Source organism: Ovis aries, chromosome 7 (assembly GCF_016772045.2).
Source record: "Ovis aries strain OAR_USU_Benz2616 breed Rambouillet chromosome 7, ARS-UI_Ramb_v3.0, whole genome shotgun sequence".
In the NCBI taxonomy this organism is placed as follows: Eukaryota; Metazoa; Chordata; class Mammalia; order Artiodactyla; family Bovidae; genus Ovis; species Ovis aries.
The window spans coordinates 23,102,502-23,174,590 of NC_056060.1; the positions used below are offsets into that span (position 1 = coordinate 23,102,502).

A 72,089-nucleotide genomic window follows, 5' to 3' on the forward strand; every position below is an offset into this window, starting at 1 on the left:
GACTCGATGGATTTGAGTTTGAGTGAACTCCAGGAGTTAGTGATGGACAGAGAGGCCTGGTGTGCTGTGATTCATCGGGTCACAAAGAGTCGGACACGACTGAGCAACTGAAATGAACTGAACTGAACTGAGGCAGACATTTCTCAGTGCATCTGTTCTTGATATAGTAACTGATGACAAGGATGGTATTCTCCTCATCCTCCTTGAACAATTGTGCTTAATCTTTATGCCCTCTGTGCCTAGTAGGTGCTCTGCACCAAGGATGCAGACGCTGAGAGAAAAGACAGAAGGGAAAGCAAACTATGTGGGGTGGAGAAGGGTAGAGGTGGACGATCCTGGCAGAAAAAGAGGAGTGAAGAGAAAAGAGCATAAGGAATAGGGAAGGGAAGAGCTAACCAGGGGTGGGAAATGGGAAAACCGTGTTTAGGGAGGTACATGGAAGAGGTTTAGGCTATAAGGCTATGATTCCCTGAATCCTTGACCACATGCACTCAACAAAGGATTATAAAATCAGTTTATCTAAAGACAATGAAAATCTGTCATTTTTCTTCACTTTTCTGTGGAACATCAATGGAAAACATGTTTCCTTTCCTTTATAGCCAGAAAGGACCACTGTTTCCAAATAAAGCAGTTCCCTCTTGTGACTAAATAAACAATCAGCAGAGCTAAACTCCCACCAGAAATCAACCTTTTGAAAATTTCCTCAGATTGAAAGGTAAATGTCCTTGGTGGCTCAGCCGGTAAAGAACCCACCTGCAATGTAGGCAATGAGAGTCGATCCCTGGATCAGGAATATCCTGTGGTAAAGGAAATGGCTACCCACTCCAGTATTCTTGCCTGGATATATCCATGGGCAGAGGAGCCTGGTGGGCTACAGTCCATGGTGTCCCAAGAGCTGGACACGACTGAGAACACACACACATCGTAGTTGTACTACCTCTGTACTCAGCTGTGCTTTCTTAGTCTATACGCTCCACAGAAGATTTTAATTATTTTTGGCTCCTTTGTTTTGTCATATCCCCATTATGATCCTCAGTTGTCGGCTTCTTTGTAGTTATCTTTTTGTCTTTAACCTTCTCACGTTTTAAGGTTATTCAGTGTTTATAAACAGAGGTTGCTATATATAAAGCACTCAAGAGTTATCTGTTTTCTGAATGCATAGATGAGTTGTTATTCATTAACTTAGTGAACGAAGTTATGCTGAGAAGCAATCTTTCAATCCTATGGAAGTCAAGGTAAACAAAAGACTCCAACAGGATAAATAGAGGTTTATATTTGTGGACAAAACTCAAGAACAGATAACAAACATCCCAACTCTAGGATGGAGGAAAATTAAACAAATGACATGGAAATAAATATCATGGTAATCACGCTTCATTCATTTAACAAATAATCACTATTCTTTAGGAGTCTCTCTTTGGCAGATCACATACACACACAAGTCAACACCCACTACTACTGAAAACATAGGGACAAATGAAAATGAATTCATTTAAACTATGTAAGAATATATTATTTTATTATATTAGCAAAAGGCAGAAGAAAACTAGCATGAACGTTGGTTTCTTTATTTTTTAAAAGATTGCACAAAACACTTCAAAGTGTCATTTTAAATAATAATGAAAACCAAAAATATATGGAGAATCTAAAAATAAGTTTTCTAGCTTATTGCATCTTTTCAGAAATTTTAATTTTAGAAGATTATATCTTGACCGTATGAGGTGAGGTTATATTCCTTTGCTTGATTGAAAACCAAAATTATGTACTTAATTTACTTTCAAATAATCAAGAGAATTTGCTGAAAGGCTAACATCTCTTTTGTATGTATGTATGATGGGAATTATGGGAGTAAGTATGATGAATATTCCCAACAATCCAAAAATAAAAGAGAAATTCCCAAATCTAATAAAGGGTATCATTGAAAATATCAAAGTCAATATTATTCCCTATAGGATCACAAACAAGACAGGTAGACTATCACTACTTCTATTCACTGTCCTAATGGAGGGCATGAGATCAAACCAGGAAAGGAAATAAGATGTATTAAGTTTGAAAAGGAGAAGCAAAACTATTTTAATTTATAGATCATAAGTTTATACATGTAGAAAATACAAGGTACCTCTAAACAAATTGTAAGAACTAGAACATATTAGTGCACTGATAGTCACCAAACACAAAAATCAATTTTATTTCTACATTCTAGCAAAAGCAGTAGAAAATGCAATTAAAATGTCATTTATCAAATGCTTGGAAACTAATTTAATATAAGGTAGGCAAGCCCTCTTCTTGATCCCTCTTCAGTAACTCTAGAATAGTTTTGATTTGGAGAAAAAAAATCACAGATCATGTTAGGGCGGTGAGAAATGTCCTCACTTCTGAGGTCTGGGGCAACTAACATAAATTATGGCTTGGTACTCAGTGGTGACCAGTCCTTGCCACCTACAGACACTGATGTCAGGAAAGACCATTTCCTAAGGCTGCTCAATGAAATAGTGTTTTCAAAACCCCAAACAAGAGGTTGGTACCATCTATTTGGCTGTTGAATTGAAATCTGTTCTTATACACATCTGTGTCTCTTTCCCTGTCTTGCATGCAGGGTCGTCATTGCCACCTTCCTAAATTCCATATATATGTGTTAGTATACTGTATTGGTGTTTTTCTTTCTGGCTTACTTCACTCTGTATAATCAGCTCCAGTTTCATCCATCTCATCAGAACTGATTCAAATGAATTCTTTTTAACAGCTGAGTAATACTCCATTGTGTATATGTACCACAGCTTTCTTATCCATTCATCTGCTGATGGACATCTAGGTTGTTTCCATGTCCTGGCTATTATAAACAGTGCTGCAATGAACATTGGGGTACATGTGTCTCTTTCAATTCTGGTTTCCTCGGTGTGTATGCCCAGCAGTGGGATTGCTGGGTCATGTGTATAACGGACTTTTGGACTCAGAGGGAGAGGGAGAGGGTGGGATGATTTGGGAGAATGACATTCTAACATGTATACTATCATGTGAATTGAATTGCCAGTCTATGTCTGACGCAGGATGCAGCATGCTTGGGGCTGGTGCATGGGGATGACCCAGAAGATATTATGGGGAGGGAGGTGGGAGGGGGGTTCATGTTTGGGAATGCATGTAAGAATTAAAGATTTTAAAATTTAAAAAATAAAAAACTAAAATTAAAAAAAAAAAGTTAATATCCAAGAAAATGTAAATTAAATCAGATGTGCACAAGTGAATTAATAAAGCCTCTTTGTGACTTAAAAAAAAAAAAAGAAATCTGTTCTTATATTGACAGATATCTAGCTCTGTTCTGGCCATTTTAGAGCATAATTAATTCCCTGTATTCACATTTTTTTAAACCCAGTTAATACTAGCCCTGGATTTGATGCTGGGTATTTAGGTCAAATAAAGGTTAAAAAGTTATATGAAATAAAAGATAAAATTGTTATATCTATAGCAAGTAGCCTTGCTTCCCAGGTGGCTCAGTGGTAGAGTCTGCCTGCCAACCAGGTGGATTATTTTTATTTACACATCACACATTTGTACATGTAGAAAATACCCCTCAGTTTGGAAGATCCCCTAGAGATGGGAATGGCAACCCACTCCAGTATTCTTGCCTGTAAAGTCCCATCTTTAGAGGAGCCTGGCGGGCTACAGTCCATGGGGTCGCGAAGAGCTGGACACGACAGAGACTAAACAACAGCAGCAATGCATGTCCTCTGAAACAATCTCAACATTAACGAAGGAAATTAGAGAGGACACAAATAAAGAGGCTATGGATCCAAAAACTCCGTATGTTAAGATGTCAATTGTCCCAAATCAGTTCATAAATTCAACACAATCCCAAGCAAATTATCTCAATCTCTTCTGGTAGAAGCTATTGTATAACTCGTGTGGAAGTGCAAAAACCTAGAATAAGTTTGAATAAGACAAAGAAAACATCTCTTGGATTTCCAGATTTCAAAACGTGTATGAAGCCCCAGTAATTAAGATAGAATGTTCTGTTGGTATGAGGATAAAATGAAGTCAATAAACAGAATCAAGTCCAAGAAGAGGTCATAATGCATGTGTCGTCAATTTTTTTTTCCTCTAAAAGTGCCTATGCAGCTCCATGGGGCTTCCCCTGTGGCTTAGCTGGTAAAGAATCCACCTGCAATGTGGGAGACCTGGGTTCAATCCCTGGGTTGGGAAGATCTCCTGGAGAAGGGAAAGGCTACCCACTCCAGTATTCTGGCCTGGAAAATTCAATGGACTGAATAGTCCATGGGGTTGCAATGAGCTGGACACGACTGAGTGACATTCACTTTCACTTTTAAAGATGCCTATGCAGCTCCATGGTGGGAAAGTTGGTCTTTCTAGGATAATAGCTAGAATAATTGGCTATTTGTATTTTTTGGAAGTACCAGTATCCTGTAGCTTTCTTTTTTTTAATTTTTTTATTTTTTTAAAATTTTTACTTTATTTTACTTTACAATACTGTATTGGTTTTGCCATACATTGACATGAATCCAACACGGGTGTACGTGCGATCCCAAACATGAACCCCCCTCCCACTTTCCTCCCCACAACATCCCTCTGGGTCATCCCCGTGCACCAGCCCCAAGCATGCTGTATCCTGCATCGGACATAGCCTGGTGACTAGATTCTTACATGATAGTATACATGTTTCAATGACATTCTCCCAAATCATCCCACCCTCTCCCTCTCCATCTGAGTCCAAAAGTCCACTATACACATCTGTGTCTTTTTTGCTGTCTTGCATACAGGGTCATCATTGCCATCTTTCTAAATTCCATATATATGTGTTAGTATACTGTATTGGTGTTTTTCTTTCTGGCTTACTTCACTCTGTATAATTGGCTCCAGTTTCATCCATCTCAACAGAACTGATTCAAATGTATTTTTAACAGCTGAGTAATACTCCATTGTGTATATGTACCATAGCTTTCTTATCCATTCATCTGCTGATGGACATCTAGGTTGTTTCCATGTCCTGGCTATTATAAACAGTGCTGCGATGAACATTGGAGTACATGTGTGTCTTTCAATTCTGGTTTCCTTGGTGTGTATGCCCAGCAGTGGGATTGCTGGGTCATATGGCAGTTCTATTTGCAATTTTTTAAGGAATCTCCACACGGTTTTCCATAGTGGTTGTACTAGTGTGCATTCCCATCAACAGTGTAGGAGGGTGCCCTTTTCTCCACACCCTCTCCAGCATTTATTGCTTGTAGATTTTTGGATCGCAGCCATTCTGACTGGTGTGAAGTGGTACCTCATTATGGTTTTGATTTGCATTTCGCTGATAATGAGTGATGTTGAGCATCTTTTCATGTGTTTTTTAGCCATCTGTATGTCTTCTTTGGAGAAATGTCTATTTAGTTCTTTGGCCCATTTTTTGATTGGGTCGTTTATTTTTCTGGAATTGAGCTGCATAAGTTGCTTGTATACTTTTGAGATTAGTTGTTTGTCAGTTGTTTCATTTGCTATTATTTTCTCCCATTCAGAAGGCTGTCTTTTCACCTTGCTTATAGTTTCCTTGGTTGTGCAGAAGCTTTTAATTTTAATTAGATCCCATTTGTTTATTTTTGCTTTTATTTCCAGAATTCTGGGAGGTGTATCATAGAGGATCCTGCTGTGATTTATGTCAGAGAGTGTTTTGCCTATGTTCTCCTCTAGGAGTTTTATAGTTTCTGATCTTACATTTAGATCTTTAATCCATTTTGAGTTTATTTTTGTGTGCGGTGTTAGAAAGTGTTCTAGTTTCATTCTTTTACAAGTGGTTGACCAGTTTTCCCAGCACCATTTGTTAAAGAGATTGTCTTTACTCCATTGTATATTCTTGCCTCCTTTGTCAAAGATAAGGTGTCCATATGTGTGTGGATTTATTTCTGGGCTTTCTATTTTGTTCCATTGGTCTACATTTCTGTCTTTGTGCCAGTACCATGCTGTCTTGATGACTGTGGCTTTGTAGTAGAGCCTGAAGTTAGGCAAGTTGTTTCCTCCAGTTCCATTCTTCTTTCTCAAGATTGCTTTGGCTATTCGAGGTTTTTTGTATTTCCATACAAATCTTGAAATTATTTGTTCTAGTTCTGTGAAAAATATCGTGGTAGTTTGATAGGGATTGCATTGAATTTGTAAATTGCTTTGGGTAGTATACTCATTTTCACTATATTGATTTTTCTGATCCATGAACATTGTATATTTCTCCATCTATTAGTGTCCTCTTTGATTTCTTTCATCAGTGTTTTATAGTTTTCTATATATAGGTCTTTAGTTTCTTTAGGTAGATATATTCCTGAGTATTTTATTCTTTTTGTTGCAATGGTGAATGGAATTGTTTCCTTAATTTCTTGTTTCTTAGATTTATGTCTAAGGATTTAGGGTCTTTCTTGAGGCATTGTAAACAGTATTATATTATTAATTTAGACATCCACATGTTTATTTCTAGTATATAGAAATGCATTTGATTTTGTGTTTACCTTGTATATCCTAAGACCTTCTGAACCCACTTACTAGTTTTAGGAGTTTTGGAAGGTATATTCTTTGGGATTTTCTACATAGATAGAAAATAGTGGTAATTTGACTGCCTTTCTGGCTTAAAAGTTTGTTTATATATTTACTTGCTTTACTGCACTGTCTACAACGTCCAGCACTGTGCTGAAGGAGAGTGATTAAAGTGGATATTCTCCCTTTGTTCCCTTCCTTAGGGAAAAATATAGTCTTTTACCAGTAAACATACTAAGACCTGTTGAGGAAATTTTCCATTATTCCTGTGTTTCTTAGAGTTTTCACCATGGTAGACTACTGGATTTTGGCAAGTGCTTTTTCTACACATTGCTGCTGATGAACTAGCTCATCTTATTGTTGACTCACAACTCCTCCATTTCCCATTAGAAGTCCTCATCTTCTTTGTCTTGGGCCAAGTATGCATGGAGCATAATGGCAAATGACAGCCACTTCTCTTCAAGGTCATTCAGTATTGTGAGACTGAAGGAGGTGAGACAGACAAGTCTTTGTGGGTTCCAAGTATCCTCATAGTTCAAGTATGACTTTATATGTGACAGTTTGTCCGTGTTTTCTTCCTCACCAAACTTTCCTTTACAAATGTTACTCTAAGCTCACTTAAAGTGAATTCAGGCTCAACATCAGATATAAAAACAACAGCTTTGTACAGACTTGTCCACCAGCTCTAGCCATTGCCTGAGATTTAGCCCTTATAGCTTATCTCTTATTCCACATCACCCGTGGTTCTGCTTTTCTGATTGTGCCCTGACACAAAGTCTAAGAGGAAATGACTAAGGACATGGTTTTGATGGTGACTCCACACAACTAAACCCAGGTTTGTGATTAAGTAAATCTGCCAGTTTAAAGTATTATGGGACAAGTTTTCAAATCTAGACAACTTTACACATGTTCTGTATGGTTTACTTATAAATAAACTAAAAAAAAAAAAAAGAAAAGCAATTCAGTATATTATATGGAGAAAAAAGAATTCAAGAGGTGAACGTATTAGTAGAAAGTTACTCTGGACACCTGTTTCCAATGACATAGAAGGAGCCTTTATCTAGAATTAAATCTTCTGATCCAGACCACAACTTAAACAACCACAGAACTATCACTTCTTGTCTGGGGTCTGTGTGCATTTCAGCTGGGGTCCTACAGCAGGGAGGCTCTCTCTTATCAAGCTCTGGGTTTTTGTACAGCTTTTCCCATTACTTCAAGCACTGTGAGTCACAGAGAGCACAGAAATACTTTGCAGAATCTTCCAGCTGTAAAGGTGAAATGATGAGGCTGATGGATTTATCTGCTTTCTGGAAGTTTACAGAGTAGCGGCCATTCCTTGTGTTGCTGTTTTCTGAATACTGTTGAATAAGGTAAGTCATCTGTCCACTGGGAAGTTGCTTGTACCAATAAAGGTTGTAATAGCTCCAGCTTGTTTCATACCGACAATTCAAGGTGACTGACTGCCCCACTTGGCTGGATACATCTGGCTGGTCTTGAGTAACTTTCTGGGCCACACCAGATCCTGTGGGAAAAAAATCAGAAAACAAAGATGAAGCAGTGAATAAAATAGTGTAGGAGTTATTTAGAACTCAAAGACCAAAAAATTAAATCCTAAGATGCTTGCTTTTCTCCAGTCCTCCTTTCCTCCCCAAGTCCCTGTGAAGCTCCATGTGCCTGTGTGCAGGCCTTTCACCCTGAACACTCACACCCACATTCGAAAGCATCCCTACCAGAGAAGGTGAAGGCCAGGAACACCCAGAGCAGACTGGAGAGCGGCATGAGGCGTCGATTCCCCTGCACAAACGTGCTCATTTCTGCCTCAAGCTGACAGTTCAGTGTCTTTGAGTGCCTGGCAGCACATACACACACTACCTGGTACCCGTGTGACTCCCCGAAACAGGAAGTGGGGGTTGTCATGTTCATAGACCACGTGGTCTGTGCACACATGGGAAAAAGTCTGGCTCACCACAAACCTTTACTTTGTCTGCTTGTCTTTCCCTGGTCATTAAATTAGGCAGATTCTGAAAGAAGGCATCAAAAAAAAATCGGTATTAAAATTTGACTGAGGGGAACTGAATATTAAGCAAGTTGACATACACCAATCATTATTCAGCAAAATGGTTTTTCCAGCTGATTTAAAATATAATTTACTATAGCCTATGAAATGTTCTGTTATCTATTAACTGGTTATTTATTTAGCCTACACTTACTTTTCCCATCCAGAATCTAATGACTCTGTAAGAAAACTTGCAGATCTTAGGCTTCTTGGTGAATGGAAATTTTACTCAAAATAATTATTGTATCTCTTTGTCATTGAGTTCTATGACTCTATTTAGGTTTTTCAATAAATGAAGTTACTTCACCATAAATGACAAAAAGTCATTCCATCTGACTTTCAGAGTCTATTTAGTTTTAAATTTTGAATGAAATTGTAACAAGGATAAAATATTCTTTTGAAATTTGAAATTAAGTCTCATTTATTAGACTTTGAGGAAGATCAGAATATTCAGTCCTGTCCCCTCCACAAGTAGAATTGTATTTATTAGATCATGTATCCTAGAATTGTCCTGATGTCACATTTTCTGTCATTGGTCTAAAGTGTCAGTCTCACTTGTCAGTGGCTCATTATTTTGTGTTTGTAAAATAAATTCAAGAGAAGTATGCCAGATCTTTCTGTGACATAATGCTGTAATGCTCTCGTACAGAAGTTGGTATCTACATGTTTCAAACACTTTGTTGTTGTTGTTCAGTTGCTAAGTTGTGTCCAACTCTTTGTGACCCCATGGACTGCAGTACACCAGGCTACACTGTGCTTCAATATCTCCCAAAGTTGCTCTAATTAATGTCCATTGAGTCAATGATGCTATCCAATCATCCCATCCTCTGCTTCTCCAATCTTCTTTTGCCTTCAATCTTTCCCATCATCAAGGTCTTTTCCAATGAATTGGCTCTTCGTATTAGGTGGTCAAAGTATTGGAGTTTTAGCTTCAGCATCACTCCTTCCAGTGAATATTCACAGTTGATTCCTATTAGGATTGACTAGTTTGTCTTCCTTGCAGTCCAAGGGATTCTCAAGAGTCTTCTCCAGCACCACACTTCAAAAGCATCACTTCTTCATATTTCAGCCTTATTTATAGTCCAACTCTTACACCACACATGACTATTGGAAAACCTAGAGCTTTGACTATACAGACCTTTGTCAGCGAAGTGATCTGTCTGCTTTTTAATATGCCATCTTAAGCTTCCTAGGTGGCTCTAGTGGTTAAGAACTTGCCTGCAAATTCAGGAGACATAAGAGATGTGGGTTCAATCCCTGGGTCAGGAAGATCTCCTGGAGGAGGGCATGGCAACCCACTCCAGTATTATTGCCTGGGAAATCTCATGGACAGAGGAGCCTGGAGGGCTACGGTTCACAGGGGTGCAGAGCCGACAACAACTGAAGTGACCTAGACCACCTGCTTGTCATATCTTTTCTTTCACGGGGCAAACATCTTTCAATTTCACGGCCGCAGCCACTGTCCATACGGATTTTGGAGCCCAAGAAAATAAAATCTGTCACTGCTTCTACTTTTTCCCCTTCTATTTGCCATGAAGTGATGGGACCAGATGCCATGATCTTAGATTTTTGAATGTTGAGTTTCAAGGCAGCTTTTTCACTCTCCTCTTTAACACTCATCAAAAAGCCCTTTCAGTTCCTCTTCTCTTTCTCCCATTAGAGTGGTATCTTCTGCGTATGGAACTGAGGTTTTTGATATTTCTCCCAGCAGTCTTGATTCCAGCTTGTGATTCATCCAGCCCAGCATTTCACATGTTGTACTCAGCATATGAGTTAAATAAGTAGGCTGACAATATACAGCCTTGAAAGACTGCTTTTCCAATTTGGAACCCGTCCATTATTCCATGTCCAGTTCTAATGCTTCTTGACCTGCATCCAGGTTTCTCAAGAGACAAGCAAGGTGGGCTGGTATTTCCATCACTTTAAGAATGTTCCCCAGTTTGTTGTTATCCACACAAAGTTTTCAGCATAGTCAATGAAGTAGAACTAGATGCTTTTCTGGAATTCCTTTGCTTTCTCCATGATCCAGTGAATGTTAGCAACTTGATCTCTGGTTCCTCTGCCTCTTTGAAATCCACCCTGTACATCTGGAAGTTCTTGGTTCACACACTGCTGAAAGCTAGCTTAAGATTTTAAGCATAATCTTACTTACATATGAAATGAGCACAATTGCATAATAGTTTGAACAATCTTTGGCATTGCCCTTCTTGGGACTGAATGAAACTGACCTTTTCCAGTCCTTCAAACACTTAGTCGATGTCAAGACCACAGAGGCTGATGATTGAAGTTTTGTGTACTGTGCACGATCATGAAGTCTGTGTCTCTCAATCTTCCACTTAGTTTCATCATCTTAATAAATGAATTAATTTAAAAGTACCAAAAGCGAATAAGCAAGTAGAAAAGGAAGTATAGACACAGTCTCCAAAACAGTGCCAGTTCTTCAAATTTAAGGTCAAAGAACTCATTAATGAGTGATGCAGGGAGGAGAGTTTATATGCAGTTGAACCATCTACTCTTCTGTCCTGTTTCAACTCTGAATGACAAGAAGCTGATGTCTTTGTTTCTAATTATTTACAAGGAACCAAGGGAGACCGCAAATACCCAGAGCAGTCTGGGGAACAGCAAGATAATACCTATATTATATGTATCATTTTATTATATATATCACATGTTTTTATATCCACCTTTTTATGTGTAGCTGTGAAATTTATCCCATTTGTAGGTGCTTGTTACTACCACTAAAATTAAGATGCAGAATCATTCCATCACCCTAAAGAACTTACTTTGCAGACCACCCTCACCACTGCAATCCTTGAAAATCCCTGAAATCTGCTGATGTCCTGGTTTCCAATTGTTTGTAACTAAGCAGGAGAGACCACAAAGGCTTGCCACAGCCTGAAGAGCAGCTTGACATTCTAAAATATACATGCTAATGTAATAACTACATATGCACACCAGGAAACTTATATTGCCAAAATTTTATTAAAATATAGATCGCGATCTGATACCTCAGTTTAATATGTACCCTGGTTTTGATGCATGGCTCTGTGAAGCTTTATCACATGTATAGGCTCTTGTTACCACCATTAAAATCATGACATAGAGTTGTTTCGTCTCTCTAAAGAAACCCTCTTTGTACACCCTCCCAAGGCCTGCAATTCTTTATAATCCAGGTCACTACTGACCTCCTTTCATCTTTATATTTTGTCCTGTTGAGAATGCTGTAAAAGTAGAATCACACTACATATACAGTCATAATAATCCAATAAGTGTAATCATATACCATGGAGCCTCTGAGATTGATGTTTTTACTCAGCATAACATCATGAGACCCATCTAGACTACTGCATATATCAATAGTCTATTCCTTTTAATCACTACAGACTGTCCCCAACTTATGATAATTCAATTTAGAATTTTTGACTTTACAGTAGTGAGAGAATGATATGCTTTCAGTAGAAACCATACTTGGAATATTGAAATTTTATCTTTTCCTGGGCTAGCAACATGCAGTATTATGTTTCCTGGTGATTCTGGGCAGCAAGAATGAGCTGAGATCCTGGCCAGCCTCAAAATCATGAATGTAAACAACTAACACATTTACAGCCATTTTATACCCATATAACCATCCTGATTTTCACTTTCAGGACGGTATTCAATACATAGAATAAGATTTTCATTATTTTAGTATAAAATAGACTGTGTGAGATGATTTTTTCCCCATTGTAGGCTAATGCAAGTATTGGTCACATTTAAGGGAAGCTAGGTTAAATATATTAGGTGGATTTTCTTTTTTTAATTTTAATTGATTTTTATTGGAGTAAAATGTTAGTTCCTGCAGTGCAGCAAAGTGAATCCGTTTTACATGTATATATTTATCTCTACTGTTTTTTAGATTTCCTTTCCATATTAAATGAACTTTTGACTTCCTATTGTTTCAACTTAAAATGATTTGTTGCAAAATAACTCACTTGAAGTTGAAAAAGATGTATAAATAATATTTCATTGTGTGAATGTACTACAGGATATTTATCTGTTCATTCAGTGAAGATCACTGGTTGATTTCCAGTATTAAGAATTCAGCAAGTGATTATTTAAGTGTATTTGAAATTCTTGGACTGTTTTCTAGAATGACTGGGCCATTCACCCACCAGCAATGCATGAGTGATCCAACTTCTCTGCATCCTTGCCAGAACTTGGTATTGTCAGTATTTTTAATTTTATCCCTTATGATGTATGTGAAATGGTATCTCTTTGTGGTTTTAATTTTGATTTCCCTAATATAAATTTAGGGGCATATTCTTCATATTTCCTACATAGATAATCATGTTACCAGCAAATAGTGACAGTTTTACTTCTTCTTTCAACTCCATAAGATCGTTACATCTACTTTTTTATTGCACTTGCTCCAACATCTAGCACTGTACGGAGTGACAAGAATGGACACTGTTTTTTTCTCTTTCTTAGAGAAAATTATAGTCTTTTACTAGTGAGAATACCATTAGCTATTGAGGAAATTCCCCACTATTCTTGTGATTCTCAGAGTTTTCACCATAATTGACTACTGAATTTTTGCAAATCATTTTTTCTGACTAGATTAATATGATGATATGATTCTTCTTTTCTACCCTGCTAATGTGAATTCTATCCATTGATTTTCAGTATTAATGTGTCTTGCACCCTTGAAAGAAATTACATTTGTGCTTGGTATATTACTCATTTTACATATCAATGAATTTTACTTGGTAAAATATTTTCAGAAATTTGTGTCTATCTTCTAGATAAAAGATATTTCCCTGTAGTTTTCAGTTCTTTATGGTCTTTGTCTGATTTTGGCATCAGGGTAATATTAGCCTCATAAAATGAGTGAAGAATTTTTTCTTTCTATTGTCTGCAAGAAACTGTGTATAATTCATGCTAATTCCTCTTCAATGTTTGACAGAATTTTTCAGTGACACTGAATCTGGGGATTATTTTTTAATTAAAATTCAATTTCTTCATAGACATCATGACTTCAGCTTTCTCTAGCCCCTGCTCTGAGGAGAGATGAGGAGAGACCGCTGGAGCCCACAGTGAGGTTTGGGGACAGACAGCAGGTGCTTCCAGAGCACTGTGCCTCTGCACAGAAGTAGGTTCCTGCATCTGAGAGCTGGGCAGCAGCGAGGTGCAGGGAGCTGTGCTGTCTGGACTCTCCAAACCGACCTGTTAGTCTCTGCTCCGTCTTCGCTTCTCCAGGCTTAGTTAATATCATCAAGAAGACAGGACTTCCCCCAGGCCTCTGCTTATACCACTGTAAGCTGTAAAATGTACTTGAGGAATTGCAGTATGTGGTGAAGTTCTCCCCTTCTTGCAGAAGCAAGAATTCAGGAAAATGCTTTATCTGTTTTCCATTCATTTCTGTTCAGAAAAGCAATGAGAAGTAACAGAGAAAGTCTCATTAGATGTTTATTCTCTCAGCTGTAATGGTCTTTCATTCTTCTTGTGTATTTTCTCCTTCTTTCCACGTCTCCCTCCCCAACTCCCTCTGTCTCCCTCCCACATTGTAGTTGTTATGTTTTTCTCAACATCCTGCTTTCAGTCAGAAAATCCCACTCCTACAGTTGCCTGCAGATAAGATTCCTCTGTGCTGAATTTTCTGGGAGGAATCAGACTCACCTGATATTTGCATCCATAAGATCAACACTGGTGCTAACAGTAGCATCTCCCTTTTCTTCCTCTTCAGAAAGAGTTGCTGAATCTGCCTGCTCCTAAAAGGGTTTCCCTTGTATCAGCTTCTTCCAGACCCATAGAAATGTAGTCTATACTGCCTTTAGGAAAGAAAATAGACAGGAGACAGCAAGGAGACAATCTGAGACAGCAAGTCAGACTTACTACCTTATTACCCACCCATCTTCCCCAAGGAGTGTCAATGTTTGCAGATGCTGCCCCTCTGTGACTGGATCAAAAATTGCCGATCCAGTAATACTTGGTAAATAGTGGTTACTCAAACATTTGTTGAATGATAAATAAATGTGTATGTTTACTTGTGTGAGAATTTGAATGCAAATGTCCCAAAGAGTAATTTAATTAATTACTCTTTAATTTAATCTAAAAATGCCCTTCCATGAATGTAAACAATCAGGAGTTGCTTGTAGCTGTTTAGAAATGTCACCTTTGGAAAACTGTGTGAGCCCCAGTAGCCCTTGTTCTGCCATTACAAATTATCACAAATTTGATGGCTCCAAAAAGCAAGAATTGGTTCCCTACAATCTAGAGGTCAGAAGTCTGACAACAAGGTGTCAGCAGGAACAGACTCCTTCCACATGAGGAGAGAATCTTTCCTTGCCTCTTCTGGCTTCTGGTGGCTCCACGTCCTCCTTTGCTAGTGACTGTATACCTCCAGCCTCCTCCTCCATCGAGAAGACCTCACAAGGCCTTCTCACCTGTGTGTCTCATAAAAGGACATTTGTCACTGGATTGAGGCCCCACCAAGACAATTCAGTATGATTGGATTTTGATACCCTTTTCTCAATTACATTTGTAAAGTTTCTGTGTTAAATAAGTTCACATTCACAGTTTCCATGGATTAGGATGTGAATGTATATTTTGGGGCCCACCTTCTAACTCACTATAGGATCTTTAATGTCTTTGAACTGTTGCCATGCAGTTATATAAATGGTAGACATCTCAAAACTTCTTTAAAGTCAAAAGTAAATCTGAATCTGAATTACTTTATATATAGAAACAAAAAGAGAAGCAGGTTTAGGATGTAATGGAAAAGGAAAATCTCATGAGTTAACAAAGTTCTTTGAAATGCACATCATTGGGATAACTTTTCCTTTTCAGGCATGTTGGGTTTGAACTCCAAATGAAGACAAATCTAGGAACGCTGTGTTGGTGAAGGCTCCACTCCCACCCTAAAAGAGCAAGGGGTCTGGAGCAGTACTTGGGGATGCTTTAAAAGTTCCCTGGTCTTCATGCAGATCAGGAGCCCTGCCGCAGTTTACACAGACGGATGTAAAACCAAGACAGAATAGTCACCCACTGGAGAAGGTTGCTCTTTCCCAACTCACACCATTGTATTTGCCATAGCCCATCTCCGGGTCTTGTGCTGTGAAGGAGATATTTGCTAAATGAAAAGAAGGGAACCTGACCATGCTTTGGTTTGTGGACTAAAAGGAATCTCTTCATGCCTCATAGGAAACAGTTTGAATGAATATAAATATAAGATGACCCTCAGTAGCAAATATTCTTGTCAAACCATCTTAAGAGGGGACCAGATTCAAGAATATTTATAATTAAAAGTTAGCAATATTATCCTCTAAGATTTCGCAAAACCAATACAATATTGTAAAGTAATTAACCTCCAATTAAAATAAATAAATTTAATTTTTTTAAAAAAAGAAATAATGTTGCTTGAACTGGGCTGTAAAGGTTGAGTACATATAAATGTTTTAAACAAGTATTTGGGAAAAACCATTCTGACCAAAGAGGACAGTATCTGCAAAGGTTCATATTAAGGAAAGAGCTTAATACTAGCATAAATGGTTTTATTTTAAAGTGGCTGATGTACATCTAGAGTATGTGGCAGAAAAGGGTGAATGAGAAAACTGCAAGTAACTCAGGGGAAAATTGTGCATTGCCTTGTAATTCTTAATATAACATTTGATCTTTACAATTTCTAATGGTTCTTCATTATCCAAAGATGAGCAGGAAGCAAACTAACTTTATACGTTATTGTTGTTATTATTGTTGTTATTGTTGTTCAGTCGGTAAGTCATGTCCAATTCTTTGTGACCCCATGAACTGCAGCACGCCAGGCTCCTCTGTCCATGGGATTTCCCAGGCAAGAATACTGGAGTGGGTTGCCATTTCCTTCTCCTACATATATATATATATATATATATATATATATATATATATATATACTCTGTGGTCATGTAGAAGTCACATTCAAAGAGTTGAGAATAAAGGCAGGAAGAGAGTGAAGAGGCCTTTGCAGTTATCCAAGTCAGAGATGCTAAATGCTTGGATTAGGGGGGCTGCAAGGAGTATAGAGATGAGGAAGTGGATAGGGTGCTATTTGAGAAGTAAACTGACATGACCTTGATGGTTATTAAGGTCTATGTGCTTCATTAGTGCTCTGGTGCCAGTTTGCCACAAGGAATGTATTTATTCTATCAGCTTACTTGGAAGCTAGTGGCCAAAGTTACCTCCAGTGACCCTGCTCCCTGATATCTGGGACCTTGTGTAGCCCCCGCACACACTGAGGCCAGGCTGTCTGCATGACTTGCTGTAGTAAACAGATGAGCAGAAGTTCACATCATGCCAGTTCTGAGGCGAGAGGTGGCGACTCTGGCAGTTGGCACTTCTGTGGTTTTGGAAGCCCCGAGGCACAGTGTAAGATGCCCAGCTTCCTCAGCGCCACAGAGAGACCACATGCATGGGCCATGGTCAGTCCTGAGAACGTCTAAAGGAGAGATGAGCCCGGGCCTCTGAGATTTCAGCTGAGCCTCAGCTTCCAGTCAACCCCACTAATTAAGTGAATAAATTGAGGGATTCCAGTGCAGTTGAGCCCCCTTTCACAGCGCTGAGCAGAGGTATCATGAGGTAATTAAACAGTAAGTTTTGAGGTGGTTTGTTGTGCAGCAAAACACAGTGACACTAAAGCGCATGAAGAGAATCCTGTTGGAGACTTGTGAGATATTAGCAAGAACAAAGTGCGCTTTCCCTCTCTCTGATTTCTGATTGTCTCTAAGAGTTGGACCTGAAACATCTGTCTGTTTCACCAAACTTCATTTCACCTGCTGTCTGAGTGCTCCTGCCTTAGCAGAGAAGATTAGCTGGTGATGCTCAGGTGTGATAGGAGAAGGCAATGGCAACCCACTCCAGTATTCTTGCCTGGAAAATCCCATGGACACAGGAGCCTGGTAGGCTGCAGTTCGTGGGGTCACTAAGAGTCAGACACGACTGAGCTACTTCACTTTCACTTTTCACTTTCATGCATTGGAGAAGGAAATGGCAACCCACTCCAGTGTTCTTGCCTGGAGAATCCCAGGGACGGGAGATCCTGGTGGTCTGCCATCTATGGGGTCGCACAGAGTCGGACACGACTGAAGCGACTTAGCAGGAGCAGCAGTTCAGGTGTGATGAGAGCCTTGGGCCCCACGGAACAGGAGCAGGTGGTTGGTTGCTCATGTTGGGGCCCTACAGTAAATAGGGAGATGTGAGCTTTCCTTGTTCAATTTGATTTTTATATTTCATTCATTCTTCTCTCTCCATGTGACTTTAAAAAAATGAGGGACTATTTAAGAGGTCAGATCTGTATCTCTATAACTAACACAACAAACAGAATATTTTCAATTTCAAATCCATTTGAGAACCCAAAGAAACTGAAAAGTTTGGTGCATGTTTGCTTGGTTACATATGACTTTCGTAAAGACACAGGTATTTTTTAAGGAATCTCATTTCCAGGTTTGCATTTTCCCCATGTTTATAAGAGTAGATTTTCCAAGTTATGTGCCGCTGCATCCAGGAATTGATTACATGTGTGGAAAGTGCTTTATCTCCTTACCTCCTAAGGTGAGGAAGAACCCAGGCAATGTGGAATCACAGGTCAGTTTCAAGCAGCATTCTATACTGAAGTGCTGTACAAATGTAATCAACTTCTATATGTTCTTTGGTATGAAAAATACATGAAGCACTGTGTCGCAGCAACACACAGTATAGACAAATTTTGTCCCTGCTTTTTCTCTGTGCTTTTTGTTTCTGCCAATTCAGAGTTAGCTAAAACACAGGGTCTTCACTGATAGTATTAGAAATTTCTTCCATTGATCTTTAGGCCAATAATGTTGAAGATCCAGTTTGTGAAGTTGACCAGCAGCTCTTTTTTTGCATGTTGTTTAATTCCATTAACACTACTGTACAATGAACTACAGGTTCACCTCACTCACGTCTGTGCTCTACCTTCCAGTTCTATGCACATTCATATAGCAAAATGGGTTCGACTCTTTGCAATCTGATGGACAGACAGATTCATTACTGCCTTGTGAATGATCTTTGAAAAAGAAAGCTTTCACATGAACGTCTTTTAAATAGTTTCTCTCTGAGGGATTTATATGCAAACCGGTATTTTTTATAATATGTATTATCTTTCCTAAACATAATGACACTAATAAATCTTTTAAAATATGAATTTATGAAAGAGAGAGAGCACAATCACACCATACTTCAGGAGGCTGGACAGAGGCTCGATATTAATTACTATTGTGTATGGTGGGGAGAAACCTGAATACATAATCTATAAGATGAAGAGGCCCAGATGCAAAATAATCCGTGTTGACAAACCCCAGAAAGACCCCAGAATTAGCAGCCTGTGCCAGAGGAGCCTGGCGGGCCACCGTCCATAGCGCCGCGCAGAGTCGGACACACCTGAAGCGACTAAGCAGCAGCACAGCACCAGTGCGGAATTAAGTGAGACTGTTAGTCACTCAGTCGTGTCCAGCTCTTTGTGACTCCGTGGACTATAGCCCACCAAGCTCCTCTGCCCATGGAATTATCCAGACACGAATACTGGAATGGGTAGCCATTCTCTCCTCCAGGGGATCTTCTTGACCCAGGGATCGAATACGGCTCTCCTGCATTGTGGGCAGATTCTTTACCGTCTGAGTCATCAGAGAAGCCCAATATGGTATTAAACTGGTGGGTTACTTGAAAATCTACAAAATAAGCTCAGGATTAGAAAATTGATCAGCTTCATATACCTGGAAATTACTAAGTAAAAACTCAGATCCTGGAGTTCAGTTACTTATTCATTATCATAGTTACAATATAAGCTGGGGGAGAGACCAAGTTGAGTAGTGAGTTTCCCCTATCAATGCTTCTTCCAGATATCACAGTGATTTTTAAAAATGCAAACAACCACACAGTAAAGAAATGACATACAGATATTCATGTAGCGGGAAGTTTGAACTAAAGCAAACCAAAATCTCCAAGTTAAATGAGACAGAATTGACTGTTCTGGTGGAAAACATACAGACTTCCATGCCAGATGTGTGAGACAGCATATCCCCATATTACATTCATGCACATAAGGAAATACCATAAAGACTAGCTCTTAGGCTGTAGCAATAGTGAGGGATAAATATTACCTAGGAATAACCATATTATTTTAGATAGGTTTGAAACTATCTAGTTTACTTGGAATCACAGGAAAAGAGGAGCCTAGGAATTGGAACCAATGATATGGCCAATATACTGGTGGTAGTGGAGACTAGTGATGTTTAGGAACAGTCCAGTTAGTTGAGGGAGCTACAGTGACTGGAATGCCTGTTTATCTATGTTTATATTTCCCCCTGATTACTGAAAACACTGCCTTTCATTGAATTTCCCTTTTGCTCCTGACGATGGCTCTTCCTCAACACTGGTCCCAGAGCAGCAGCAGGCACGGGTTTGGGTATGGGCTGCAGGGGGCTTAGTGGCACTGTGTGGAGGCACAGAGGTAGGTGGCTGAGTCTTCAGGCTGGGATCCTCTGACGTGCATGGAGCTGTAGCCCTCCTTAGTATTCAGAGTGACTCTCACTCGTCCTTGCTTCTTTTCATCCCCATTTACACTTATTACAAACAGGCTCTTGGGGCCCTTTGCAGGTTCCCATCTGTACCAGTGTAAAGCAGAGAAAGAGCTGGAAGGGAAACTGCAGGTGAAATTGGTGCTCTCTCCTTCCTGAACCCACAGCAAGGGAGGACGCTGCTCCACAGTCAAGAGGCTGCTCACTCCTGTTCAGAAAGACAAGGTCACACATAGAAACTGATTTCTCTACAGTGTTCATTGCCTTCACACATTCCCAAATATTAGAATCTTGAGGTGCCTGACTGCATCTCCCTCCTTCCCCATCACCACCCAGACTGTTCAGAATGTCTTCAGCAGCCCCAGGACTTACGGCCAAGATGAAGCCACAGGATCAGCCATGAGGCTGGCAAAGGGTTCCTCACCATTTATCCTGATCAAGTATCCTCAGCAGAGGAACGTTCTGCAGCCTAGATCTGTGAAACATGCTGCTTCAGAAAATAGGTTTCTGTACCTGGTTGCCCTACCAATCAGAGACAAGACCACATGCATGTGCTAGAAACACACCAACCATTTCTGCCCTAGAATCAGTTGCCTGTGGTTCAAAATGAGGGATCAAACACTGCTTTCTTGAGACCAACTTCACAAACATTGAGATGAGCTCACCACACAAAGAGAACTAACAACCTTCCAGAAGTGGGCTGCTTAATCACGGACTGCTACTATTCAACTTGAGAGAGTGGGATGGTAGTATGTGACATGAATTCTGCTTTGGTTAAGAATCTTTATATGTATTTTAAACAAAATTTTTAAAACTTTGAAATTCCCCAAATACAAATGTTCACCCACATAATGTGATAAATTTTCTTTTGCTTCATGTATATTATTCTAATATGAAAGTCACACAATAAAGTGAGTATTATTTCTAATTTACAAATACCAAAACTGTAGCTCAAAGAGTTTGAGTGATTAACTCAAGGTGAAATATCAGGGAAGTGGCATAGTAAGAATTAGAACACTTATCTCTCTGGTATGCAACATATCATGTTTGGAATTTGTCATGCCCCTACGTTCATAATATTCTGTAAATGTTTTAAATGTCAGAGGTTATATGTTTTAAAAATAATAGGAGTCTTTGTTGATTTTCTTTCTTTTTTTAAAAAGAATTTTTTTGATGTCAATCATTTTTAAAGACTTTATTGAATTTGTTACAATATTGCTTCTGGGTTTTTTAATTTTTTGGAGGGGTGGGGACAAGGAATGTGGGATCTTAGCTCCCCGATCAAGAATCAAGGCAGCACAGCACCCACTGCCCTGGATAAGCACTTTAAGGACAATACAATACTATATTAAGATAGAGAGTTACTCTTGAGATGAGGAAAGGCCTGTGCTCTAAGTAAGGTGTGGAGGGAGGGCTCCACTCTGACACTCTGCAACACCAAACAAGCTATTGAACCTCTCTCATGTTCAATTTCCATTTCTGTGAATAGTCAGTATCCTTCTGCTGGGCACTGGGCTCACATTGGCATTCATCATTTCATTCACTCCTCCTAACAACCCTGCATGGTAGATTCTATCAATATCTACAGATATGAGGGAACTGAAGCACAAAATAATTAAGTGATACTCCCAAGATCACTCAACTAATGAGTGATACATCTAGAAACATAATCCAAGTCTTCCATCTCAAGCCCTGTTACATTGCCTCCCTAAAGTAGCATGGACCCAACCTTGAAGGGTGAGGATAAGAAGTGAGTGGGAACACACCTGAAAATCACCTCGCACAGCACTGTCCCTAGCATAGGCACTCAGTTACAGGCAATGCACAGAACGGTGAGGATTTGGGAGCCAAACTCTCAAATTGCAAAGGAGTCTATCCACAAGATAGAGCTTAATATTTTTTGAGGTATATTTGGCAGTTTAAATGGTAGATTTCATGTATTTTCATAAGTTTCCATGGTCTATCATGTTCTTGCTGTTCAGGGAAAATCAGTTCATTAGGGTGTTATATTGAGAGATTGAGATGTTGTTGTTGGAATGAATATACCCAGCAGTGTTTGCTATGATTGCTTAATTTTTTCCCCATTTTTGAGTCTTGCTCCCATTCTCAGAATATTTCTATACTATATTACAAGAAAGGACAGAGCAGTAGAAACTGTTTCACTTACCAGAAGAAGAAGGAAAAAAGAAAACCCTTTGTGCAATAATTCTGAGCTTCCTCTCCAAGGTAGCCTACTACTTGCCAGCCAAAATCATCGCATGTAAGATGTTACAATAAAACATGAAGATACTATTTAGCCAAACCAATATATGTCATTCGAAGTGGATCATTTTCACATCTGGTAGGCAAAGATTAAAAACCAGCCAGTTGTCCCGAATCTTCTCATCTCCTATGATTTCTGCGTTGAGACGTTTACTGACTTTGGTTAAACAACGGCAGCCCCTGTTTTGACTAGCGTGTGTGCGTACTTGCTCAGCGTCTGTCTTTGAAACCTCTGGACTGTAGCCACTCAGGCTTTTCAGTCCATGGGATTCTCCAGGCACATTAAAACAGACTAGGTTTGCCCGCAGTTTAATCCATGATCACTAGAGGGCAGCAGGGCGCCCAGTGTCAGCCTCACAAATTATTTAGCAGGACACCAGGTGGCAGTGCTTCCGCTTTCACTCTTGCTACGCAGTCGCTGGAGCCTGATTCTCTGGGAAGGCAAATAGTAACATTAAGATAAAGCATTCACAAAGGCGTGGCATTTGAGTTTTCAGAGGTGCACCATGTAAATGTTTTGAGGGATAGCATCACAGCAGAGAGGGCAAAGGCAACGGGCACAGGTCTTGATATACAAGATGCTTGGAGTGTTTAAGGAGTAATATCTCCTCTTTTCCTGTAGCCTCTTGTTTTTCCAGGCACACTACAACTAACAAACTTGCTAAAGCGTTTAGCACTTAACTGGATAGTGGACGTTCCTCATCTACTGATCCTGGGGGCAGTTTGTACCTAGGTTTACCATCTTCTTTCCTAGTTGCCTTTAGTTTCCAGTTTAAACTAGTATAATTTCACCATCACTGAGACATCCAGCCGCCTTGTCTTAGATCCAAGTGCCTCTCCATACCCAAACTGTCTCTTAAGGAGCCCTCTAAGATGGTACACTCTGGAAGACAATAAAAGTTTGGGACACTTTTCACAGTTAGAAAAGTTATGTCTCACTTCTCAAAGATTAAAAGATATGGATCAATAAAACCTGTCTCATAGGGTTTTAACACTCAAATTAGATAATGGATTGTAAATTCATCCCATGCCTCACTATATTATAGTAAGCTCAATAAATATCAACTTTCTTTATTCTACTAAAGAATACCTTTCCTTCAAAGTCCACTTCTGTGACCTACTTTCCAATCTCATCCCCAGCCCCCCCCCACCCCCCACCACTACATTACTTTCCATATAGTGTTATTCCTGAATAAGGAGCTTGTTTTATATGAAGTTAAGTACAACAGTGAGTGGAGATTTTTTGCTATGAGCAAAGAGATTATAGAATAGGTAATACATGAGGTAGTTATAAATACCAGTTACAACCATGTGGCCATTTGCAGTAACAAAAAATATAATAGTTATGAAATTACTTTCATTTTATATGAATATATTTATGTATGCATTAACCATTTTTAACTTCCATCTCCAGTTTTTCTGCCTGTAGTAGCATAAAATGTGCTACTACAAGTTAAGTTGTATCTCCTTGTATCTCAGTAGTCAAGTTAAAGAATTCAATGGATCCTCTGATTCAGCTATCAGAGGAAAGAGCATCACCCCTAAATGGATAAATGAAGTTGGTATTCTCTTTGAAGGAGAGAGGTTGCTTTGGTTGATTGAAGAAATAATTGCATCATATTAACAGGAAGCATAATTTTCCTGTTGTCCTTATTAGAAAGTTGTGTTGTTCAAGGAGGTACCGATGAATACCTGGTTAACAAGGAGGGAAGTTAACTAGTTAAAGTATTATGGAACCTTTGTACTGTTTTAGCTTAACTATCTGGAAATCTATTTCCTCGAATTTGCTTCCCTTTTTTGTTCTGGTGTAGGCTTGGCCATGAAAGAGATTTGTGTGAGTTTTGGAAGGTACTTGTGATGAAGTAGCCATATTTTTATGTTCCATGGGTTGGTGCAGAGCTCGAGGGCCTATGGCAACATACTGTTGCTGCTGCTCTGATAGTTCAACTTATTATTGACTCACAACTCCTCTACCTCCCACCAGATCTCTTACTCATGTTCTCTTACTCATGTTCTCTTAGACCAAGTATGCCTGTCGCATGATGGCAAATGACATCCACTTCTCCTGAAGTTCACCCACCGCTGTGAGACTGAAGGAGGTAAGAGACAGACAAGTTTTAGTGTGTCTTGTGGGTTCCATTGTCCTCATACACTTCCATACATGTCACAGTTTCTCCATGCTTATGTCCACATCCAACTCTCCTTCACAAATGTTACTCTAGTTGACTTAGAGTGAGTTAGACTCAACACCAAATACAAATACAACAGTTTTTATGGACTCTTCCACCAGCTCTAGCTACTGCCTGTGTTCTAACCCTTATAACTTATCTCTTACTCTACGTCACTAGTGGTTCCCCTTCTCTGATTGTGCCCCGACACAAAATCTGAGAGGAAAGGACCAAGGAAATGATTTTCATGACGATTTCAGCTTCTAGACCCAGATTTGTGATGTGAGGATCTTTAGGTGAAACTGCCATTTTATATTCTTATGGGGAAAGTTTTCCAATTTAAACAACTTTACACATGCTCTGGATGGTTGACTTAAAAGTCAAAAATTCAAGTTGAGAATATAGCAGTAGACAGTTACCCTGGACACCTGCTTCCCAATGACATGGAAGGAGCTTTCTTTTAGTATTAACTCTTCTGATCCAGACCACAGAGGAAACAAGCACAGGACTGTCATTTCTTGTCTGGGGTCTGCAGGTGTGCATTTTGGCGGTAGTCCTGCAGCGGGGGTGGGTGGGAGGGGTGGGTTGTGGGGGAGGGGGTCTTCTCTCTTATCCAGCTCAGGAGTTTTTGTTCAGCTTTTCCAATCACTTCAACCACTGTGAGTTCCCAGAGAGCACAGAAGTACTTTGCAGAGTCTTCCAGCTTTAAGGCTGAGATAATGAGGCTGATGGCTTTACGGGATCTCTGAAAATTTATGGAGTAGCGGCCATCCCTTGCATTTGGGCTGTAAGAATTCTGGCCGATAAGGTAAATCATCTCTCCACTGGGAAGCTGCTTATACTAAAAACTGTTATAACTTCTCCAACTTGTCTCATACTGACAGTTCATGGTAGCTGACTCCCCAACTTGACTGGCTATGTCTGGCTGGTCTTGAGTAACTTTCTGGGCCACACCAGATCCTGTGGAAAAAATTAGAAACCCGAGATGAAGCAGTGAATAAAATAGTGTGGGAATTAGACTCATTTAGGTCTCTAAAATAAAAACCAAACTGAAATCATAAGACTCTTGCTTTTCCCCGGTCCTCCTTTCCTCCCCAAGTCCCTGTGAAGCTCCACGCGCCTGTGTGCAGTCCTTTCACCCTGAACGTTTACACCCAGGTTTAGAAGCATCCCTACCAGAGAAGGTGAAGGCCAGGAACACCCAGAACAGACTGGAGAGAGGCATGAGGCATGGACTCTCCTACACAAATGTGCTCAGTCTGCCTCAAGCTAAGATTTCAGTGTCTTTGAGTGCCTGGCAGCACATATACATGGTAACTGGTTCCTGTGTGACTCCTTCCAAACAGGAAGTAGGGTGTCATGTTCATCGACCACGTGGTCTGTGTACAGATAAAGACTGGCTCACCGCACACCTTTACTTTGTCTACTTTTCTTTCCCTGGTCATTAAGTTTGGCAGATCCTGAAAAGGAGCATGAAGAAAGCAATTAATATGAAAGGTTTGAACTGAGGGAAACTGAAGATTAAACAAGCTGACATGCATTGATTCAGTAAAATAATTTTGTCATCCTGTTTAAGATGTAGTTTAGTATAGGCTCTGAAACACTCTTGTAATGTACTGATTGGTCATTCATTTAGCCTATACTTACTTTTCTCCATCCAGAATCTAGTGACTATTTTAAAACATTCACAGTACTTAGGCCTTCTGGGTGAATAGCAATCTTACACAAAAGAATTAATACGTCTTTTTTTTTTTTTTTTTTTTACTGTGTTCCAGGGCTCCACTTAGATTTTTCAGTCAATAATATCACTTCAACATAAAATGATTTAAAAAAATCAGCCCATCTGAATTTCAGAGTCTATTCAGTGGTATATCAGTCAATCAGTGAAGTCGCTCAGTCGTGTCCAACTCTTTGCGACCCCGTGGACTGTAGCCTACCAGGCTCCTCTGTCCATGGGATTTTCCAGGCAATAGTTCTGGAGTGGATTGCCATTTCCTTCTCCAGGGGATATTCCCAACCCAGGGATCGAACCCGGGTCTCCCGCATTGTAGGCAGACGCTTTACCGTCTGTGCCACCAGTCAGTGGTGTATATTTATATGAAATTATAACTGGAATAAAATATTATTCTTTTTTAAATTTTATATTGAGTCTTATGTATTAGACTTTGAGGGCAATCAGGCTATTCAATCCTGTTACCTCTAAATGTAGAATTGTACTTATTAGTCATCTGTCCTAGAGTCACTCTCATGTCACATTTTCTGTCTCATTGGTCCAGAGTGTTCAGTCTCACTTGTCAGCTGCTCATTATTATTTCTCTTTATAAAATAAAGATAAACATGCCAGATCTTTCTCTGGTGTAATGCTATAATGCACTCCTGCACAACTTAATATTTACAGACTGTAGACACTTAGTACCTGTCAACACCAGAGAAGTTGGGGACTGAAGTTCTCTGCACTGTTTCATGTTCATGTGGAATGTGGCTGTCTATCTTCCATTTGGTTTCATTGCTGTAATAGATGAATTAATATAAAAGAACCAAATAGATAAGTAGAAAAGAAAATACAGACAAGGCCTAAAATAGTGCCAGTTCATGGAATTTAAGATCAAAATAACTCATGAATGACTGAAGCAGGGAGGAGAGATTGTATTTATCTGAGACATCTACTCTTCTGTCTCATTTCACTTCTGAGTGCTGACAGGCAACGAATGCCTGGGCTTGAAATTATTTGTAACTAAGCAGAGGAGATCATGAATGACCACAGCAGCTTGCAAAGCAGAATGATATTATAAAATATAGATACATACTAATATAACAATTACATATACCAAGAAATTGATATTGATAAAATTTTATGAAAATACCATAACTTCATCATCAGTTTTTATTTGCATTCTTTGGATTTGATGCATTAGTCCATGAAATTTTATCACATGTTTTGGTTCTTGTACCACCACTAAAATCATGACACAAAATTGCTTTTTCTCTTAAAGAAATCTCCTCTGCATACTCTCCCCATCCCTGCAGCTCTTTCCAACCCTGACTACTGATCTCTTTTTCATCTCTAATTTTGTTCTTTGAGAATGCTGTATAAGTAGAATCACACTATGTATACAATCAAAATAATCCAATAAGTATAATCATGCACCATGTAGCCTCTGAGATTGACTATTTCTTCATTCAGCACAACATCCTGAGAGCCATCGAGGCTATTGTTTTTTAGTTGCTAAGTCATGTCCTGCTCTTTTGCAACCTCACTAACTGTAGACTTCCAGGTTCCTCTGTCCTTGGAATTTTCCAGGGAAGAATACTGGAGTGGGTTGCCATTTCCTTTTCCAGGGTATCTTCCCACCCCAAGGATCAAACCCCCATCTCCTGCATTGCAGGCAGATTCTTAGCACTGAGCCACCTCGGAAGCCCCATCTAAGCTATTGCATATATCAGTAGTCTGTTTCTTTTAATCACTATAGACTGTCACCAACTTATGATGCCTTGACTTTGGAGTTTTGACTTTACCGTGGTAAGAAAGTGATACACATTCAGTAAAAACCACACTTTGAAATTTTAAATTTGATCTTTTCCCATGCTAGGAACATTTGCTATATATTCTTTGGTGATCTGGGCAGCAGCAATAAGCTGAGCTCCCAGCCAGCCCTGAGATCATGAGGGTAAACAACTGACGCACTTACCTTCCTTCTGTAATCATACAACTATTCTATTTTCCACTTTCAGTACAGCACTCAATAAACTACATGAGATTTTCAACATTTTAGTATAAAATAAACTTTGCATTAGATGATTTCTCCCATCTAAAGAAAAAGTATGTAGGCTAAAGTAAGTGTTGAGCACCTTTAATGTAGGCTGGGTTAGGTATATTAAATGCATTTTTGTTATTTTCAACTGAAAATGATTTATTGAGACACAATTCTACTACAAGTTGAAAAAATCTATAAATAATATGTCATTGTACAGATGTATTACAGTGGATTTATTAATCTATTCACCCAATGAAGACTACTTGACTGGTTTCCACTTTTGGTCATCACGAATATAGCTGCTATGAATATTCATGTACAGATTTTTGTGTAAATATAAATTTTTCATTTCTCAAGCATAAATACTCAGGAGTGTAATTGCAGAGTTGTAAGGTAAGTGAATATTTAAGTTTATGTGGAACTGCTGAACTTTTTTCCAAAATGACTGGGCCATTCACCCACCAGCAATATATGAGTGCTCCAATTTCTCTGCATCTTTGCCAGAGCTCAATATTGTCAGTATTTTTAATTTTAGTCTTTATGGTAGATGTGAAGTAGTATCTCTTTGTGCCTTAATTTGCATTTTCCTAATAACTAATAATGTTGACCATCTTTTTTTCTCTTTATTTTTTAAATTACGAAAGTATATATTAGACTTAGAAAACACAGCACAAAATACAGTTCTACTATATATTACAACTATTTTTTAAGTAAATAAATTAAAATTTTTGGTTGGATTTTCAATAGCAAACTCTCAAAAATTAATAGAATGAATATACAGAAAAGTAGAAGGGTACAGTAGACATGAAAAGCAATATGAATCAACATAGTTAAGACTTATGCACTTTTCACACAGTAGTAGGATGCAAACTCTATTCATGGTTCCATAGACTATAAACTAGGAGACACTGGTACATATCCAGGGACATAAAACAAGGTGCAAATTGTCATGGTCTAAAGATATTAAAATCCTACAGTCTGTTTTCTAATCATCATGGAATTGTTAGAAATCAATATCAAAAGATATTTGAAAATAACCCACATATTTTCCAGTGCAATGAGACATTTACTAAGAGAGATATTTGACTGAGCCTGGCCATCTTTTTATATGCTTATTTCCTCACCACATAGCTCTCTGGTGAAGTGTCTGTGTAAATCTATCGTCCAGTTTTCAACTAGATTGTTTTCTTCCTGCTGTCTAGAGAGCTCATTGTATTCGGAACACAATCTTTTGATGAAAATGTATTTCCTGTCATTTCTGCAGTTTATCTTTTTCCTTCTCTAAACAGTGTCTTTCACAGAGCAAACAGTGTCTTTCAGAGAGCAAATTTTTAATTTTGATGAAATCTAAGTTTGTTTATGGATCGTGCTCTTGGTGTCATGTCAAAATTCATAACCCTAGGTCATGAAGATATTCTCTTATGTTTTTCCTAAAAGATTTGGTAATTTTACATCTTACACTTGGATGTATGGTTCATTTTGAGGCTGTACCCAAATTTTTGTATAAGGTGTGATATTTGGCAAAGTTTTAATTATTTCCCAAGAATATCCAATTGTCCCAACATCATTTGCTCATCAATTGCTCATTCATTACCCCCATTGAATTGTCTTTGCACTTTGTCAAAAAAATAAATCTTCTCTACCTGTGTAAATCTATTTCTATACACTTACTCAGTGACAGAAAATTATTAATTATATTCTTTTATTACCCTTTTAACATTATAGAACTTGCAGAATAATTTTATTTTTAGTTACTTATATTTATAATTTGTGTTTTTTTTTTCTTTTTTCCCTTGATAATTCTACCTAGAAATATTTCAATCTTATTGACCATTTTAACAAAATTAACTTTGTATTTCATGGCTATCCCTAAAGCTTTCTTTGCATTTCACCAATCCAGCATTTTATTACTTACTTCTTTCAGTTTAGGTTGGGTTTCATTCACTTTTCTATCATCTTTCACTGAAAGCCTAGATGATAGTTTTTCAACCTTTTTTCTTTAGTTAAATAAGCATTTAAAAAGATAAATTTCCTTTTATGTATAATTTTAGCTGCATCTCATACATATTTATACAATGTGCTATCACAATATTTACTTTCAAAATATTTTCTAAAGTCATAGTAATTGTTTCTTTAACCTATGGTTATTTTTAAGTTAGTGCATATATTCCAAATTTTGAGAGTTTCTACAGACATCTCTTTGTACTAGATATTCTGTATCGTTTCCATTTTGGTTGAAGAATAAATTCTATATAATTTCAGTTTTCTTAAATATGTTAAGATTTTTATGACCAAACAGATTTTGTGTGTGCGTGTGCATGTGTATTTCATCTACACAGCAGGGTGTGGCTACATCTGAGCTGCAAGTTTGAGTACAGACTGCAGGTGCCTGGGGAGCACTGTGCCCTTGCTGCACAGATGTAGGTGGCTGAGTCTCCAGGCTGGGAAGATGAGATGTACAATGAGAGCTGTTTGGCACTCTTATTGAGGGAAACTGTGAAACTTCCATCTTCCATTTCATTCATAATTGAACTACGGCTATCAAGAATGCAGGGCCTTTACCAGGACATTGCCAGTACCACAGGAAGTAGTCAAATGCACTCTTCTCATAACTACAGTTCAGAATTGAAATCTCTCCTTCCTGGACTGTCAAAGATTGAGGGCTCTGTTTCACCTGCTCTTGATCCCTTTTTTCCTTCTGTTGTCCACTCACCCCTACTTAAAGAGATAAAAAGTCGTTAATTCCACAGACATCTATTTCCTTCTTAGAGTTTCTATCTGCATGAACTTGTTTGTAATCCAGTTTTCTCAGTCTGCCTAATTGATGAGATATCCTAGGTTTTCTCCTCCACAAGTCACAGCCTAGTTGAAGCCACAGAATCAAAAATGATGCTCCCAGTATCCTGTCCATTGTTTCTGGCATCAGTGCTCAGTGGCAGCTCAAGTTCCTCTTCTGCTCTTCTCAGCCAGCTAGAGCTCTACGTTCATATCTGCTTTAATTCTGTCAGTATGCCCCACCCTCTCACACACTGGGTAGTATCTTTACTGGAGTGATTTCATTTAATTCCTTTCACTTTTTAACATTTTTTAGTTCACCATATGTACTTAGTTACTCAGTCAGTCCAACTATTTGAGACCCCGTGGACTGGAGCCTGCCAGGCTCCTCTGCCCATGAGATTCCCCAGTGTTCCCCAAGAATACTGGAGTGGGTTACCATTGCCTCCTCCAGAGGATCTTGCCAACTCAAGGATCAAACCCATGTCTTCTGCATCTCCTCCATTGGTTAGCAAATTCTTTACCCCTGGGAAGCTGTGGTTAAATATTTATTTTAATTCTATCCTCTTATAAACTACTCTGCTAGTTCCCAGTTAGAAGTTTCTAGTACAGAAGGAGATACATGTTGAGAAGGAAAGATAAAGACCAAAGTCCATAATCTGTAGGGCCAGAAAGTGTCTGTGGTTAAAACTGTCCTGATAAAGGTGAGTAACATTAAGCACTGAAAATGCCCTGTGGTGGCCTCCCGATGTGACTGTGGCTGGAGGAGGGGCTGAGATCCGCGGAGGGTTTGTGTAGAGGCTGCAGGTGCCTGGGGAGCACTGTGCCGCACAGCACAGAAGTAAGTGCCCGAGTCTGTGGTCTGCGAAGAGGAAATGTGCAGTGAGCTGCGGCGTTCTGCAGGGACTGCCATGGCATTTAATCTTCCATCCTGCTTTGTCCCTGAAGGAATGTAAAACAGGTGGATGAGGCGGCCCCCACGGTTCTGAAGATACCAATTCACACTCTGTGGGGAAGTGGAAAAATTACACCGAAGCGTGTAGCTGGCTCCCTCCTGGAGACTCAGGGCTGGGGGACTCTGCTCCACATCCACCCCTCGCACACCTGATGAGGAAAGAGAAACAGTCACTGGTGAGGGTCACTGTAACTCCTACTAAACCTTGAACGTGCCCTCCCCATCCCCATAGATGACGAGAAGGATAAAAAGTCTGCAGGACTTGTCAGCTCCTCTCCCTCTCTCAACAATACAGCAGCGTCTCATTCCTTCAGATCCCCTGTGGGGCAGCCCCAACTCACAGCAAACCTGGGCAAACAAAAGCCCAGCACAGCGCCTGCTAGCCTCTTCATGATGCTTCCTCTTCTAGCTGGGACATTTTCACTGCAAGACATTTAACAAAACCCTGAGGGAGTGAGTGTCATAAGTCATTCCTGCTCCTGCAGCCAATCAGCTCACCCAGCAAATCCTGCTCAGGTGACACTGACAGGTCGCCCCACCCCCCACCGCAACCCACTCACGTGCTGGCCAGGGGGAGAGTAGGAAATAGAAAGATCATTATTTTATGATTTGAGGGACATTTTCTGAGAACATTTAGGAGAAGCCAGACCCTGATTAGGATTTGGGAGAATTTAGGGAAAAGAAAGCAAACATTAATTACACAGCCCCATCTTGCTCTCACATGGCATGGATGCAGTAGGTTCTTCTGTAATGAAACCCTGTTTCCCAGAAGTGCTGAGGATGCAGCTTTTGCTTCTCTTAGGCACTTCCTTGTGGTTCTGAAGGGCATTCATGAATCAGCATGATCAGAAGTTGCTTCTATTGGCTGAAACACCTTGCTGTATTAAACAGTATTATTTTTAAAATTTATTTTTTAATTACTTTATTTCTAATTGGAGGATAATTGCTTTACAATATTGTGTTGGCTTCTGCCATACAATGATGTGAATCAGCCAGAAGTATACATACGTCCCCTCCCTTTGAGCCTTCCCCCCATCCCTCTAGGTTGTCACAGAGCTCCATGTTCAGCTTCCTGCATCATACAGCAACTTCCCACTAGCTATCTCTTTTACATATGGTAAAGTATATGTTTCAATGTTTCTGTCTCAATTTTTCCCACTCTTTCCCTCCCCTACTGTGTCCAAAGTCTTTTCTCTATCTCTGTGTCTCTATTTTTACCCCCCAAATAGAGTCCATCAACAGATGAACTGATAAAGAAGTTGTCATATACAATGGAATATTTCTCAGCCGTGAAAAAAAACACATTTGAGACAGTTCTAGTGAGGTGGATGAGCCTAGAGCCTGTTAAACAGAGTGATGAAAGTCAGAAAGAGAAAAAAATTGTATATTAATGCATATATTTATTCTATAAAAATGGTACTGATGACTTTAAAAGTTATATATATTTATTTTAGACTCAGCCTGCATTGAGAGCAATGTTGGTTATCTTAACCACCAGCTGGACATTGAAAATTGAATTGTAATAATTTTATTTTTATTAAAGTGAAAGTGAATAAATTATTTTTTAATTTCTATTGTAAATACATTTTTAAACTGTTGATTACTAGTTTTGTATTATGCTTTTTAATTTTAGTAGGATATTTTAGAGAAAAATAAGTGCTTTTGAAACCAGATGAAGGTAATTTTAGTTTGTGCTCTTATCTCAGACTCTGTAAATAATATCGATTCTCTGTCAGCAGATTTGGGGGTAAAAGGGATGGAAGATGAAGACCTGAATATTTTCACTGCAGTGAAAGGGAAGTGATCTGCAGAGACTAACGTTCAGATGGACAGTTCAAGGATGGTTCAGTAGTAGCAGCACATAGGCCTAGTTGCTCCAAGGCATGTGGGATCTTAGTTCTCCAACCAGGTCCCTTGCATTGGCAGGCAGATTCTTTACCACTGAGCCACCAGGGTAAGCCCCACATGCTGCTTGCATGCTAAGTCACTTCAGTCATGTGTGATTCTTTGCAACTCTAAAGACCGTAGACTGCCAGGCTCCTCTGTCCATGGGGTTCTCCAGGGAAGAATACTGGAATGGGTCGCCATGCCCTCCTCCAAGGGATCTTCCTGAACCAAGGATTGAACCCGGGTCTCTTGCAGCTCCTGCACTGCAGGCGGATTCTTTGCTGCTAAGCCATGGGGGAACCCCCATGTGCTGCCTAGGGATTATCAAATTGATGAAAACTCCTTATAGAGGCAGAGTTTCCAGACCTGCCTAGAAAGAGAAAAATTATTATTCACTTAATTTTTGTTTCTTTCAAAAAACTTCACCGGAAATATGAATGTTCTAGACTAGCAACAATAACATTTCAGATCTTTCTCAGAGAGAGTAATTTGTTTCTGGTAAGTGGAAAAGCTGTAACACATCGGAGTCTAGACTTGGCCTTGGACCCAAATGAAAGAAGCCTTTGGTACAAGGAGAATTATTTGTATGTTTCCCACTTCTTATGTGGGACTAGCACACTGAAACCAACATTTTATTGACATGAGAAAGAGTCATAAAAATTATGAACACCTCTTACTTTATTGCTATGTTAAAATTATGATTCTGACGTTCCTCAAAATTCTTCTCAGATTCTTCCATAAACTGGGAGCTTATTCCTTGTCCTCTTTTTCTTCTCTTTTTAACCATCTTCTTCCCTTTCCTTTCCCTTCATATTCCCCATCTCTTTCTGTTCTCTGACTCTCCTTCTAGAAGAGTCTAAATTTGCTCTAGTGACTGCTCTCCCCACTCCGTCTCCCCATCTTCCCACCAGAGATACTGCACAGGTGCAGCCCCGTCTGTCCCAGTGTGCCTCTCTCAGGATGCAGTAGTACACAGCGGCATCTCTCAGGGTGACCTGGGGCAGGACCAAGGTGCTGGACTTTCTGTCTAAAGCTATGTGCAGAAAGGCCATGCTGCGGTTCACTGTGCCTCGTAAGCCATGAATGACATACTGTGGACTCTGATTGGGATTTTGCCAATACCAATGTATATAGTCATTTGCACCGATGGTAGAGTGGTTACAAGGCAGGTTTACATCCTCTCCTTCAGCACAATCCATGGAGCTGGGTTGGGTGGTCTTAGCATTAATCACAGACCCTAAAAGGTGAAGAAAATAAAATTATCCCCTGACAACAAATCAGTGTAATTCTATGGATCAAGGGCACAACACTCCCCAAACTGTCTGGACCTACCCCCTACTCCAGTGTTTTTATCCTGTCCTGAGAAATATTATTGATGCTTATTATATAGGGACCAAAGACCCATGGCAAGAATCTGAGACTCTATATAGGCTTTATCCCGGCGTCCTGGCTCAATAACCCCAGAAATTTCTTCCAACATGCTTACTGCTGAGGTCTCTTCTGGATCATGGCTATGAATTAACCTGTCATATAGGAGTTTGTACTCCCTAGCAAATGCATACATCTGTTCTCATTTCCATTGCTATAATGCTGAAAAAAAAAAAAACAACACAGGGAGAGGAGTAGGGAGCAAATGACCCTTTATGGTTCCTTGGCTTCAAAGTCATCCCTTGTAGACACAGAACACTTACCCAAGGTCAGAAAAACAGTTACTCTAATCACCAGCCTCATACTTCAAGGACAAACCAGGACTGTGGGCTCAGAGCTCACACTTGTGTCTGCTCCCGGGCTTGTTTCCAGAGAACAGAAGCAACTGCTGCCGTTAGAGACTTACAACCAGTGCAGGTGTCCGTTGCAGTCTGCTCTTGCCAGGATCTGCCAGCCAATGATGAGGCAGTTCCTTGTTTAGGTCTTCCTGCCCTGTTTTAGTCATGTCCCCCAAAGAAGGAGAGGCATCCCCAACTCACAGGGTGTGTGCTGCCATCCTCTGTGAAGTTTAAAGTCTGGCTCTGGAAAAGGAACACCAATCACAGTTGTGTGTCTATCCAGAACCATTGTTCCATCATTTCTTCTTCAAAGACATTTTCTGATGCTCCATGAAGCTTGTGGAAAACATTGTTTAATCCCAGAAAACTGTACTGAGCTGTGCATTGTAAAGAGATAAAAATTCCCATCCATGTTCTAGCAAATGTATGTGAGATTTCAAAGTAGGCTGTGATTGCCCTGAGGGACAAGAAATATTAATAACATTGGGACAGAAAGCTAAACGTCTTGAGCTCAGACATTGGAGCTCAGCGTCCTGAAAATGTCCTTGGAATCATGCATCTGTCTCTATCTAGGAAGACATTTCTCAACGCATCGGTTCTTGACATAGTAACTGATGACACGGATGGTATTCTCCTCATCCTCCTTGAACAATGGTCCTTAATCCATATGCCCTCTGTGCCCGTGTTTGTAGGTGCTCTGCACCAAAGATGCTGAGACAGAGAGACACCAAGGATGCTGAGACAGAGAGAAGAGACAGAAGGGAAAGCAAACTATCTGGGGAGGACAAGGGTGGAGGTGGGTGATCCTGGCAGAAAAAGAGGAGTGAAGAGAAAAGCGCGTAAGGAATAGGGAAGGGAAGAGTTAATAGGGGTGGGAAATGGGAAAGCAGTGTTTAGGGAGGTACATGGAAGAAGTTAAGGCTATAAGGCTATGATCCCCTGAATCCTTGACCACACGCACTCAACAAAGGATTATAAAATCAAGTTGCCTAAAGATGATGAAAATCTTTTTTTTTTTTTTTGCTTTTCTGTGGAACATCGATGGAAAGCATAAACTTCCTTTCCAGAAAAGACCGCTGTTTCCAAATGACGCAGCCCCCTCTAGTGACTGAATAAATGAACTGCAGAGCTAAACTCCCACCGGATGCCAACATTTTGAAATGTTTCTCAGACTGAAAGGTGAATATCCCTGGTGGCTCGGTCGGTAAAGAATCCCTGTGCAGTGTAGGTAATGGGGGTTCGATCCTTGGATCAAGAATAGCCTCCTGAAAAGGAAATGGCTACCCACTCCAGTTTTTTCGATGAACCAGTGGATGTTGGCAATTTGACCTCTGGTTCCTCTGTCTTTCCTAAAACCAGCTTGAACATCTGGAAGTTCACGGTTCATGTATTGCTGAAGCCTGGCTTGGGGAATTTTGAGCATTACTTTACTAGCATGTGAGATGAGTGCAATTGTGTGGTAGTTTGAGCATTCTTTGCATTGCTTTTCTTTGAGATCGGAATGAAAACTGACCTTTTCCTGTCCTGCGGCCGCTGCAGAGTTTTCCAAATTTGCTGGCATATTGAGTGCAGCACTTTCACAGCATCATCTTTTAGGATTTGAAATAGCTCACTAGCTTTGTTCGTAGTGATGCTTTCTAAGGCCCACTTGACTTCACATTCCAGGATGTCTGGCTCTAGGTGAGCGTGAGTGATCACATCTTCGGATTATCTGAGTCATGACGATCTTTTTAATACAGTTCTTCTGTGTATTCTTACCACCTCTTCTTAATATCTTCTACTTCTGTTTGATTCATACCATTTCTGTCCTTTATTGTGCCCATCTTTGCATGAAATGTTCCCTTGGTATCTCTATTTTTCTTGAAGAGATCTTTAGTCTTTCCAAGTTTATTGTTTTCCTCTATTTCTTTGCACTGATCACTGAGGAAGGTTTTCTTATCTCTCCTTGCTATTCTTTGGAACTCCGCATTCAATTGGGTATATCTTTCCTTTTCTCCTGTGCCTTTCGCCTCTGTTCTTTTCACAGCTATTTGTAAGGCCTCCTCAGACAGCCATTTTGCTTTTTTGCATTTTTCATGGGCATGGTCTTGATCCCTGTCTCCTGTACAATGTAACAAACCTCCGTCCATAGTTCATCAGGCACTCTGTCTATCAGATCTAGTCCCTTAAATCTATTTCTCACTTCCATTGTATAGTCATAAGGGATTTGATTTAGGTCATCAAAAAGCAAGAGAGTTCCAGAAAAACATCCATTTCTGCTTTATTGACTATGCCAAAGCCTTTGACTGGGTGGATCACAATAAACTGTGGAAAATTATGAAAGAGATGGGAATACAAGACCACCTGACTTGCCTCTTGAGAAACCTGTATGCAGGTCAGAAAGCAACAGTTAGAACTGGACATGGAACAACAGACTGGTTCCAAATAGTAAAAGGAGTACATCAAGGCCGCATATTGTCACCCAGCTTATTTAACGTATATCCAGAATACATCATAAGAAATGCTGGGCTGGAGGAAGCACAAGCTGGAATCAAGATAGCCAGGAGAAATATCAACAACCTCACATATGCAGATGACACCACCCTTATGGCAGAAAGTAAAGAAGAACGAAAGAGCCTCTTGATGAATGTGAAAAAGGAGAGTGAAAAAGTTGGCTTAAAGTTCAACGTTCAGAAAATGAAGATCATGGTATCCGGTCCCATCACTTCATGGCAAATAGATGGGGAAACAGTCGAAACAGTGGCTGACTCTATTTTTCTGGGCTCCAAAATCAGATGGTGATTGCAGCCATGAAATTAAAAGACACTTACTCCTTAGAAGGAAAATTATGACCAACCTAGATAGCATATTAAAAAGCAGAAATATTACTTTGCCAACAAAGGTCCATTTAGTCAAGGCTAAGATTTTTCCAGTGGTCATGTATGGATGTGTGAGTTGGACTATAAAGAAAGCTGAGTGCCGAAGAATTGATGCTTTTGAACTGTGGTGTTGGAGAAGACTCTTGAGAGTCCCTTGGACTGCAAGGAGTTCCAACCAGTCCATCCTAAAGGAGATCAGTCCTGGTTGTTCTTTGGAAGGACTGATGTTGAAGCTGAAACTCCAATACTTTGGCCACCTGATGCAAAAAGCTGACTCATTTAAAAAGACCCTGATGCTGGGAAAGATTGAGGGCAGGAGGAGAAGGGGACAACAGAGGATGAGATGGCTGGATGGCATCACCAACACGATGGACATGGGTTTGGGTGGACTCTGGTAGTTGGTGATGGACAGGGAGGCCTGGCGTGCTGCAGTTCATGGGGTTGCAGAGTCGGACACGACTGAGCAGCTGAACTGAGCTGAACTGAACCCACTCCAGTATCCTGCCTGGGTAAATCCATGCACAGAAGAGTCTGGTGGGCTACAGTCCATGGTGTCCCAAGAGTTGGACACGACTGAGACACACTCATCTTAGTTGCGTGAGCTCTGTATTCATCTGCGTTTTCTTCGTTCTATACCACTCCACAAACTGTTTTCATCATTTCTGGTTCCTCTCTTTGTCACACACCCTCAGTTGCTGGCTTCTCTGTAGTTTTCCTTTCGTCTTGTATCTTCCCATATTTAAAGTTTACTCAGTGTTTATAAAGAGAGGTTGGTACACATAGAGCACTCAAGAGTCTCTGTTTTCTGAATGAGTAGACGAGTTGTTATTCATGAACTCAGTGAAAGAAGTTATGCTGAACAACTCTTGAAATTATTCCGAAAGCAATCTTTCAATACTATGGCAGTCAAGTTAAAAAAAAAGACTCCAACAGGATAGATAGAGCGTTATATTCATGGACAAAATCAAGAACAGATAACAAACATCACAAGTCTAGGATGGAAGAAAATTAAACTGATGATATGGGAATAAATATTATTCCCATATAAATATTGAACAAATATTCATAAATATTCTTTGGTAGTCTGTTATGTGGTGGATCACACACACACACAAGTCAGCACCTAAAGCTACTGAAAATATAGGAACTAAAAATGAACTAATTTAAGCTATGTAGGAATATATTATTTTACTATATTAGCAAAACGTAGGAAAAAAAAAGTTTTTGTTTCTTGGTTTCCTTGACTTTATTTTTTAGAAGATTGTATGAAACATTTCAAAGTGACATTTTAAATAATAACAAAAAAAAACAAAAAAAATGGAAACCAAAATATGGAGAATCTAAAACTAAGTTTTTTAGCCTATTGGCTCTTTTCAGAATTTTCCATTTTAGAAGATTATATCTTGACCATATGAGGTGAAGTGATCTTTCTTTGCTTGATGAAAACCAAAATAATGTACTTAATTTACTTTTAAAAAGTCAAGAGACTTTGATGAAAGGCTAACGTCTCTGCATGATGAATACTCCCCACAATCCAAAAATAAAAGAGAAATTTCCAAATCTAATAAAGGGTATCAGTGAAAATATCAAAGTCAATATTACTCCCTGCAGGATCACAAACAAGACGGGTATTTCTATTTACTACTTCTATTCACTGTCCTAATGAAGGACCTGGAATCAAACCGGGGAAGGAAATAAGATATGTTAAATTTGAAAAGGAAAAGCAGAACTATTTTAATTTACAGATCATAAGTTTATACGTGTAGAAAATACAAAGTACCTCTGAACAAGCTGTTTAAGAGCTAGAACCTATTAGTGCATTGAAACAGTCACCAAACAAAAATCAATTTTATTTCTAGAATCTAGCAAAAGCATTAGAAAATGCAATTAAAATGTCATTTATCAAATGCTTGGGAACTGATTTAAGGTATGCAAGACCTTTTCTTGATTCCTCTCCAGTAACTCTAAAATAGTTTTGATTTGAGAGATAGAAATCACATAGGAGATGAGAAATGTCCTCACTTCTGAGATCTGGGGTAACTAACATAAATCATGGCCTGGTACTCAGTGGTGACCATTCCCTGCCACCTACAGACACTAGTGTCAGGAAAGACGATTTCCTAAGGCTGCTCAATGAAATAATGTTTTCAAAACCCCAAACAAGAGATTGGTACCACCTGTTTGGCTGTTGAACTAAATCTGTTCTCATATTGACAGGCATCCTAGCTCTGGCTATTTCAGAACAGAAATAATTTCTGGCATAATTAGTTTGGGATTTTCTACATAGATAGAAAATAGTGGTAATTTGACTGCCTTTCTGGCTTATAAGCTTGTTCATATATTATTTGCTTTACTGCACTGGCTACAACGTCCAGCACTGTGCTGAAGGAGAGTGATTAAAGTGGATATTCTCCCTTTGTTCACTTCCTTAGGGAAAAGTATAGTCTTTTACCAGTAAACATACTAAGACTGTTGAGGAAACTCTCCATTATTCCTGTGTTTCTTAGAGTTTTCACCATGGTTGACTACTGGATTTGGGCAAATGCTTTTTCTACACATTGCTGCTGCTGAACTAGCTCATCTTATTGTTGACTCATAACTCCTCCACTGCCCATTAGATGTCCTCATCTTCTTTGTCTTGGACCAAGTATGCATGTAGCATGATGGCAAATGACAGCCGCTTCACTTCAAAGTCACCCATTATTGTGAGACTGAAGGAGATGAGGGACAGACAAGTCTTTGTGGGTTCCAGTTGTCCTCATAGTTCAAGGATGACTTTGTGTGTCACAGTTTGTCCATGCTTTTGTCCCCATCAGACTTTCCTTTACAAATGTTACCCTCAGTTCAGTTTTGTTCAGTTCAGTTGCTCAGTTGTGTCCGACTCTTTGCGACCCCATGGACTACAGTATGCCACGCTTCCCTGTCCATCACCAACTCCCGGAGCTTACTCAAACTCATGTCCATTGAGTCAGTGATGCCATCCAACCATCTCATCCTCTTTCAACCCCTTCTCCTTCCACCTTCAATCTTTCCCAGTTTCAGGGTCTTTTCCAAAGAGTCAGTTCTTCGCACCATGTGGCCAAAGTATTGGTATTTCAGCCTCAGCATCAGTCCTTCCAATGAATATTCAGGACTGATTTCCTTTAGGATGGACTGGTTGAATCTCCTTGCAGTCCAAGGGACTCTCAAGAGGCTTATCCAACACCACAGTTGAAAAACATCAATGTTACTCTAAGCTGACTTAAAGTGAATTCAAGCTCAACACCAGATATGAAGATAACGACTTTGTACAGACTCCTCCACCAGCTCTAGCCATTGCCTGAGTTCTAATCCCTAGAACTAATCTCTTATTCTACATCACTCATGGTTCTGCTTTTCTGATTGTGCCCTGACACAAAGTCTAAGAGGAAATGATTAAGGAAATAGTTTTGATGGTGATTCCACACAACTAGACCCGGTTTTGTGATGAAATAAAATTGCCAGTTTAAAATATTATGGGGCAAGTTTTCAAATTTAGATAACTTTACACATATTCTGTACAGTTGATTTAAAGTCAAAAATTCAAGTGGAGAATATAGTAGTAGAAAATTACTCTGGACACCTGTTTCCAAATAACGCAGAAGGTGCCTTTAACTGGAACTAAATCTTCTGATCCAGACCACAACTTAAATAACCACAGGACTATCATTTCTTGTCTGGGGTCTGTGGGTGTGCATTTAAACTGGGGTCCTGCAGCAGGGGGGCTCTCTCTTACTAAGCTCCAGGGTTTTTGTACAGCTTTTCCTATTACTTCAAGCACTGTGAGACAGAGAGAGCACAGAAGTACTTTGCAGAATCTTCTAGTTGTAAGGCTGAAATTGTGAGGCTGATGGATTTATCTGCTTTCTTAAAGTTTACAGAGTAGCACTCTTTCCTTGCGTTTGTCACTTGTGAACCCTGACGAATAACGTAAGTCATCTGTCCACTGGGAAGTTGCTTGTAGCAAAAAAGGTTGTAATACCTCCAGCTTGTTTCATACCGACAATTCAGGGTGACTGACTGTCCCAACTGGCTGGATACATCTGACTGGTCTTGAGTAACTTTCTGGGCCACACCAGATCCTGTGGGAAAAAAATCAGAAAACAAAGATGAAGCAATGAATGAAATAGTGTAGGAGTTATTTAGGATCCAAAAACAAAAAATTGAAATCCTAAGACGCTTGCTTTTCTCCAACCCTCCTTTCCTCCTCAAGTCCCTGTGAAGCTCCACGTGCCTGTGTGCAGTCCTTTCACCCTGAACACGTGCACCCACATTTGGAAGCCTCCCTACCAGAGAAGGTGAAGGCCAGGAGGACCCAGGGCAGACTGGAGAGCGGCATGAGGCACGGATTCCCCTGCACAAATGTGCTCAGTCCTGCCTCAAGCTGAGATCTCAGTGTCTTTGAGTGCCTGGCAGCACATATACACACTACCCGGTACCCGTGTGACTCCCCGGAACAGGAAGCGGGGGCTGTCATGTTCATAGACCACGTGGTCTGTGCACACACGGGAAAAAGTCTGGCTCACCACAAGCCTTTACTTTGTCTGCTTGTCTTTCCTTGGTTATTAAATTAGGCAGATTCTGAAACAAGCCATGAAAAAAGCAATCAGTATTCAAATACTTTAACTTTGAGCAGAGGAGAACTGAATATTAAGCAAGTTGACATACATTGATAATTATTCAGCAAAATAGTTTTGCCATCCTGTTTAAGATATAATTTACTAAAGCCTATGAAACTTTCTGTAATCTACTAACAGTTGTTCATTTAGCCTATTCTTACTTTTCTCCATCCAGAATGTAATGACTCTTTTAAAAAACTTGCAGATCTTAGGCTTCTTGGTGAATGGAAATTTTATCCAAAATCATTAATGTATCTCTGTCTTTGTATTCAGTTTTGTGACTCTATTTAGGTTTCTCAATAAATAAAATTACTTCACCACGAAATGACCAAAGAAAAAAAAAATCAGTCCATCTGAGTTTCAGAGTTTATTCAGTTTTAAATTTTGAATGAAATTATACAGGAATAAAATATTCTTTTGAAATTTGAAATTGAGTCTTATTTATTAGACTTTGAGGAAGATCAGGATATTCAGTCCGGTCCCCTCCACAAGTAGAATTGCATTTATTAGACTGTGAGTCCTGGAATTGTCCTGATGTCACATTTTCTATGTCATTGGTCCAAAGTGTTCAGTCTCACTTGTTAGTGGCTCATTATTTTTCTCTTTGTAAAATAAATTAAAAAATAAGTATGTCAGATCTTTCTGTGACGTAATACTGTAATGTTCTCCTACAAAACCTGATATCTACAGGTTTTAGACACTTTTGTTGTTGTTGTTCACTCACTAAGTCATGTCCAAACTTTGTGACCCCATGGACTGCAGCACCCCCGGCTACACTGTGCTTCAGTATCTCCCAGAGTTGCTCTAATTCATGTCCATTGAGTCAGTGATGCTATCTGTCCACCTCATCCTCTGCTGCTCCTTTCTCCTTTTGCCTTCAATCTTTCCCAGCATCAGAGCTTTTCCAAAGAGTTGGCTCTTCACATCAGGTGGCCAAAGTATTGGAGCTTCAGCTTCAGCATCAGTCCTTCCAGTGAATATTCACGGTTGATTCTATTAGGACTGACTGGTTTGTCCTCCTTGCAGCCCAAGGGACTCTCACGAGCTTTCTCCAGCCCCGCAGTTCAAAGGCATCAATTCCTCAGCATTCAGCCTTATTTATGGTCCAGCTTTCACACCACACATAACAACTGGAAAAACCATAGCTTTTATTATACAGGCCTTTGTCAGCAAAGTGATGTGTCTGCTTTTTAATATGCCACCTTAAGCCTCCTAGGGGGCACAAGTGTTTAAGAACCCGCCTGCAAATGTAGGAGACATAAGAGATTTGGGTTCAATCCTTGGGTCAGGAAGTTCGCCTGGGGAAGGGCATGGCAACCCACTCCAATATTCTGGCCTGTAAAATCTCATGGACAGAGGAGCCTGGAGGGCTACGGTTCATAGGGATGCAGAGCTAGACACGACTGAAGCGACTTAGCCCGCCTCCAGGTTTGTCATATCTTTTCTTCCAAGGAGCAAGCGTCTTTCAATTTCATGGCTTCAGTCACCATCCTAGGGATTTTGGAGCCCAAGAAAGTAAAATCTGTCATTGCTTCTACTTTTCCCCTTCTTTTTGCCATGAAGTGATGGGACCAGATGCCATGATCTCAGATTTCTGAATGTTGAGTTTCAAGCCAGTTTTTTCACTCTCTTCTTTCATACTCATCAAGAGGCCCTTTAGGCCCTTCCTCTTCACTTTCTCCCATTAGAGTGGTATCATCTGCATATCCAAGGTTTTTGAGATTTCTCCCAGCAATCTTGATTCCAGCTTGTGATTCATCCAGCCCAGCATTTTGCATGTTATACTCCGCATATAAGTTAAATAAGAGGACTGGCAATACAGCCTTGACCTACTCCTTTCCCAATTTGGAACCAGTCAGTTGTTCCACATTCGGTTCTAACTGTTGCTTTTTGACCTGCATACAGGTTTCTCAGGAAACAAGTAAGGTGGGCTGGTATTTTCATCTCCTTAAGAATTTTCCAGTTTGTTGTTATCCACACAAAGTTTTTACTGTAGTCAATGAAACAGAAGTAGATGCTTTTCTGGAATTCCTTTGCTTTCTGCATGATCCCGTGAATGTTGGCAATTTGATCTCTGGTTCCTCTGCCTCTTTGAAACCCAGTTTGTATATCTGGAATTTCTTGGTTCACGTACTGCTGAAGGCTAGCTGAAGGATTTTAAGCATAATCTTTCTAGCATGTGAAATGAGCACAATTGCATAATAATTTGAACAATCTTTGGTATTGCCCTTCTTGGGACTGGAATGAATACTGACCTTTTCCAATCCTGTTCAAACACTTAGTAGATGTTAATACCACAGAACTTAATGATTGAAGCTTTGTATACTATACATGATCATGAAGTATGTATCTCTCAATCTTCCACTTGGTGTCATCATTTTAATAGATGAATTCATTTAAAAGAACCAAAAGCAAACAAACAAGTAGATAAAGAAGTATAGAAGTACAGTCTCCATACAGTATTGTAAAGTAAAATAAAGTAAAATTTAAAAAATAAATTAATTAAAAAAAAGAAGTACAGTCTCCAAAACAGTGCCAGTTCTTGGAATTTAAGTTCAAAAGAACTCATTAATGAGTGGTACAGGGAGGAGAGTTTATATGAGGTTGAAGCATCTATTCTTCTGTCCCATATGAGCTCTGAGTGACAGGCAGCTGATATCCTGGTTTCTAATATTTACAAGGAAGCAGGGGAGACCACAAATGCCCAGAGCAGTCTGGGGAACAGCAGGATAATACATGTATTATAGGTATCAGTATATTATATTTATCACATGTTTTATATCCACCTTTTTATGCATAGTTGTGAAATTGATCACATTTGTAAATTCTTATTACCACCACTAAAATTAAGATACAGAACCACTCCACCACCCTAAAGAACTTGCTTTACCAATCATCCCCACCTATGCAACCCTTGAAAACTGCTGATGCCTTAGTTTCCAATTATTTGTAACTAGGCAGAAGAGACCACAAAGGCCCACAACTTGATATTCTAAAATATATATGTTAATATAATAATTACATGTATATACCAGGAAACTTATATTGCCAAAATTTTACTAAAATGCAGATCGCAATCTGATACCTCAGTTTTATATGCACCCTGGTTTTGATGCATAGCTCTGTGAAGCTTTATCACATGTATAGGCTCTTGTTACCACCATTAACATCATGACATAGAATTGTTCCATCTCTCTGAAGAAACCCTCTTTGCACACTCTCCTGAGGCCTGAAATTCTTTACAATCCAGGTCACTACTGATCTCCTTTCATCTCTGTATTTTGTCCTGTTGAGACTGTTGTATAAGTAGAATCACACTATGTATACAATCATAATAATCCAGTAAGTGTAACCACATACCATGTAGCCTCTGCGATTGATTTTTTTTTTTTACTCAGCATAACATCCTGAGATCCATCTAGACTATTGCATATATCAATAATCTTTTCCTTTTAATCACTACAGACTGTCCCCAACTTAATTTAGGATAATTCAATTTAGGATTTTTGACTTTACAGTAGTGAGAAAGTGGTATGCATTCAATAGAAACCATACTTGGAATATTGAAATTTTATCTTTTCCTGGGCTAGCAATATGCAGTATGATATTTCCTGGTGATTCTGGGCAGCAGCAGTGAGCTGAGCTCCTGGCCAGCCTCAAAATCATGAGTGTAAACAACCAACACATTTACAGCCATTTCATACCCATGTAACCATTCTGATTTTCACTTTCAGTACAGTACTCAACACATTCATAAGATTTTCATCATTTTAGTATAAAATAGACTGTGTGAGACAATTTTTCCCCAACTGTATGCTAATGTAAGTATTGGCCACATTTAAGGGAAGCTACTGCTTCCCTGATAGTTGAATTGGTAACGAATTTGCTGCAAAGCAGGAGACCCTGGTTTGATTCCTGGGTTAGGAAGTTCCTCTGGAGAAGGGATAGGCTACCCACTCCAGTATTCTTGGGCTTCCCTTGTGGCTCAGCTGGTTAAGAATCCACCTGCAATGCAGGAGACCTGTGTTCAATCCCTGGATTGGAAAGATGTCCTGGAGAAGGGAAAGGCTACCCACTCCATTACTGGAGAATTCCATAGACAGTCCATAGGGTCGCAAAGAGTCGGACACAACTGAGCGACTTTCACTTTCAAGGGAAGCTAGGTTAAATATATTAGATGGTTTATCATTTTTAAAAAAAAATTTTAAATATAAATTTATTTATTTTAATTGGAGGTTAATTACTTTACAATATTGTATTGGTTTTCCATACATCAACATGAATCCACCACGAGTATACACGTGTTCCCCATCCTGAACCCCCCTCCCACCTCTCTCCTTTATTTTTATTGAAGTATAGTTTCTTTACAATGTTAGTTTCTGCAAGGCAGCAAAGAAAATCTGTTATACATGTATACAATTATCTCCACTCTTTTTAAGATTTCCTTCCCATATTAAACGAACTTTTGAGTTACTATTGTTTCAACTTAAAATGAGTTATTTCAAAATAACCCTATTGAAGTTGAGGAAGATGTATAAATAGTATTTAATTGTGTAAATGTACTACAGGATATTTATCTGTTCATTCAATGAAGATCACTGGTTAATTTCCAGTACTAATGTACATATTTTTGTGTGAACATAAAGTTTTCCTTTCTCAAGCATAAATACCCAGGACTGTGATTGTTGGGTTGTTCAGTAAGTGAATACTTAAGTTTATGTGAAACTCTTGGATTGTTTTCTAGAATGACTGGGCCATTCACCCACCAGCAATGCATGAGTGATCCAATTTCTCTGCTTCCTTGCCAGAACTTGGTATTGTCAGTAATTTTCATTTTAGCCCTTATGATAGATGTGAAGTGGTTTCTGTTTGTAATTTTAATTTGAATTTCTCTAATATAACTTTAGGGGTATATTCTTTGGATTTTCTACATAGATAATCATGTTACCAGCAAATAGTGGAAGCTTTACTTTTTCTTTCAACGCTATTAGATTGTTACATCTACTTTCTTTATTGCACTGGCTCCAACATCTAGCACTGTACAGAAGGAGTGATAAGAATGGACACTCCGGTTTTGTCCCTTTATTAGAGAAAATCATAGTCTTTTACTAGTAAGAATACCATTAGCTATTGAGGAGATTCCCCACTCTTCTTGTGTTGCTCAGAGTTTTTACCATAACTGACTACTGAATTTTTGCAAATCCTTTCTTTCTGACTAGATTAATATGATGGTATGATTTTTCTTTTCTACCTCATTAATATGGTGAGTTCCATCCATTGATTTTCAATATTAAAGAGTCTTGCACCCTTGAAAGAAATTACATTTGTGCTCAGTATATTATTCATTTTATATATCGATGAATTTTACTTGCTAATATATTTTCAGAAATTTGTGTCTATCTTCTAGATAAAAGATATGTCCCTGTAGTTTTTCATTCGTTATGGTCTTAGTCTGATTTGGGTCTCAGGGTAATATTAGCCTCATAAAATGAGTGAAGAATTATTTTCTTTCTATTGTCTGCAAGAAATTGTGTATAATTCAATGTTTGACAGAATTCTTGAGTGACACTGATTTTGGGGATTTTTTTAATTAAAACTTCAAATTTTTCATAGACATCATGACTTCATCTATCTCTGGCCCCTGCTCTGAGGAGAGATGAGGAGAGACCACTGGAGCCCACAGTGAGGTTTGGAGACAGACAGCAGGTGCTTCCAGAGCACTATGCCTCTGCACAGAAGTAGGTTCCTGCATCTGAGAGCTGAGCAGCAGTGAGGTTCAGGGAGCTGTGCTGTCTGAACTCTCCAAACCTAACTGTCCGTCTCTGCTGCGTCTTCACTTCTCCACTCTTAGCTAATATCATCAAGAGGACAGGACTGCCCCCAGGCCTCTGCTTATACCACTGTAAGCTGCTTAAAAGGCTTGAGGAATTGCAGTACATGGTGAAGTTCTCTCCTTCTTGCAGAAGCAAGAATTCAGGAAAATGCTTTATCTGTTTTCCATTCATTTCTGTTCAGAAAAGCAATGAGAAGTAACAGAGAAAGTCTGATTAGATGTTTATTCTCTCAGCTGTAATGGTCTCTTTCATTCTTGTGTATTTTCTCCTTCTTTCCGTGTCTCCTTTCCCAGCTCCTTCTATCTCCCACATTTTGGTTTTTATGTTTTTCTCAACATCCTGCTTTCAGTCAGAATATCCCACTTCTACAGTTGCCTGCAGATAAGATTCCTCTGTGCTGAATTTTCTGCGAGCAATCAAACTCACCTGATATTTGTATCCATAAGATCAACACTGGTGCTAACAGTAGCATCTCCCTTTTCTTCCTCTTCAGAAAGAGTTGCTGAATCTGCCTGCTCCTAAAAGGGTTTCCCTTGCATCAGCTTCTTCCAGACCCATAGAAATGTAGTCTATACTGCCTCTAGGAAAGGAAATAGAAAGGAGTGAGTACACTTTGAGACAGCCAATCAGACTTACTACCTTATTACCCGCCCATCTTCCCCAGGGAGTGTCTATGTTTGCAAATGCTGCCCCTCTGTGACTGGACCAAAAATTGCTGATCCAGTAATACCTGGTAAATAGTGGTTACTCAAACATTTGTTGAATGATAAATAAATATGTATGTTTGCATATGTGAGAATTTGAATGCAAATGTCCCAAAGAGCAATTTAAAAGTGCCCTTCCATGAATGTAAACAGTCAGAAGTTGCTTGTAGTTATTTAGAAATGTTACCTTTGGAAAACTGTGTGAGCCCCAGTCTCCCTATTTCTCCCATAACAAATCATCACGAATTCGATGGCTCCAAAAAACAAGAATCAGTTTCCTTCAACCTGGAGGGCAGAAGTCTGAAAACAAGGTGTCAGCAGGAACATACTCCTCTCAAATGTTCTAGGAGAGACTCCTCCCTTGCCTCTTCTGGCTTCTGGTGGCTCCATGTGGTCCTTTGCTTGTGACTGCATACCTCCAACCTCCTCCTTCATCAAGAAGACCTCACAAGGACTTCCTGGTGAGGAAGGACACGCTTCTCACCTGTGTGTCTCCTAAAAGGACACTTGCCACTGGATTGAGGCCCCACCAAGACAATCCAGTATGATTGGATTTTGATATCCTTTGCTTAATTACATTTGAAAAGGTTCTTTGTTAAATCTGAGTTCAGATTCACAGTTTCCGTGGGTTAGGATGTGAATATATCTTTTGGGGCCCACCCTCCAACACACTATAGGGTCCTTAATGTCTTTGAAGTGTTGCCATGTAATTATACAAACAGTAGAAATCTCAAAACTTCTTTAAAGTCAAAAGTAAATCTGAATCTGAGTTACTTTATATACAGAAACAGAAAGAGAAGCAGGTTTAGGATGTAATGGAAAAGGAAATCCCATGAGTTAACAAAGCTCTTGGAAATGCACATCATTGGGATAACTTTTCCTTTTCAGGCATGTTGGATTTGAATTCCAAATGAAGACAAATCTAGGAATGCTATGTTGGTGAAGGCTCCACTCCCACCCTAAAAGAGCAGGGTGTCTGGAGCAGCACTTGGGGATGTTTTAAAAGTTCCCTGATCTTCGTGCAGATCAGGAGCCCTGCCGCAGTTTACACAGAAGGATGTAAACCAAGACAGAAGAGTCACCCACTGGAGAAGGTTGCTCTTTCCCAACTCACACTGCCGTATTTGCTATAGCCTATCTCTGGGTCTTGTGCTGTGAAGGAGATATTTGCTAAATGAAAAGAAGGGAACCTGACCGTGCTTTGGTTTGTGGACTAAAAAGAATCTCTTCATGCCTCGTAGGAAACAGTTTGAATGAATATAAATATAAGATGGCCCTCAGTAGCAAATATTCCTGTCAAACCATCTAAAGAGGGGATAGATCCAAGAATATTTATAATTCAATATTAGCAATATTATCCTCTTAGGTTTCACATAAGAAGTAATGTTGCTTGAACTGGGCTGTAAAGGTTGAGTACATATAAGTGTTTTAAACAAGTACTTGGGAAAAACCATTCTGACCAAAGAGTACAGCATCTGCAAAGGTTCAGATTAAGGAAAGAGCTTAATAGCAGCGTAAATGGTTTTATTTCAAAGTGGCTGATGTACATCTAGAGTATGTGGCAGAAAAGTGAATGAGAAAACTAGAAGTAACTCAGGGAAAAATTGTACATTGCCTTGTAATTCTTAATATAACATTTGATCTTTACAATTTCTGATGGTTCCTCATTATCCAAAGATGAGCAGGAAGAAACTAATTATATGAATTATATGTATATATATATACATATATATGTTATTGTTGTTCTGTCGCTAAGTACTGTTCAATTCATTGTGACCCCATGAACTGCAGCACGCCAGGCTCCTCTGTCCATGGGATCTCCCAGGCAAGAATACTTGAGTGGGTTGCCATTTCCTTCTCCAATACATACAGAAACACATATAATATATATATAATACCTCTTTGGTCATGTGGAAGTCAGATTCAAAGAGTTAAGAGTAAAGGCAGGAAGAGAGTGAAGAGGCCCTTGAAGTTATCCAAGTCAGAGGTGCTAAATGCTTGGATTAGGGGAGCTGCAAGGACTATAGAGATGAGGAAGTGGATGCGGGTGCTATTTGAGAAGAAAACTGACATGACCTTGATGATTATTAAGTCCATGTGCTTCATTAGCGCTCTGGTGCCAGTTTGCCATTTGAACATGTTTATTCTATCAGCTCATGTGGAAACTATGGCCAAAGTTGCACACTAGTCACTCAGTCGTGTCCAACTCTTTGTGATCCCATGGACTATAGCCCACCAGGCTCCTCTGCCCATGGACTTATCCAGGCAAGAATACTGGAATGGAAGTTGGTCTTTCTAGGATAATAGCTAGAATAATTGGCTATTTGTATTTTTTGGAAGTAGCAGTGTTTTGTAGCTTTCTGTGTATAAGTTCTGTACATGTTTTCTTAGATTTATGCCTAAGGATTTAGGGTCTTTCTTGAGCCATCATGAACAGCATTATATTATTAATTTAGATATCCACATGTTTATTGCTAGTATATAGAAATGCATTTGATTTTGTGTTTACCTTGTATATCCTGAGACCTTATGAACCCACTTACTAGTTGTAGGAGTTTTGGAGGGTATATTCTTTGGGATTTTCTACATAGATAGCAAATAGTGGTAATTTGACTGCCTTTCTGGCTTAAAAGGTTGTTTATATATTTACTCACTTTACTGCACTGGCTACAGCGTCCAGCACTGTGCTGAAGGAGAGTGATTAAAGTGGATATTCTCCCTTTCTTCCCTTCCTTAGGGAAAAATATAGAATCTTTTACCAGTAAACATACTAAGAGCTGTTGAGGAAACTCGCCATTATTCCTGTGTTTCTTAGAGTTTTCACCATGGCAGGCTACTGGATTTGGGCAAATGCTTTTTCTACACATTGCTGCTGATGAACTAGCTCATCTTATTGGTGACTCACAACTCCTCTGCTTCCCGTTAGATGTCCTCCTCATCTTCTTTGTCTTGGGCCAAGTGTGCGTGTAGCATGATGGCAAATGACAGCCGCTTCTCTTCAAGGTCACCCAGTATTGTGAGACTGAAGGAGGTGAGACAGACAAGTCTTTGTGGGTTCCAAGTATCCTCATAGTTAAGTACGACTTTATGTGTCACAGTTTGTCCATGCTTTCGTCCTCACCAAACTTTCCTTTACAAATGTTACTCTAAACTCACTTAAAGTGAATTCAGGCTCAACATCAGATATAAAAACAACAGCTTTGTACAGACTTGTCCACCAGCTCTAGCCATTGCCTGAGATTTTTGTCCTTATAACTTATCTCTTATTCCACATCACCCATGGTTCTGCTTTTCTGATTGTGCCCTGACACAAAGTCTAAGAGGAAATGACTAAGGACATGGTTTTGATGGTGACTCCACACAACTAAACCCAGGTTTGTGATGAAGTAAAACTGCCAGTTTAAAGTATTATGGGACAAGTTTTCAAATCTAGACAACTTTACACATGTTCTATATGGTTGACTTATAAATAAACTAAAAAAAGGCAAAGCAAAGCAGTTCAGTATATTATATGGAGAAAAAGAAATTCAAGAGGAGAACGTATTTGTAGAAAGTTACTCTAACACCAATACAGTATACTAACACATATATATGGAATTTAGGAAGAAAATTGATAAAGACAACAGAGAGAAGAATAGAATAAAACAAAACTATCATGAAAAGAACAATATAATTATATGACATAAGAGATTCATGAGGAGTTTTATTTTTCCTGTTACTCTGGACACCTGTTTCCAATGACATAGAAGGAGCCTTTATCTAGAATTAAATCTTCTGATCCAGACCACAACTTAAACAACCACAGGACTATCATTTCTTATCTGGGGTCTGTGTGCATTTCAGCTGGGGTCCTACAGCGGGGAGGCTCTCTCTTATCAAGCTCTGGGTTTTTGTACAGCTTTTCCTATTGCTTCAAGCACTGTGAGTCACAGAGAGCACAGAAGTACTTTGCAGAATCTTCCAGCTGTAAGGATGAAATGATGAGGCTGATGGATTTATCTGCTTTCTGGAAGTTTACAGAGTAGCGGCCGTCCCTTGCGTTGCTGTATCCTGAATACTGTTGAATAAGGTAAGTCATCTGTCCACTGGGAAGTTGCTTGTACCAAAAAAGATAGTAAACTCTCCAGCTTGTTTCATACCGACAATTCAGGGTGACTGATTGCCCCACTTGGCTGGATATATCTGGCTGGTCTTGAGTAACTTTCTGGGCCACACCAGATCCTGTGGAAAAAAAAAATCAGAAATCAAAGATGAAGCAGTGAATAAAATAGTGTAGGAGTTATTTAGGATCCAAAGACAAAAAATTAAATCCTAAGATGCTCGCTTTTCTCCAATCCTCGTTTCCTTCCCAAGTCCCTGTGAAGCTCCACGTGCCTGTGTGCAGGCCTTTCACCCTGAACACTCGCACCCACATTCAAAAGCATCCCTACCAGAGAAGGTGAAGGCCAGGAACACCCAGAGCAGACTGAAGAGCTGCATGAGGCATGGATTTCCCTGCACATATGTGCTGAGTTCTGCCTCAAGCTGAGAGCTCAGTGTCTTTGAGTGCCTGACAGCACATATACATACTACACCGTACCCGTGTGACTCCCCAGAACAGGATGTGGGGGCCGTCATGTTCATAGACCACGTGGTCTTTGCACACATGGGAAAAAGTCTGGCTCACCACAAACCTTTACTTTGTCTGCTTGTCTTTCCCTGGTTATTAAATTAGGCAGATCCTGAAAGAAGGCATGAAAAAAAAAATCAGTATTAAAATTTGAGCTGAGGGGAACTGAATATTAAGCAAGTTGACATACATCAATAATTATTCAGCAAAATGTTTTTTCCAGCTGATTTAAAATATAATTTACTATAGCCTATGAAATGTTCTGTTATCTAATAACTGGTCATTTATTTAGCCTATACTTACTTTTCCCATCCAGAATCTAATGACTCTTTAAGAAAACTTGCAGATCTTAGGCTTCTTGGTGAATGGAAATTTTATTCAAAATAATTATTGTATCTCTTTGAGTTCTATGACTCTATTTAGGTTTTTCAATAAATCAAGTTACTTCACCATAAACGACAAAAAATTATTCCATCTGACTTTCAGAATCTATTCAGTTTTAAATTTTGAATGAAATTGTAACAGGGATAATATATTCTTTTGAAATTTGAAATTATATCTCATTTATTAGACTTTGAGGAAGATCAGGATATTCAATCCTGTCCCCTCCACAAGTAGAATTGTATTTATTATATCATGTGTCCTGGAATTGTCCTCATGTCACATTTTCTGTCGTTGGTCTAAAGTGTCCAGTCTCACTTGTTACTGACTCATTACTTTTGTTCTTTGTAAAGTAAATTCAAGATAAGTATGCCAGATCTTTCTGTGACATAATGCTGCAATGCTCTCCTCCAGAAGTTGTATCTACAGGTTTCAAGCACTGTGTTGTTGTTGTTCAGTTGCTAAGTTGTGTCCAGCTCTTTGTGACCCCATGGACTGCAGCACACCAGGCCACACTGTGCTTCAGTATCTCCCAAAGGTGCTCTAATTCATGTCCACTGAGTCAATGATGCTCTAATCATCCCATCCTCTGCCTCTCCCTTCTCCTTTCGCCTTCAATCTTTCTCATCATCAAGGTCTTTTCCAATGAATTGGCTCTTCGCATCAGGTGGCCAAAGTATTGGAGCTTTAGCTCCAACATCAGTCCTTCCAGTGAATATTCACAGTTGATTCATATTAGGATTGACTGGTTTTTCTTCCTTGCAGTCCAAGGGATTCTCAAGAGTCTTCTCCAGCACCACAGTTCAAAAGCATCAATTCTTCAGGTTTCAGCCTTATTTATAGTCCAACTCTTACACCACATATGACTATTGGAAAAACCATAGCTTTGACTATACAGACCTTTGTCAGCAAAGTGATCTGTCTGCTTTTTAATATGTCATCCTAAGCTTCCTAGGTGGCGCTAGGGGTTAAGAACTTGCCTGCAAATTCAGGAGACATAAGAGATGTGGGTTCAATCCCTGGGTCAGGAAGATCCCCTGGAGGAGGGCATGGCAACACACTCCAGCATCCTTGCCTGGGAAATCTCATGGACAGAGGAGCCTGGAGGGCTATGGTTCATAGGGATGCAGAGCTGGACATGACTGAAGCGACCTAGCCCACCTGCTGGTTTGTCATATCTTTTCTTCCACGGGGCAAGCATCTTTCAATTTCATGGCCACAGCCACTGTCCATAGGGATTTTGGAGCCCCCCCCCAAAAAAAATCTGTCATTGCTTCTAGTTTTTCCCCTTCTATTTGCCATGAAGTGATGGGACCAGATGCCATGGTCTTAGATTTTTGAATGTTGAGTTTCAAGGCAGCTTTTTCACTCTCCTCTTTCACAGTCATCAAAAAGCCCTTTCAGTTCCTCTTCTCTTTCTCCCATTAGAGTGGTATCTTCTGCGTATCTGAGGTTTTTTATATTTCTCCCAGCAATCTTGATTCCAGCTTGTGATTCATCCAGCATGGCATTTCACATGTTCTACTCAGCATATGAGTTAAATAAACAGGCTGACAATATACAGCCTTGAAAGACTCCTTTCCTGATTTGGAACCAGTCCATTATTCCATGTCCGGTTCTAATGCTTCTTGACCTGCATCCAGGTTTCTCAGGAGACAAGCAAGGTGGGCTGGTATTTCCATCACTTTAAGAATGTTCCCCAGTTTGTTGTTATCCACACAAAGTTTTCAGCATAGTCAATGAAGTAGAACTAGATGCTTTTCTGGAATTCCTTTGCTTTCTCCATGATCCAATGAATGTTAGCAACTTGATCTCTGGTTCCTCTGCCTCTTTGAAATCCACCCTGTACATCTGGAAGTTCTTGGTTCACACACTGCTGAAAGCTAGCTTAAGATTTTAAGCATAATCTTACTTACATATGAAATGAGCACAATTGCATAATAGGTTGAACAATCTTTGGCATTGCCCTTCTTGGGACTGAATGAAACTGACCTTTTCCAGTCCTATTCAAACACTTAGTCGATGTCAAGACCACAGAGGCTGATGATTGAAGTTTTGTGTACTGTGCACGATCATGAAGTCTGTGTCTCTCAATCTTCCACTTAGTTTCATCATCTTAATAAATGAATTAATTTAAAAGAACCAAAAGCAAATAAGCAAGCAGAAAAGGAAGTATAGACACAGTCTCCAAAACAGTGCCAGTTCTTAAAATTTAAGGTCAAAAGAACTCATTAATGAGTGATGCAGGGAGGAGAGTTTATATGCAGTTGAACCATCTACTCTTCTGTCCCATTTCAACTCTGAGTGACAAGAAGCTGATGTCTTGGTTTCTAATTATTTACAAGGAACCAAGGGAGACCACAAATGCCCAGAGCAATCTGGGGAACAGCAAGATAATACCTATATTATATGTATCATTTTATTATATATATCACATGTTTTTATATCCACCTTTTTATGTGTAGCTGTGAAATTTATCCCATTTGTAAGTTCTTGTTACTACCACTAAAATTAAGATGCAGAATCATTCCATCACCCTAAAGAACTTACTTTGCAGACCGCCACCCCCCCCCCACTGCTACCCTTGAAAATCCCTGAAATCTGCTGATGTCCTGGTTTCCAATTGTTTGTAACTAAGCAGAAGAGACCACAAAGGCTTGCCGCAGCCTGAAGAGCAGCTTGACATTCTAAAATATACATGCTAATGTAATAACTACATATGCACACCAGGAAACTTATATTGTCAAATTTATTAAAATATAGGTCGCGATCCGATACCTCAGTTTAATATGCACCCTGGTTTTGATGCATGGCTCTGTGAAGCTTTATCACATGTATAGGCTCTTGTTACCACCATTAAGATCATGACATAGAGTTGTTTCGTCTCTCTAAAGAAACCCTCTTTGTACACCCTCCCAAGGCCTGCAATTCTTTATAATCCAGGTCACTACTGACCTCCTTTCATCTTTATATTTTGTCCTGTTGAGAATGTTGTAAAAGTAGAATCACACTACATATACAGTCATAATAATCCAATAAGTGTAATCATATACCATGGAGCCTCTGAGATTGATGTTTTTACTCAGCATAACATCATGAGACCCATCTAGACTACTGCATATATCAATAGTCTATTCCTTTTAATCACTACAGACTGTCCCCAACTTATGATAATTCAATTTAGAATTTTTGACTTTACAGTAGTGAGAGAGTGATATGCTTTCAGTAGAAACCATACTTGGAATATTGAAATTTTATCTTTTCCTGGGCTAGCAACATGCAGTGTTATGTTTCCTGGTGATTCTGGGCAGCAAGAATGAGCTGAGCTCCTGGCCAGCCTCAAAATCATGAGTTTAAACAACTAACACATTCACAGCCATTTCATACCCATATAACCATCCTGATTTTCACTTTCAGGATGGTATTCAATACATAGAATAAGATTTTCATTATTTTAGTATAAAATAGACTGTGTGAGATGATTTTTCCCCCATTGTAGGCTAATGCAAGTATTGGTCACATTTAAGGGAAGCTAGGTTAAATATATTAGGTGGATTTTCTTTTTTTTATTTTAATTGATTTTTATTGGAGTAAAATGTTAGTTCTTGCAGTGCAGCAAAGTGAATCCGTTTTACATGTATATATTTATCTCTACTCTTTTTTAGATTTCCTTTCCATATTAAATGAACTTTTGACTTCCTGTTGTTTCAACTTAAAATGATTTGTTGCAAAATAACCCTCTTGAAGTTGAGAAAGATGTATAAATAATATTTCATTGTGTGAATGTACTACAGGATATTTATCTGTTCATTCAGTGAAGATCACTGGTTGATTTCCAGTATTAAGAATTCAGCAAGTGATTATTTAAGTGTATTTGAAATTCTTGGACTGTTTTCTAGAATGACTGGGCCATTCACCCACCAGCAATGCATGAGTGATCCAACTTCTCTGCATCCTTGCCAGAACTTGGTATTGTCAGTATTTTTAATTTTAGCCCTTATGATATATGTGAAGTGGTATCTCTTTGTGGTTTTAATTTGGATTTCCCTAATATAAATTTAGGGGCATATTCTTTGTATTTCCTACATAGATAATCATGTTACCAGCAAATAGTGACAGTTTTACTTCTTCTTTCAACTCTATAAGATCGTTACATCTACTTTCTTTATTGCACTTGCTCCAACATCTAGCACTGTACCGAAAGAGTGACAAGAATGGACACTCTGGTTTTTTCTCTTTCTTAGAGAAAATTATAGTCTTTTACTAGTGAGAATACCATTAGCTATTGAGGAAATTCCCCACTATTCTTGTGATTCTCAGAGTTTTCAACATAATTGACTACTGAATTTTTGCAAATCATTTTTTCTGACTAGATTAATATGATGATGTGATTCTTCTTTTCTACCCTGCTAATGTGAATTCTATCCATTGATTTTCAATATTAATGTGTCTTGCACCCTTGAAAGAAATTACATTTGTGCTTGATATATTACTCATTTTATATATCAATGAATTTTACTTGGTAAAATATTTTCAGAAAGTTGTGTCTATCTTCTAGATAAAAGATATTTCCCTGTAGTTTTCAGTTCTTTATGGTCTTTGTCTGATTTTGGCATCAGGGTAATATTAGCCTCATAAAATGAGTGAAGAATTATTTTCTTTCTATTGTCTGCAAGAAACTGTGTATAATTCACACTAATTCCTCTACTATGTTTGACGGAATTTTTCAGTGACACTGAAACTGGGGATTTTTCTTTATTAAAATCAAATTTCTTCATAGACATCATGACTTCAGCTTTCTCTAGCCCCTGCTCTGAGGAGAGATGAGGAGAGACCGCTGAAGCCCACAGTGAGGTTTGGGGACAGACAGCAGGTGCTTCCAGTGCACTGTGCCTGTGCACAGAAGTAGGTTCCTGCATCTGAGAGCTGGGCAGCAGCGAGGTGCAGGGAGCTGTGCTGTCTGGTCTCTCCAAGCCGACCTGTCAGTCTTTGCTCCGTCTTTGCTTCTCCAGGCTTAGTTAATATCATCAAGAAGACGGGACTTCCCCCAGGGCTCTGCTTATACCACTGTAAGTTGTAAAATGTGCTTGAGGAATTGCAGTATGTGGTGAAGTTCTCCCCTTCTTTCAGAAGCAAGAATTCAGGAAAATGCTTTATCTGTTGTCCATTCATTTCTGTTCAGAAAAGCAATGAGAAGGAACAGAGAAAGTCTGATTAGATGTTTATTCTCTCAGCTGTAATGGTCTCTTTCATTCTTCTTGTGTATTTTCTCCTTCTTTCCACGTCTCCCTCCCCAACTCCCTCTGTCTCCCTCCCACATTGTAGTTGTTATGTTTTTCTCAACATCCTGCTTTCAGTCAGAAAATCCCACTCCTACAGTTGCCTGCAGATAAGATTCCTCTGTGCTGAATTTTCTGCGAGCAATCAAACTCACCTGATATTTGTATCCATAAGATCAACACTGGTGCTAACAGTAGCATCTCCCTTTTCTTCCTCTTTAGAAAGAGTTGCTGAATTGCCTGCTCCTAAAAGGGTTTCCCTTGTATCAGCTTCTTCCAGACCTATAGAAATGTAGTCTCTACTGTCTTTAGGAAAGAAAATAGAAAGGAGTGACTACAATCTGAGACAGCCAGTCAGACTTACTACCTTATTACCCGCCCATCTTCCCCAGGGAGTGTCTATGTTTGCAGATGCTGCCCCTCTGTGACTGGATCAAAAATTGCTGATCCAGTAATACCTGGTAAATAGTGGTTACTCAAACATTTGTTGAATGATAAATAAATGTGTATGTTTACGTGTGAGAATTCGAATACAAATGTCCCAAAGAGTAATTTAATTAATTATTCTTTAATTTAATCTAAAAATGCCCTTCCATGAATGTAAACAATCAGGAGTTGCTTGTAGCTGTTTAGAAATGTCACCTTTGGAAAACTGTGTGAGCCCCAGTAGCCCTTGTTCTGCCATTACAAATTATCACAAATTTGATGGCTCCAAAAAGCAAGAATTGGTTCCCTACAATCTGGAGGTCAGAAGTCTGACAACAAGGTGTCAGCAGGAACAGACTCCTTCCAAATGAGGAGAGAATCTTTCCTTGCCTCTTCTGGCTTCTGGTGGCTCCACGTCCTCCTTTGCTAGTGACTGTATACCTCCAGCCTCCTCCTCCATCGAGAAGACCTCACAAGGCCTTCTCACCTGTGTGTCTCATAAAAGGACACTTGTCACTGGATTGAGGCCCCACCAAGACAATCCAGTATGATTGGATTTTGATACCCTTTTCTCAACTACATTTGTAAAGTTTCTGTGTTAAATAAGTTCACATTCACAGTTTCCATGGATTAGGATGTGAATGTGTATTTTGGGGCCCACCTTCTAACTCACTATAGGATCTTTAATGTCTTTGAACTGTTGCCATGCAGTTATATAAATGGTAGACATCTCAAAACTTCTTTAAAGTCAAAAGTAAATCTGAATCTGAATTACTTTATATATAGAAACAAAAAGAGAAGCAGGTTTAGGATGTAATGGAAAAGGAAAATCCCATGAGTTAACAAAGCTCTTGGAAATGCACATCACTGGGATAACTTTTCCTTTTCAGGCATGTTGGATTTGAACTTCAAATGAAGACTAATCTAGGAACGCTATGTTGGTGAAGGCTCCACTCCCACCCTAAAAGAGCAAGGGGTCTGGAGCAGCACTCGGGGATGCTTTAAAAGTTTCCTGGTCTTCATGCAGATCAGGAGCCCCCTGCCGCAGTTTACACAGAAGGATGTAAAACCAAGACAGAATAGTTACCCACTAGAGAAGGTTGCTCTTTCCCAGCTCACACCATTGTATTTGCCATAGCCCATCTCCGGGTCTCGTGCTGTGGAGATATTTGCTAAATGAAATGAAGGGAACCTGACCATGCTTTGGTTTGTGGACTAAAAAGAATCTCTTCATGCCTTGTAGGAAACAGTTTGAATGAATATAAATATAAGATGGCCTTCAATAGCAAATATTCTTGTCAAACCATCTTAAGAGGGGACCAGATTCAAGAATATTTATAATTAAAAGTTAGCAATATTATCCTCTAAGATTTCGCAAAACCAATACAATATTGTAAAGTAATTTACCTCCAATTAAAATAAATAAATTTATATTTTTTCAAGAAAAGAAATAATGTTGCTTGAACTGGGCTGTAAAGCTTGACTACATATAAATATTTTAAACAAGTATTTGGGAAAAACTATTCTGACCAAAGAGGACAGTATCTGCAAAGGTTCACATTAAGGAAAGAGCTTAATACTAGCATAAATGGTTTTATTTTAAAGTGGCTGATGTACATCTAGAGTATGTGGCAGAAAAGGGTGAATGAGAAAACTAGAAGTAACTCAGGGAAAAATTGTACATTGCCTTGTAATTCTTAATATAACATTTGATCTTTACAATTTCTAATGGTTCTTCATTATCCAAAGATGAGCAGGGAGCAAACTAATTCTATATGTTACTGTTATTATTATTGTTGTTATTGTTGTTCAATCGCTAAGTCATGTCCAATTCTTTGTGACCCCATGAACTGCAGCACGCCAGGCTCCTCTGTCCATGGGATTTCCCAGGCAAGAATACTTGAGTGGGTTGCCATTTCCTTCTCCTACATATATATATATAAACTCTGTGGTCATGTAGAAGTCAGATTCAAAGAGTTGAGAATAAAGGCAGGAAGAGAGTGAAGAGGCCTTTGCAGTTATCCAAGTCAGAGGTGCTAAATGCTTGGATTAGGGAGCTGCAGGGAGTATAGAGATGAGGAAGTGGATAGGATGCTATTCGAGAAGTAAACTGACATGACCTTGATGGTTATTAAGGTCTATGTGCTTCATTAGCGCCCTGGTGCCAGTTTGCCACAAGGAATGTATTTATTCTATCAGCTCACATGGAAGCTAGTGGCCAAAGTTACCTCCAGTGACCCTGCTCCCTGACATCTGGGACCTTGTGTAACCCCCGCACACACTGAAGCCAGGCTGTCTGCATGACTTATTGTAGTAAACAGATGAGCAGAAGTTCACATCATGCCAGTTCTGAGGCGAGAGGTGGCGACTCTTTGGCAGTTGGCACTTCTGTGGTTTTGGAAGCCCCGAGGCACAGTGTAAGATGCCCAGCTTCCTCAGGGCCACAGAGAGACCACATGCATGGGCCACTGCTGAGAATGTCTGAAGGGGAGATGAGCCCGGGCCTCTGAGATTTCAGCTGAGCCCCAGCTTCCAGTCAACCCCACTAATTAAGTGAGTAAATTGAGGGATTCCAGTGCAGTTGAGCCCCCTTTCACCGCACTGAGCAGAGGTATCATGAGATAATTAAACAGTAAGTTTTGAGGTGGTTATTGTGTAGCAAAACACAGTGACACTGAAGCCCATGAAGAGAATCCTGTTGAAGACTTGTGAGATATTAGCAAGAATAAAGTGTGTTTTCCCTCTCTCTGATTTCTGATTGTCTCTAAGAGCTGGACCTGAAATATCTGTCTGTTTCACCAAACTTCATTTCACCTGTGGTCTGAGTGCTCCTGCCTTAGCAGAGAAGATTAGCTGGTGATGCTCAGGTGTGATAGGAGAAGGCAACGGCAACCCACTCCATCACTCTTGCCTGGAAAATCCCATGGACAGAGGAGCCTGGTGGGCTGCAGTCCATGGGGTTGCTAAGAGTCAGATATGACTGAGCAACTTCACTTTCACTTATCACTTTCATGCATTGAAGGAAATGGAAACCCACTCCAGTGTTCTTGCCTGGAGAATCCCAGGGACGGGAGACCCTGGTGGTCTGCCATGTATGGGGTCCCACACAGTTGGACACGACTGAAGCGACTTAGCAGCAGCAGCAGCTCAGGTGTGATGAGAGCTTGGGCCCCACAGAACAGGAGCAGGTGGTTGGTTGCTCATGTTGGGGCCCTACAGTAAACAGAGAGATGTGAGCTTTCCTTGTTCAATTTGAATTTTATATTTCATTCATTCTTCTCACTCCATGTGACTTTAAAAAATGAGGGACTATTTAAGAGGTCAGATCTGTATCTCTATAACTAACACATCAAACAATATTTTCAATTTCAAATCCATTTGAGAACCCAAACAAACTGAAAAGTTTGGTACATGTTTGCTTGGTTACATATGACTTTCGTAAAGACACAGGTATTTTTTAAGGAATCTCATTTCCAGGTTTGCATTTTCCCCATGTTTATAAAAGTAGATTTTCCAAGTTATGTGCCGCTGCATCCAGGAATTGATTATGTGTGTGGAAAGTGCTTTATCTCCTTACCTCCTAAGGTGAGGAAGAACCCAGGGAATGTGGAATCACAGGTCAGTTTCAAGCAGCATTCTATACTGAAGTGCTTTACAAATGTAATCAATTTCTATATGTTCTTTGGTATGAAAAATACATGAAGCACTGTGTCACAGCAACACACAGTATAGACAAATTTTGTCCTTGCTTTTTCTCTGTGTTTTTTTTTTTGTTTGTTTCTGCCAATTCAGAGTTGGCTAAAACACAGGGTCTTCACTGATAGTATTAGAAATTTCTTCCATTGACCTTTAGGCCAATGATGTTGAAGATCCAGTTTGGGAAGTCGACCAGCAGCTCTTTTTAGCACGTTGTTTAATTCCATTAACACTACTGTACAATGAACTACAGGTTCACCTCACTCACTTCTGTGCCCTACCTTCCAGTTCTATGCACATTCATATAGGAAAATGGGTTCAACTATTTGCAATCTGATGGACAAATAGATTCATTACTGCCTTGTGAATGATCTTTGAAAAAGAAATCTTTCACATGAACGTCTCTTAAATAGTTTTGGTCTGAGGGATTTGTATGCAAACCAGTATTGTTTTTATAATATGTATTCTCTTTCCTAAACATAATGACACTAATAAATCTTTTAAACTATGAATTTATGAAAGAGAGAGAGCACAATCGCACCATACTTCAGGAGGCTGGACAGAGGCTTGATATGAATTACTATTGTGCATGGTGGGGAGAAACCTGAAAGCATAAGCTATAAGATGAAGAGGCCCAGATGCAAAATAATCCGCATTGACAAACCCCAGAAAGACCCCAGAATTAGCAGCCTGTGCCAGAGGAGCCTGGCGGGCTACCGTCCATAGCGTCGCGCAGAGTCGGACACACCTGAAGCGACTAAGCAGCAGCACAGCACCAGTGCGGAATTAAGTGAAGGTGTTAGTCACTCAGTCGTGTCCAACTGTTTGTGACTCCATGGACGATAGCCCACCAGGCTCCTCTGCCCATGGAATTATCCAGGCAAGAATACTGGAATGGGTAGCCATTCTCTCCTCCAGGGGATCTTCCTGACCCAGGGATTGAATACGGCTCTCCTAATTGTGGGCAGATTCTTTATGGTCTGAGCCATCAGAGAAGCCCAATATGGTATTAAACTGATGGGTTATTTGGAAATCTGCAAAATGAACACAGGATCAGATAATTGATCAGCTTCGTATGCCTGGAAATTACTAAGAAACTCAGATCCTGGAGTTCAGTTACTTATTCATTATCACAGTTACAATATAAACTGGGGGAGAGACCAAGTTGAGTAGTGAATTTCCCCTATCAATGCTTCTTCCAGATATCACAGTGATTTTTAAAAATGCAAACAACCACACAGTAAAGAAATGACATACAGATATTCATGTAGCGGGAAGTTTGAACTAAAGCAAACCAAAATCTCCAACGAGTTAAATGAGACAGAATTGACTTTTCTGGTATAAAACGTGCAGACTTCCATGCCAGATGTGTGAGACAGCATATCCCATATTACATTCATGCACATAAGGAAATACCATAAAGACTAGCTCTTAGGATGTAGCAACAGTGAAGGGTAAATATTACCCAGGAATAACCATATTATTTTAGATAGGTTTGAAAACTATCTAGTTTACTTGGAATCACAGGAAAAGAGGAGCCTAGGAATTGGAACCAATGATATGGCCAATATACTGGTGGTAGTGGAGACTAGTGATGTTTAGAAAGAGTCCAGTTAGTTGAGGGATCTACAGTGACTGGAATGCCTATTTATCTATGCCTGCATTTCCCCCTGATTATTGAAAACACTGCCTTTCATTGAATTTCCCTTTTCCTCCCAACAATGACTCTTCCTCAATGATGGTCCCAGAGCAGCAGCAGGCACGGGTTTGGGTATGGGCTGCAGGGGGCTTAGTGGCGCTGTGTGGAGGCACAGAGGTAGGTGGCTGAGTCTTCAGGTTGGGATCCCCTGACGTGCATGGAGCTGTAGCCCTCCTTAGTATTCAGGGTGACTCTCACTCGTCCTTGCTTCTTTTCATCGCCATTTACACTTATTACAAACAGGTTCTTGGGGCCCTTTGCAGGTTCCCATCTGTACCAGCGTAAAGTATTGAAAGAGCTGGAAGGGAAACTACAGGTGAAATTGGTGCTCTCTCCTTCCTGAACCCACAGCAAGGGAGGACGCTGCTCCACAGTCAAGAGGCTGCTCACTCCTGTTCAGAAAGACAAGGTCACACAGAAACTGATTTCTCTACAGTGTTCATTGCCTTCACACATTCCCAAATATTAGAATCTTGAGGTGCCTGACTGCATCTCCCTCTCCTTCCCCGTCACCACCCAGATTGTTCAGAATGTCTTCAGCAGCCCCAGGACTTACGGCCAAGATGAAGCCACAGGATCAGCCATGAGGCTGGCAAAGGGTTCCTCTCCATTTATCCTGATCAAGTATCCTCAGCAGAGGAACGTTCTGCAGCCTAGATCTGTGAAACATGCTGCTTCAGAAAATAGGTTTCTGTACCTGGTTGCCCAACCAATCAGAGACAAGACCACATACATGTGCTAGAAACACACCAACCATTTCTGCCCTTGAATCAGTTGCCTGTGGTTCAAAATGAGGGCTCAAACACTGCTTTCTTGAGACCAACTTCACAAACATTGAGATGAGCTCACTACACAAAGAGAACTGACAACCTTTCAGAAGGTTGCTTAGTCATGGACTGCTACTATTCAACTGGAGAGAGTGGGATGATAATATGTGACATGAATCCTGCTTTGGTTAAGAATCTTTATATGTATTTTAAACAAAATTTTTTAAACTTTCAAATTCCCCAAATAGAAATGTTCACCCACATAATGTGCTAAATTTTCTTTTGCTTCATGTACATTATTCTAATATGAAAGTCACACAATAGAGTAAGTATTATTTCTAATTTACAAATACCAAAACTGTAGCTCAAAGAGTTTGGGTGATTAACTCAAGGTGAAATATCTGGGAAGTGGCATAGAACACTTATCTATCTGGTATGGAGCATATCGTGTTTGGAATTTGTCATGCCCCTACGTTTATAATATTCTGTAAATGTTTTAAATGTCAGAGGTTATGTGTTTTAAAAATAATAGGAGTCTACTTGTTGATTTTCTTTCTTTTTTAAAAAGAATTTTCTTGATGTCAATCATTTTTAAAGATTTTATTGAATTTGTTACAATATTGCTTCTGGGTTTTTTAATATTTTGGAGGGGTAGGGACAAGGCATGTGGGATCTTAGCTCCCTGATCAAGAATCAAGCCAGCACAGCACCCACTGCACTGGATAAGCACTGTAAGGACAATACAATACTATATTAAGATAGAGAGTTACTCTTGGGATGAGGAAAGGCCTGTGCTCTAAGTAAGGTATGGAGGGAGGGCTCCATTCTGACACTTACTCTGCAACACCAGGCAAGGTATTGAACCTCTCTCATGTTCAATTTCCATTTCTGTGAATAGTCAGTATCCTTCTGCTGGGCACTGGGCTCACACTGGCATTCATCATCTCATTCACTCCTCCTAACAACCCTGCATGGTAGATTCTATCACTATCCACACTGCAGATATGAGGAAACTGAAGCATAAAATAATTAAGTGATACTCCCAAGATCACTCAGCTAATGAGTGGTAGGTCTAGAAACATAATCCAAGTCTTCCATCTCAAGCACTGTTACATTGTCTCCCTAAAGTAGCGTGGATCCAACCTTGAAGGGTGAGGATAAGAAGTGAGTGAGAACACACCTGAAAATCCCCTCGCACAGCACTGTCCCTAGCATAGGCACTCAGTCACAGGCAGTGCACAGAACGCTGAGGATTTGGGAGCCAAACTCTCAAATTGCAAAGGAGTCTATCCACAAGATAGAGCTTAATATTTTTTGAGGTATATTTGGCAGTTTAAATGGTAGATTTCATGTATTTTTGTAAGTTTCCATGGTCTATCATGTTCTTTCTGTTCAGGGAAAATCAGTTCATTAGGGTGTTATATTGAGAGATTGAGATGTTGTTGTTGGAATGAATATACCCAGCAGTGTTTGCTATGATTGCTTAGTTTTTCCCCCATTTTTGAGTCTTGCTCCCATTCTCAGAATATTTCTATACTATACTACAAGAAAAGACAGAGCAGTAGAAACTATTTCACTTACCAGAAGAAGGAAAAAAGAAAACAACCCTTTGTGCAATAATTCTGAGCTTCCTCTCCAAGGTAGCCTATCACTTGCCAGCCAAATTCATCGCATGTAAGATGTTACAAGAAAACATGAAGATACTTTTTAGCCAACCCAATATTTGTCATTTGAAGTGAATCACTTTCACATCTGGTAGGCAAAGATTAAAAACCAGCCAGTTGTCCCGAATCTTCTCATCGCCTATGATTTCTGCACTGAGACGTTTACTGACTTTGGTTCAACAATGGCAGCCCCTGTTTTGACTAGCGTGCATGCGTACTTGCTCAACCTCTCTGTGTTTGAAACCTCTGGACTGTAGCCACTCAGGCTCTTCAGTCCACGGGATTCTCCAGGCACATAATACAAATGACTAGGTTTGCCCGCAGTTTAATCCATGATCACTAGAGGGCAGCAGGGCGCCCAGGGTCAGCCTCACAAAATATTTAGCAGGCCACCAGGTGGCAGTGCTTCCGCTTTCATTCTTGCTACGCCGTCGCTGGAGCCTGATTCTCTGGGAATGCAAATAGTAATATTAAGATAAAGTATTCACAAAGGCGTGACATTTGAGTTTTCAGAGGTGCACCATGTAAGAGTTTTGAGGGATTGCATCACAGCAGAGAGGGCAAAGGCAACGGGCACAGGTCTTGATATTGCAATATGCTTGGAGTGTTTAAGGAGTAATATCTCTTCTTTTCCTGTAGCCTCTTTTCTTTCCAGGCACACTGCAACTAACAAACTTGCGAAAGCATTTAGCACTTAACAGGATAGTGGATGATTTCCTCATCTACTGATCCTGGGGCAATTTGTACCTAGGTTTACCGTCTTCTTTCCTAGTTGCCTTTAGTTTCCAGTTTAAACTAGTATAGTGTCACCATCACTGAGACATCCAGCCGCCCTGTCTTAGATCCAAGTGCTTCTCCATACCCAAACTTTCTCTTAAGGAGCTCTCTAAGATGGTACACTCTGGAAGACAACAAAAGTTTGGGACACTTTTCACAGTTAGAAAAGTTATGTCTCACTTCTCAAAGATTAAAAGAGTTGGAACAATAAAACCTGTCTCATAGGGTTTTAATACTTAAATTAGATAATGGATTGTAAATTCATCCCATGCCTTACTATATTTATAGTAAGCTCAATAAATATCAACTTTCTTTATTCTATTAAAGAATACCTTTCCTTCAAAGTCCACTTCTGTGACCTACTTTCCTCCTCCCCTCCCCTGCCTCCGCCGCACATCAGTTCAGTAATGGAAACTTCCAGGACATTTACTTAATCACTTACTTTCCTGGAGACAATAATTATTTTTCCATATCCTTTTTGCGTCATATACATCTAGCTACATTGATACACTCAAGCTGAAAGGACATGGATGGAACAGATGAGGTTTGATTTTGGTTTCTGTAAAAACAGTAAAATCAAGGTCATATTGCATGTTTTCTGCCTATTGGATATGATATTTCTGATTTGGATCTCTATTGCTATTCTTATTAGCTATTTTCTCTTCTTATTGATTTATGCACTTTTAATATATCCTGAATTTGAGTCTTTTTTCAGGACTGTGTATTGCATACATAGCCTTCTAATCGGGCCTTGAATTTTCCCTCTCTTTGCAGTGATTTTTAACAAACAAAAACAATTTTAGAATATACTTGCATGCTCATAAGAAGCTCCCTTGAAGCTTTTATGTGTTTGTTTTCTCTAGAAATGCTTACCTTTTGTGACTGTTATTGCCTGTGATGTCAGGTATCATTATTAATGATGTTTCCCAGAATACAGCATGTCAATTTCCCCTATTAGTAAGAGTTTTTCCCACTAAAATAGACGCTTGGATTTGTCTTCAATGCTTTGCAAAGTTCTGCCAAAACCACACAAGTGGACTTGCAGAATTCCTTATTAATCTTTATTACTTTCCATATAGAGTTGTTCCTGAAGAAGGAGCTTGTTTTATATGAAGTTAAGTACAACAGTGAGTGGAGATTCTTGCTATGAGCAAAGAGATTATAGAATAGGTAATACATGAGGTAGTTATAAGTACCCGTTATAACCATGTGGCCATTTGCAGTAACAAAAAATATAATAGTTATGAAATTACTTTCATTTTATATGAATAGATTTATGTATACATTAACCATTTTTAACTTCCATCTCCAGTTTTCCTGCCTGTAGTAGCATAAAATGTGCTACTACAAGTTAATTTGTATCTCCTTGTATCTCAGTAGTCAAGTTAAAGAATTCAATGGATCCTCTGATTCAGCTATCAGAGGAAAGAGCATCACCCCTAAATGGATAAATGAACTTGGTATTCTCTTTGAGGGAGAGAGGTTGCTTTGGTTGATTGAAGAAATAGTTGTATCATATTAACAGTAAGCATAATTTTCCTGCTGTCTTTATTAGAAAGTTGTGTTGTTCAAGGAGGTATGGATGAATACCTAGTTAACAAGGAGGGAAGTTAACTAGTTAAGGCATTATTGTAGCTTTGTACTGTTTCAGCTTAACTATCTGGAAATCTATTTCCTCGAATTTGCTTCCATTTTTTTGTTCTGGTGTAGGTAGGCTTGGCCATGAAAGAGATTTGTGTGAGTTTTGGAAGGTACTTGTGATGAAGTAGCCATATTTTTATGTTCCGTGGGTTGGTGCAGAGCTCCAGGGGCTATGGCAACACATACTGTTGCTGCTGCTCTGATAGTTCAACTTATTATTGACTCACAACTCTACCTCCCATCAGATCTGTTACTCATGTTCTCTTTGCATTAGACCAAGTACACATGTAGCATGATGGCAAATGACATCCTCTTCTCCTGAAGGTCACCCACCACTGTGAGACTGAAGGAGGTAAGAGACAGACAAGTTTTAGTGTGTCTTGTAGGTTCCATTGTCCTCATACACTTCCATACATGGCACAGTTTCTCCATGCTTATGTCCACATCCAACTGTCCTTCACGAATGTTACTCTAGCTGACTTAGAGTGAATTAGACTCAACACCAAATACGAATACAACAGTTTTTATGGACTCTTCCACCAGCTCTAGCTACTGCCTGTGTTCTAATCCTTATAACTTATCTCTTACTCTGCATCACTGGTGTTTCCTCTTCTCTGATTGTGCCCCGACACAAAATCTGAGAGGAAAGGACCAAGGAAATGATTTTCATGACGATTTCAGCTTCTAGACCCAGATTTGTGATGTGAGGATCTTTAGGTGAAACTGCCATTTTATATTCTTATGGGGAAAGTTTTCCAATTTAGACAACTTTACACATGCTCTGGGTGGTTGACTTAAAAGTGAAAAATTCAAGATGAGAGTATAGCAGTAGACAGTTACCCTGGACACCTGCTTCCCAATGACATGGAAGGAGCTTTCTTTTAGTATTAACTCTTCTGATCCAGACCACAGAGGAAGCAAGCACAGGACTGTCATTTCTTGTCTGGGGTCTGCAGGTGTGTATTTTGGCGGTAGTCCTGCAGCGGGGGTGGGAGGGGGTGGGGTTGTGGGGGAGGGGGTCTTCTCTCTTATCCAGCTCAGGAGTTTTTGTTCAGCTTTTCCTATCACTTCAACCACTGTGAGTTCCCAGAGAGCACAGAAGTACTTTGCAGAGTCTTCCAGCTTTAAGGCTGAGATAATGAGGCTGATGGCTTTATGGGATCTCTGAAAATTTATGGAGTAGCGGCCATCCCTTGCATTCGGGCTATAAGAATTCTGACCAATAAGGTAAATCATCTCTCCACTGGGAAGCTGCTTATACCAAAAAATGTTATACCTGCTCCAACTTGTCTCATACTGACAGTTCATGGTGGCTGACTCCCCAACTTGACTGGATATGTCTGGCTGGTCTTGAGTAACTTTCTGGGCCACACCAGATCCTGTGGAAAAAATCAGAAAACAGATGAAGCAGTGAATGAAATAGTGAATTAGACACAT

General features: G+C 39.6%; 1 pseudogene and 7 gene segments (V, D, J or C); all 8 read right to left on the reverse strand.

Annotated features, from left to right (window-relative positions):
• Positions 1–7,514: 7,514 nt before the first annotated feature.
• LOC114115764 (T cell receptor delta variable 1-like) lies at positions 7,515–8,353 on the reverse strand. The segment is given in 2 exon segments: positions 7,515–8,032; positions 8,241–8,353. Coding segments are annotated over 2 exon segments (396 nt in total).
• A 4,832-nt stretch (positions 8,354–13,185) lies between these two features.
• On the reverse strand, positions 13,186–14,371 carry LOC114115753 (T cell receptor alpha variable 25-like). The segment is given in 2 exon segments: positions 13,186–13,963; positions 14,222–14,371. Coding segments are annotated over 2 exon segments (429 nt in total).
• Positions 14,372–18,772: 4,401 nt separating this feature from the next.
• LOC121820048 (T cell receptor alpha variable 24-like) lies at positions 18,773–20,583 on the reverse strand. The segment is given in 2 exon segments: positions 18,773–20,320; positions 20,485–20,583. Coding segments are annotated over 2 exon segments (357 nt in total).
• An 11,063-nt stretch (positions 20,584–31,646) lies between these two features.
• On the reverse strand, positions 31,647–32,438 carry LOC101120902 (T cell receptor alpha variable 22-like; annotated as a pseudogene).
• Positions 32,439–39,842: 7,404 nt separating this feature from the next.
• LOC101112961 (T cell receptor delta variable 1-like) lies at positions 39,843–42,950 on the reverse strand. The segment is given in 2 exon segments: positions 39,843–42,638; positions 42,847–42,950. Coding segments are annotated over 2 exon segments (363 nt in total).
• Positions 42,951–53,444: 10,494 nt separating this feature from the next.
• LOC121820032 (T cell receptor delta variable 1-like) lies at positions 53,445–54,345 on the reverse strand. The segment is given in 2 exon segments: positions 53,445–53,934; positions 54,144–54,345. Coding segments are annotated over 2 exon segments (510 nt in total).
• A 5,099-nt stretch (positions 54,346–59,444) lies between these two features.
• On the reverse strand, positions 59,445–60,287 carry LOC121820037 (T cell receptor alpha variable 25-like). The segment is given in 2 exon segments: positions 59,445–59,877; positions 60,138–60,287. Coding segments are annotated over 2 exon segments (429 nt in total).
• Positions 60,288–65,215: 4,928 nt separating this feature from the next.
• LOC121820046 (T cell receptor alpha variable 24-like) lies at positions 65,216–66,458 on the reverse strand. The segment is given in 2 exon segments: positions 65,216–66,195; positions 66,360–66,458. Coding segments are annotated over 2 exon segments (357 nt in total).
• Between the last annotated feature and the right edge of the window lie 5,631 nt (positions 66,459–72,089).